The 72,089-nt window shown below is 37.4% G+C and overlaps 1 pseudogene; it reads right to left on the minus strand.

Moving 5' to 3' along the window:
* Positions 1–31,626: 31,626 nt before the first annotated feature.
* On the minus strand, positions 31,627–32,004 carry LOC149154398 (metacaspase-4 pseudogene; annotated as a pseudogene).
* Between the last annotated feature and the right edge of the window lie 40,085 nt (positions 32,005–72,089).

The following is a 72,089-nucleotide window of genomic DNA, read 5'->3' on the forward strand; positions in this document are numbered from 1 at the left end:
ATAAAGCCTGAGGGTGGAAATGGGAAAATTCCTCAAGGTTTTGGTGAATAAATTATGAGGCATCCAATCTTGTTTTGGTCCCATTGATACCTTGACTGGTTTTAGCATGATCACGATAATTCCTAAGGGTGGAGGTGTTTTAATCTTTAGGAATCCCCAGTTGCTTATGTGCTTGTTTTGGGCCTAGTGATCCTTTGATCGGTTTGGAAGGATTGCAGTAAAGCCTGAGGATCGAAGTGTTTTAATCCCTAAGATGCCTTGGTTGTTTTTTCTTGAGTCCCACATGCATTCTTGGAATATGGCACAGGGGTGATTAGCAGAAAGAAGGATTTGGTTCAGCCCAATCTATGGTCGAGTGTTACATGGAAGTCCCTGACTTGGTTGGATTTTGTATATTTTAATAAGAGTTATTTTCCTCTTATATTTCATGATTATTTGTACTTTGTATTATCTAGATTTGATGTTTTTTCTATCATAGTTATTATTCTTGTTATATGATGGTAAGCTTGGTTATATAAAAGGTTCTAGTTATGGATCTTGACATGTTTTGAATTGTTGATGAATGGTTATTGAATGCATGATATAATAGATGTTAATGAAACTATTTTAAGAGGGCATTAGACCTTGATAAATCCTAGATGAGTATCAGACCCCTATATTCAAATATGCATTCATGACATGTAGATTACATGTTCTCAATATGTTTAACGAAATGACTATCATGGTTACGCCTATTAGGTCAAGTATTTGATAAAATTTTGTATGAATGGTGTTATCTTGATGATAATTATTATTCTGGAAAGTCTCATTGAGTTTTGGGTAGAAATATGGAGGCTAACTTGGAATTTAGGCTCATAATCTAGAATTTCATGCTCCTAATTGGAAATTTTGGGTTGCAACCACATGGATGTAATCTTGTGCATGTGGTTGGAGGCTTCAAACTACATGGAGACCTTGCTCTCGGTGTGGTTGAGGGCCCATGGAAAAGGAGGAGGTGTATAGCTTAGGGTTTGGCCACCTGGGATAGTCTTTCATCCCCTTAGTGTTTTGTAGGCCCTATAGGATGTCTTGAAATGTCAACTTACTGTCAGAAGTTGGCCCCACTTCCTTAATGGGACCTAGGAGGTCAAGTCATTTCATGGTAGCCCTTCCTCTCATGTTTACCCTTGCAAGGCAATGAAAGTGGTTAAATGTGGGAGGGGGTGGTTACAATGGAGAACTCTCAAGGGTCAACAAAGCTCCCTGGCTACACATGCCTTCACGTTTGGGGGCATATCAGTTAAATGATATAGAGAAAGCCAAAGAATATTATGATGCATTAACACTTTTTATTCAGGAGGACCTAACATTGGGTATGATCCATGATCTATAGTGAAAGATCATTTCAATTTTGGAAAAATAGGTGAAATTGAAGAATTCCTTAAATTTCTCAAAGGTTATCTCAAGGACAAGTTGCAATTTTGCTCAAACTAAAAAACGAGGCTCCAGCTAAAAAGGAATCCCTAGCCTAGAAATGTGCTAATAGAGGTAGCTAGATAAAGTAAGACAAAAAATTAAAGAAAGACCAAGAAGAAACATGTATATCCCAGGAAATTGAGCTTAATGAGCATGTGGATGAAAGGATGAGGGGAGAGAGAGAGGAATAAAATAACATAGGAAGAAAAAAAATAACATGATGAAGTAAATGTTAGAGCTAGATAAGAAGTTATTATGGCCTAGCAAGAGGAATAGGAACCAACTACAAAACCAAATTGGAATTCCATGGATGCAAATCCAATCCACCCAGTAGCTCCCATGATCATGGGATGCCACTTTACAATTCCAAAAAAGGGTATCACAGCAGGCAAAAGCAAGAAAGTGGTTAATCTAGGTAGATTCATGTTTGATCACAACTTGAACATGATAATGGAACATACACAAAAAACGTTTATGAAAGAACTCTTGATTTTTAAAGGAAGGGGAGGTGAGATGAGTGACCCATAACCTCAACCTCCTTAGTAAGAATTTCCTGCGACCCCCATTATGAAAGAAGGAATTGAAATTCCTTATTCGAGTAGTGTTGTAAGACCTATACCAGGTTCGAGGTCTCATCATTATACGAGTCACTTTTAGTTAGTACCTCCTAATTTTGGCATTTATGAAGGATACTATCATATTTTTAACAAAATGGTAGGGCAGTTATCAAGCATGCAAACCTCAACCATAGAATACCTTATTGTCGATATGCAAGCTAATGCACCTATGAAGGCTATTCCACTTCAAGCTCTTCTAAATTTTTATGGGATGTCCTCTGAAGACCCATATGAATTTCTATTTGAATTCACGTTTTATGTCGGGGATATGATTATACTATTGACCCCCAAAAACTAAATCTATTCCCCTCCACTCTTAAGGGAGTAGCATTATGTTGGTTCATGGGATTATGAGGAGGGAGTATTAACTCATGGGACTATATGAAACAAACCTTCTTTACTAAATATCAGGATTATTACCGATCTCTAGACTTAAAGGAAGAAATATTCAAAATGAAATTTAAGGAAAATGAAACTTTAGAGGAATATATTGAGAGGTTCCAATATAACTTGCAAATATCACCATACACCACTATACCTAAAGAAGTACTAAAAATTTCTCTAATTAGAGGAATGAAGAATGAATGGATAGAAATTCTTAACCTAATGGGGAAGGGTGATATCTCTAAAGAAGAGTATAATGATATTTTGAAATTGTGTATTAGGTGTTCGCATGGGAGTACACGGAATAAGCTTGGGATTCATGATTCACTCAGTAGAACCAATAGAACTACAAGTGGAGGAGTCAGACATTTAGAAATTGGTAATCTATTAGAAAATTTTAGAATTGATATATTAAGCACATTAACTACACAATTTGATGTCTTCTAGGTAAAGAAGAAGTAGGCTAAATCAAAACGAGCATTAGAAATCTTCTATCCTTGTTGCCAACAGAAGCATTGTCGTAAGAAATGCCCACTCGATAAAATTGAAATTTGTGCTATGTGTACTAAAGATCATTCGATTGATTGTTGTCCTTCTCTCCCTTGGCTGAAGGCCATATTTAAAGAAGTTGAGGAAGAGCTAGATCTTGTATTTTTCATGGCACAATGATGACAATGCAAAAATCGCCCTATAGGTATGGTTCAGGACCCCTCCATGTTTTTTCTAGACAATGTAATCAACAATAGTTTCTTGGACTAACTTGGCAGGGTTAGCAACATTCCAATACTGCTTAGCAACCCCAACCATACCCCCCATCAACTTGGTCAAATCAATAATTTCCTAGACCTTCTTGGTCAAACAAACAATACTCTACACTGCCATGGCATAATTCACATAGTAATACATATCCTTCACAATGGCCAAATCATCCCACTTTGGGGCCAATGTGGTCCCAAAACTGGTAGTGCCCCTCTGGACCCATTAATCAATCAACAATAATGTTGCCTCAATCACAGCCATTGTTATATCCACTACAACCACCACTTCAGTTACCCCAAAATGTACCACCCTGTTTATGTCCTCAGCTACCTGCACAACCAAATCCAAACCCAAGCAATAGGCATGTGCAAATTTTATAAATTTCTGATACTTCTTACTATCCTCCTCCATCCTTAGAATGTAATGAACTCTACTGAAGATCTTGGCGAACCATTTTTCCAAAGGACCCCTTAAGGAACTTACAGTAAATAGAAGATGAAAATTCTACAAAAGAGTAACATCAGTTAGAAAAACCCCCTTCTAATATAATTATCACTAAGACATAATCACCCACTAGACCAACTAAGAATAAAAAATCCAGTGGAATTTCACATGCTCTTCCTCTCTTTCCATAAAGACTAGCCATAGTAAGGCCATCCACATACCATCAAATCAATATCGTAAGGTAACTATAGAATTTATGTATTAAAATCCCCCTTCCCCAAGTTATCAAAGATATATCGATCTATGCTAAGACCATCAAAGAACTATGTGTCAAGAAACCTGGAAGGAAATGAAAAGACCCTCCTACAGTACATGTCCTTGGAAAACGTTTTGATCTTATTTTAGGAAAATAGATACCCATCAAATATGATGATCCTAAACACCCGGTGGTCACCATTCATATTCAGGGACTTAGATTTCCAAATACTTTAGTGGACTTAGGAAATGTTAAAAATATCATAATACTTGAAACTTGTGCCCTCCTTAGAATAACTACCTTAAAACGAACCCCAACCATGATGGAGTTAGTTGGCAGATCTGTGGTAAAGTCAGAAGGGACCCTTGATGATATTATCATCTTTGTGGATTCTTGGGAATACCGAGTAGATTTTTTGGTTATTAACCCTACAAATAAGTTGGAAGGGAACACTCTAATATTGGGTAGATCGTGGCTCACAACTATAGATGTGTACATTAGATGTTAGACTAGAAGCATGACTATTTCTAAAGGGCTTGCCATCAAGAACCTTATTCTATATCTGACTGCTAAACCCAACATGTAATCTAAAAATCTTAAATGGCTTCCTCCTAAGTATGAATAATGTAGTCTACATTCTCCCCTTACCATTGATAAAGCTCTTATCCTTAAGAGATAGACTAAGGATGATACAATCAATGGTTTCATTAGCCATCCTTATACTATATGATATCCAACATGTTAGATGTTGAAAACTGTGCTCAATAAATAAGCCTAAGGTGATCCATCGGAGGAGTTAAATAATGACCATATACCTGCAACTTTAGTTGATAACAATATTCATGTTGATATTGAATATCAATACTAGCCTTAATGACCTCCATTGTGAGAAACTTATCCAAGTTTGTCAAAAATACAAATAAGCCTTTGCTTGGGACTATGTAGACATGAAAGGCATTGATCCACAATTGTGTATGCACAATATTTACATTGAAAAATATGCCTGAGAAATTCATCAACCACAAAGGAGCTTGAATCCACATCTTAGGGACATAGTGAAGAAGGAACTACAAAAACTACTCAATGTCAACTTTATACCTTATATCTGACAGCCAATGGGTTTCGCCATTGGTGGTAGTCCCTAAAAAGAATAGAAAATGGATAATTTGTGTAAATTATAGAGAACTAAAAAAACCACACAAAAAGATCATTTTCCTTTCTCATTTGTAGACCAAGTCCTTGATACACTCACTGGGAAGAAATAATTTTCTTTCCTAGATGGGTTTAGTGGATACAATAAAATTCAGATTCAGATTTCTCATGAGGATCAAGACAAAACTACATTCCCTTTCCAATGGGGGACATATACATATAGAGTTTTACCATTTGGACTGTGCAATGCGCCGACCACTTTTCATAGGGAAATTTGGAGTATATTTTCTAATTTAATCAATGATGGTCTTGAGCTTTATATGGATGATTTTACTCCTCATGGTAATGAATTTGATGAGGCTTTAGATAATTTGGAAAAGTTTCTTGTATGTTCTATAACTACCAGACTATGCCTTAGCAATGAAAAAATCCATAGGTTGATGACAGAAGGTGTAGCCTTGGGACACTTTATTTCTACTGCAAGTATTCAATTAGATCTGACTAAAATAGTGGTAACCCTTAAACTTCTTGTTCCTTGTACACAAAAAAGGTACGTAGATTCCATGGTTATGCTAGGCACTATCATCGTTTCATAGAAAATTTTTCAAAAATTACAACACCATTGTATACATTAATTGGACATGTGGAATTTGAATGGACTGATAAGCACAATATTTCTTTTGAAGAGTGGAAGAAGCTAGTCTCAACACTACCTGTTCTCAGGGGACTAGGATGGAGTATGTCATTCCACATATCTTCAGATGCATCTGATATGATGATAGGAGCAGTTCTGAGATATGAAGAGGATAATAAACCTTATGCAATTTATTATATCAAAATAAACCTAACACCTGTAGAATTAAATTACATTGTGACATAAAAAGAATATTTGGTTGTCATCTATATTATAAATAAATTTTGTCATATATAATAGCCTATCCAGTTTTTTTTATACATTGATCATTCTTCTATTTTAGATTTGGCCAATAAACCCATTACCGATGGAAGAGCAACTCACTAGTTACTGTTGTTATACGAATTTGACATCACTGTAAAGGACCAGTTAGGAAAGGAAACCATTTTGTGGATTCCTGTCAAGAATCCTACTTGTAGTTGATTCTTCACTAGTGGAAGATCAATTTGTAGATGAATAGTTTTTCATTGTGATTTTCAAAACATCATGGTATGTTAACGTTGCAAACTATTTGGTGGCTCGAAAACTCCCATCACATTTTTCGCCCCAGGAAAAGAAGCCCATTATTCATCAAAGTGCTGAATTCTTATGGATAACTGGTTACATATTCCATATAGGGGCAGATCTCCAAGTTCGCAGATGAATTAGAGAGGATGAGATTTATGAAATCCTCAAGGCTTGCCACGATAAACCCTATGGTGGGAATTTTTCTAATAGTAGAACTGGGTATAAAGTATTACAGATGGGTTATATTTGGCCTATGATATTCAAATATTCCAATAAATATATTCAAAGTTGCAATAGATGTCAAAGGATGGGTCATCCCATTCAGGCCGATGAAATTTCTCTCTAGCCACATCTTTTAATGGAACCATTCAGGAGATGGGAGATGGACTTTGTCGGTCCCATCAATCTGCCGTCAAACCAAAAATACTACATTCTAGTATGCACAGACTATGTAAAAAAATGTGTGGAGGTAGTAGTAGTTGCAAGAACCATAGAGGAGGTAGTCATCAGTTTCCTATTCAAATTGTTTGTTGGATATGACTTGCCTCGAGAACTTGTAACTAACAGAGGATCACAATTTACTACCCATAAAATCTCTACTACTTTGTAAAAGTATCATATCAAGCATCGAATCATTTCCCCTTACCATCCACAAACAAATGGTCAAGTGGAAAGCATAAATAAATTCTTGGAAGGGATCCTAATAAAGACAACATCCATAAATCACTGAGATTGGGCCTCTAAACTCTTTAAAGCCTTGTGTGTTTATCGGATGACTTGGCCCATTTTTCACCTTATCAACTTTTCTTTGGTAAGGAACCTATTTTTCCGATTGAATTTGAGGTTAAGATGCTCAGGGTCGCACAGGAAGTCGGTCTCTACCTCTCTGAAGCACAAAAAAAACACCTCCAAGAGCTCAACAAGATGGATGAAATTCGCCTTGATACTCTCCAACGCACATCTATAGTTCAACAATAAAGTGCTAAGTGGCATGATCATTTGATTAAAAAGAATACCTTTCAGAAAGGGGTTTGGGAAATGTTATATGATTTTAGATTCTAGGACTTTCCAGGTAAGCTTCAAATGAGATGGTTGGGCCCTTATGAAGTCAGTGAAGTTTATGACAATGGGATAGTATGCCTTAATATGATTGATGATCTTGGTATATCTTTCTCGTCAATGTCATAGAATTTTTTTGTATCAACAACCAATTACAAGAGAATTGTTCCTTCATGAAACTGATAATGATGCAAACTTGCAGGTTGTAGCCAATCGGGGGAATATCCACATGGCCATGATTAGGTGAAATTTTTTTAGGAACCCTTATTTCCGTGTACATAGTGTAAATTGATTTTATTCTCTTCTGGTGTGCATATTTTCTTTATTTTTTGAAAATATCATGAACATCTTCTTATAAAAACATTATTTCTATGATAATTATTGCAACTGTTGTGTCTAAGTCAAATGTCATTTCTTTAGTTGTTGTTTCCTTAATCACAACACCATTATCATAGTTGTTGTTTCTTAGTCATAACATCATTATCATAGTTGTCTTTTCCTTATTCTAAACAGCGTTATCACAATTGTTGTTTCCTTAGCCACAATCTTTGTTTCCTTAGATGTGATTATTGTTTCCCTAGATGCGACTTTGTTGAGATTTTTTTGCCAATATCTTTGTGTTTTTTGCGATAAGGAACACTTTAAGTCCTTTTCAATACAATGGTTGGATAACTAGTTTGTTTGATATTTATCACATGAGAACTTAATTTTAAAAGGAAAACCTTTTTTTTAAAAGGATGATTTTATTATATGGATTCTTGAACCCCCTAAAATGCTTAACTCCTTGATCTTGTAAGAAATTTATAAAACTAATTATACATTTTTTCTATCGATACCGAAGGATCCATCTCTCATTCCCTTTTTTCAAACAATTCTATGATTCCTTTGAATAAATTAATTTTTGGGGATAAGGGTAGCCAACCAACAAGTAGTTATTATAAAAAAAATTATGCCATCCCTAGCTCTTAAGGAGTTCATATGCCACCCAATATATTAAGTAATATTTTATGATTAAAAAAAATAATAATAATAATACAAAGTCAACAAGGGATAAGAGATCTCATCACGAGTCATCTTGTTCACATTATTAGTTCCCGTGAATGTCGTTGTTATTAACTAGCTACCACACCAGAACAATGGCTTTGTGTAGACACTTAATAAAATTGAAATAAAATTATAAGCTATGAACTTATTTCTAATAGATAGGATACTGGCATCTCAAAGGGTTAAAAGGAAACCCTGTCGAGGCTATGGACACCTGCTAGCAGCAGTGGATGTGCATGTGATATTAAAGTTAATTTAAATACTACAATCTAGTTAGCTAGCTTGACTCCCTAAAATCACTAATCAATAAAGGAAAATCATTAGACTTGTTTGAGAATCCTATGGAGAATTATTAAAATAGAACCTATAAAGTGATTATGTTAATGAGAACTAATAATAATTCTACAAATTAGGGATAAAGATTATAGGACATTCTAAAAGCAATCATTTTTATCATCCTTCTTTATTAACTCCTATTATTTTTCCCATGTGATACTCCTTAATCAAACATAGTTTCCAACCTTCCATTATTTCTAAATATCCTCATGCTCTTATTCCTTTCAACATTAGTGCTTTGCGTATCGCAATGGTTTTTTTCATTATTGCACTTTATTATTGACGATCCATATAATGATTTCTTGGCGTGTTACAAATATTCCTCTTCCTCCACCACCATCTTTTATGGTTGTCCTCCCACGATTAATTAATATAGTCTTGTCCTCTAATCATAATCCTATCAACTCATCAAAATTGATCAATGGCCATGAACGTCCCTCAAATTCCATTGGGGGTGAGAAGGTGTCATTACATGTTATGTTCGCCGAATTCCCGAGAAGGTGTTGTTGCATGTTATGTTCATTGAACTTCATCCTATGAATCATTGATATTTCCAAACTCTGTTGTTTCCATTTGAAAACCAATCCTTATTAAAAAACTAAGATGGGAGGTCATTCAGTATGTCATGAACCAACCCAATTGCTATCCATAGAGGAGGCACATGGTATTCTGAATCGAGTAGGATGGCGTGAATATTGTGAACAGTTACAAGGATTTGATAATGAAGTTGCACTCAAATTCATGCAGAATTTGAATAATTGACTTGCAATGGTTAGGAATGTGTATATACAATTAAGAAAAGAGATAATAACAGAGGTAACATGCCTCTCATTAGAAGGGGATAATTGGTGAAAAGCGCACAGTTCACTACAGAATGTGGCATTTCTATTTTCAAACCCTCGAGAAGAATTAGTCAAGAAAGGGATAGGGTATAACTCCAGTTTGCTTCCAGACCTTTGGAAATAGTTATCAAGCATTAATTTGCAGTGCATCACTTGCAATGGAAGATATGACGTAGTGCGAGGTAGTCATCTCAGGTTATTGGTATTTATGAGACAAAACGTAGTTATGAACCTTCCCTATTTTCCGCATTCGTTGCTGCATGAACTGTTGGTAGATTAAGGAAGTCTAAATACCTATCTTCAGTTCTTAGCCATCATGGGCTCATTAAGTTACTAGTTTTGAGGAGTTTGAATCAAATTCAACATAGTTGGGATGGATTTTTAAGAAACCCTAGGGGTGAACAAGAAATCCCCTTAGAAGCTGAAGCAATTGTTGTAACATCTAGAAATATTTCAACTGATAATGAGCAAGTAGGAAGATACAGTAAGACTAATCAAAATGAAACCTCAATGACAGGATATGCTTCACAAGAATCCATGCAACCTAAAAATATAAGTCCTCATAAACTTAGGTGAGAAGAGAAGTGAGTAGCAACCTTATCGTCCTCCTTTCTTAAAAAGAGGAGAAGGTCAGCCATCGTTGTTAAAATTCAGCAGGGACAGAGCTCCTCAAACCTCCATGAGTTGTTAGCAATAGGAAATCTAATGTTGGAAATAATACTGAGAGGGGGGGGTGAATCAGTATTATCAGATCAGATAAAACTTTTCAATTTCATACTCAGATTCATATACGCTACTTCAGTTAAGTGAACCCGCGTGTACACGCTACTGTGTCTAAAGCAACTAGCGTATATCCAGAGATCTTATGATTTAGTTAACTTATCTTTAGTAAATGCATCAGAACATTATTAACCATTTTAACAGTAAACAGGTGCAGTATAACAGAACAGATCATCACACAAAAGCCACACACATGAACACCATGATATAAGGTGGAAACCCAATGTGGGTGAAAACCACCTGCTGCAATTTTTTTCTATCTTCCTTTAATAAGACACTTCTTTTACAATGTACTGGTGCAGTCCTTTACCAGCACGCAGGCTACAACCTGCAGAGGGCTACAACCCTCTTAGCTCTTATACTAGTCGATCCATTTACTAGTACGTAGGTGCCAACCCTACAGAAGGCTACAACCTTCACTCATTTTCCAGCTGCTCCTGGAAGGGAGCTACAACCCCCTGGCTCTTGTACTGGCTGATATGTTTACCAGTACGTAGGTGCCGGCCTACGATCTTCCCGGGACCACGTTTCATTAATTTTCAGACTGGATCCATGAAACAATCACCATTGTAGTACAACCTGCATCATCAATCTCTGAATCACCCAATACTGAATCACTGAAACCCTGTCAAAAACACAGACAACATAACAACAACCAGATCCAACTCCATATTCATACTTCACATTGTATACGCTACTTTGACGAGCCCAACCTACGTGTATACGCTCTTTTACCAAAGACAACCCGCGTATAGATCTGTAAATTCAACCTTAAAACTCTGCAGCTATATCAGATGTCAAAACATACCCAGATCATAACAATAAACACGCGTCAATAGATCTAGTCTATTCACAGTCAAACCATATGAAGATAGTCTTTCCAAACCTTGAGATCTCGTTCCATCCTTCATCATCCTCCACATGAGTGAAACCTTGGTTCAGATCACCAACTCATAACCAACACTTGGATCTCACACTTCCTCAGATCTTTATCACTCACACACTCTTTTTCCCTTCTGGCCTAATGATCTTCTCCTTATATAGGCTTAGGCCCTTCACAATACCACGGTCCAAAACCATAGTAACACAATACCATTAGCTTCAAAACTAGGGATCAACACGTTCGTCGAGACATCAAGGTCCAAAACCATAGGCACAACTTCCAAGGAATAACCGTCGTGGACCAAAGATAAGTTTTCCACATACATTCGCTTTTACTGAAGCCAACCAGCGTGTACACGCGACTTGGTATATAGCGAACTTGCGTATACGCGACTTGGTATATAGTGAACCTGCTTGTATACGCGACATGGGCTTAACGAACCTGCGTGTATGAACTTTCTTGTCATGCTGTACTAAGATCTGTCCTCTGATTAAGTTGCCATCACCTGTACCAACCTCTGAGCACCTATACCAACCTCTCAGTGAGTTGCCATCAAGGACAACACTTGAATCATAATGCCAACAATCTCCCCCTTTGGACTTGATGGCAACAACACCAAATCACTCTCCCCCTTTGACATCAAGGGCAAAGGGCGGACCAAGATATTCTCTTCTTTGGTATACCTTCTTCTGTCCATACTCCCCCTGAGTACCTACTGAAATCTCCAAATGTGCTCCCCCTTTGTGTATGCCAAAGTGTACCAATCTATCCATCCTGCTCTTGCTGAATTGTGCTGTTCATGCTCCCCTTGACTGTAGGCAAGATCTGCAAAAGATGTTCTTCAAGAAGAACAAAGATTTATACATCATAGAAGACCTTCCTATCACCAAAAGACTCAATACATACATTCATCACCCAACCTAGTGGGGATATATCAATATTGACTCATCCACCTAACCATGTGGAGATACATTAAGAGTTTACTCATGATAAGACATGAACATTACATCATTCATCCCAGGCATAGTGGGGAAACCAACATAGGCCGTTACATGACCTTGACATCATAAAAGAGATATCACAAAAGAGATACATGACATAGTGATGAAATATCTAGACCAAGACTTATGAAAACCACCAGTAGCATCATGATCTGTACCATAAGCATCAGCCTGCAATACCATTCCTTTGATCAAACAGCAAGATGTATCATTTAGCTTCAACAACTTCTAACCATAATGCCAACAATGCATTATTTGAAGTATATGCTCCCCCTGAGCTTGTGCCATAAGTATCAAGACATTTCCAGACATCCTTAGCAGACTGTAACTGCTAACCAATACAGCATATACTGGACCGGATCATATCAGACCCCACTGCTTTTTCACAAACTGACATATACGCGACTTTGCAGTGTGAAACTCACGTATATACGCGGCTTTCCTTCATGAAACTTGCGTATGAGAATTAGAACACTGAAGTTTTACACCTTCAGCTCCCCCTGAGTCTGTTATGTCTGTGCTGTGCTGAGTACCCTGTGTTGTGCCACATTTTTCTGACTGAACTTCCTTCTTCTTCCATATCTTCAAGCATGTTGATGATTTCTTCTTATCATGAGTTTTGTTCCTGCAATCCTTTGCTCTATGTCCAAACTTGTTACATGCATAGCATCTTACATGTTTCATGTTCCTCCTATAGCAATCAACAGCTTTGTGGCCAAACATATTGCAAGAAAAGCAATATCCATTAAAGTACCTTGAATGTGATGATCTTTCTGCATGATGGTCTTGAAACCTTCTTCTTCTACATATGGCTGCAACATGTCCAAGATTATGACATACATAACATTCAACATTATTCATAGGAGGAGTAAAAGATTTTCTTTGAGGAGTCTCTTTCCTTGATTGTTGATGGGGTTGTCCTTTCATCTCCTTGTAGAGTCTTTCAGATTTTGCATTAGAGATTCTTGTCTTACTTTGTGAACCAGATTGACCTTCAATAGACTCATGAAAACCAAGACCAGTTTTGATAGCAGGGGACCTTTGACTACTAAGAATATCATCCAAGATCTTAGTACTATCTTGAAATCGTAATAGTTTATCCTTTTCTTCTAATTTACTTTTCAAGATATTTACCTCAACTTGATGTTGTTCTTCTTTTTCCAGACATTGCTTCTTCAAGGTCTCTTCAGCTTTCCTTCCTTCATCCAACTGATGCCTTAGTTTGAGGATCTCGTTTTCTTGCTCTTTATTCAGCGCTAGTAGCATTTGTCGAATTCTGGATGCACATTCCAACTGATCTTTTAATATGATGATTTCTTCTTTGAGGGTATTCTCCCTTTTGCTAGGTAGATCTTGCTGATCTATGATTTGATCTGGTGCTTCATTTTCTTGTCCATCTTCAATCTGAGGTGATTCAGGATCTGAATACTTGCTTCCACTCAACGGTAGGTTGTCATTGTTCCTTTGAGCTGTCTTCTTCTTCTGACGTGCTTTCTTCCCCATTGTTCTACGAATCTCCTTCAAGCGATCAAGCTTCTCTGAAGGACCTGCTCTGATACCAATTGTTGGAAATAATACTGAGAGGGGGGGGTGAATCAGTATTATCAGATCAGATAAAAATTTTCAATTTCATACTTAGATTCATATACGCTACTTCAGTTAAGTGAACCCGCGTGTACACGCTACTGTGTCTAAAGAAACTAGCGTATATCCAGAGATCTTATGATTTAGTTAACTTATCTTCAGTAAATGCATCAAAACATTATTAACCATTTTAACAGTAAACAGGTGCAGTATAACAAAACAGATCATCACACAAAAGCCACACACATGAACACCATGATATAAGGTGGAAACCCAATGTGGGTGAAAACCACCTGCTGCAATTTGTTTCTATCTTCCTTTAATAAGAAACTTCTTTTACAATGTACTGGTGCAGTCCTTTACCAGCACGCAGGGTACAACCTGCAGAGGGCTACAACCCTCTTAGCTCTTGTACTAGTCGATCCATTTACTAGTACGTAGGTGCCAACCCTACAGAAGGCTACAACCTTCACTCGTTTTCCAGCTGCTCCTGGAAGGGAGCTACAACCCCCTGGCTCTTGTACTGGCTGATATGTTTACCAGTACGTAGGTGCCGGCCTATGATCTTCCCGGGACCACGTTTCATTAATTTTCAGACTGGATCCATGAAACAATGACCATTGTAGTACAACCTGCATCATCAATCTCTGAATCACCCAATACTGAATCACTGAAACCTTGTCAAAAACACAGACAACATAACAACAACCAGATCCAACTCCATATTCATACTTCACATTGTATACGCTACTTTGACGAGCCCAACCTGCGTGTATACGCTCTTTTACCAAAGACAACCCGCGTATAGATCTGTAAATTCAACCTTAAAACTCTGCAGCTATATCAGACGTCAAAACATACCCAGATCATAACAATAAACATGCGTCAATAGATCTAGTCTATTCACAGTCAAACCATATGAAGATAGTCTTTCCAAGCCTTGAGATCTCGTTCCATCCTTCATCATCCTCCACATGAGTGAAACCTTGGTTCAGATCACCAACTCATAACCAGCACTTGGATCTCACACTTCCTCAGATCTTTATCACTCACACACTCTTTTTCCCTTCTGGCCTAATGATCTTCTCCTTATATAGGCTTAGGCCCTTCACAATACCACGGTCCAAAACCATAGTAACACAATACCATTAGCTTCAAAACTAGGGATCAACACGTTCGTCGAGACATCAAGGTCCAAAACCATAGGCACAACTTCCAAGGAATAACCGCCGTGGACCAAAGATAAGTTTTCCACATACACGCGCTTTTACTGAAGCCAACCAGTGTGTACACGCGACTTGGTATATAGCGAACCTGCGTATACGCGACTTGGTATATAGTGAACCTTCTTGTATACGGGACATGGGATTAACGAACCTGCGTGTATGAACTTTCTTGTCATGCTGTACTAAGATCTGTCCTCTAATTAAGTTGCCATCACCTGTACCAACCTCTGAGCACATGTACCAACCTCTCAGTGAGTTGCCATCAAGGACAACACTTGAATCATAATGCCAACAATCTCCCCCTTTAGACTTGATGGCAACAACACCAAATCACTCTCCCCCTTTGACATCAAGGGCAAAGGGCGGACCAAGATATTCTCTTCTTTGGTATACCTTCTTCTGTCCATACTCCCCCTGAGTACCTACTGAAATCTCCAAATGTGCTCCCCCTTTGTGTATGCCAAAGTGTACCAATCTATCCATCCTGCTCTTGCTGAATTGTGCTGTTCATGCTCCCCTTGACTGTAGGCAAGATCTACAAAAGATGTTCTTCAAGAAGAACAAATATTTATACATCATAGAAGACCTTCCTATCACCAAAAGACTCAATACATACATTCATCACCCAACCTAGTGGGGATATATCAATATTGACTCATCCACCTAACCATGTGGAGATACATTAAGAGTTTACTCATGATAAGACATGAACATTACATCATTCATTCCAGGCATAGTGGGGAAACCAACATAGGCCGTTACATGACCTTGACATCATAAAAGAGATATCACAAAAGAGATACATGACATAGTGATGAAATATCTAGACCAAGACTTATGAAAACCACCAGTAGCATCATGATCTATACCATAAGCATCAGCCTGCAATACCATTCCTTTGATCAAACAGCAAGATGTATCATTTAGCTTCAACAACTTCTAACCGTAATGCCAACAATGCATTATTTGAAGTATATGCTCCCCCTGAGCCTGTGCCATAAGTATCAAGACATTTCCAGACATCCTTAGCAGACTGTAACTGCTAACCAATAGAGCATATACTGGACCGGATCATATCAGACCCCACTGCTTTTTCACAAACTGACATATACGCGACTTTGCAGTGTGAAACTCGCGTATATACGCGGCTTTCCTTCATGAAACTTGCGTATGAGAATTAGAACACTGAAGTTTTACACCTTCAGCTCCCCCTGAGTCTGTTATGTTTGTGTTGTGCTGAGTACCCTGTGCTGTGCCACATTTTTCTGACTGAACTTCCTTCTTCTTCCATATCTTCAAGCATGTTGATGATTTCTTCTTATCATGAGTTTTGTTCCTGCAATCTTTTGCTCTATGTCCAAACTTGTTACATGCATAGCATCTTACATGTTTCATGTTCCTCCTAAAGCAATCAGCAGCTTTGTGGCCAAACATATTGCAAGAAAAGCAATATCCATTAAAGTACCTTGAATGTGATGATCTTTCTGCATGATGGTCTTGAAACCTTCTTCTTCTACATATGGCTGCAACATGTCCAAGATTATGACATACATAACATTCAACATTATTCATAGGAGGAGTAAAAGATTTTCTTTGAGGAGTCTCTTTCCTTGATTGTTGATGGGGTTGTCCTTTCATCTCCTTGTAGAGTCTTTCAGATTTTGCATTAGAGATTCTTGTCTTACTTTGTGAACCAGATTCACCTTCAATAGACTCATGAAAACCAAGACCAGTTTTGATAGCAGGGGACCTTTGACTACTAAGAATATCATCCAAGATCTTAGTACTATCTTGAAATCGTAATAGTTTATCCTTTTCTTCTAATTTACTTTTCAAGATATTTACCTCAACTTGATGTTGTTCTTATTTTTCCAGACATTGCTTCTTCAAGGTCTCTTCAGCTTTCCTTCCTTCATCCAACTGATGCCTTAGTTTGAGGATCTCGTTTTCTTGCTCTTTATTCAGCGCTAGCAGCATTTGTCGAATTTTGGATGCACATTCCAACTGATCTTTTAATATGATGATTTCTTCTTTGAGGGTATTCTCCCTTTTGCTAGGTAGATCTTGTTGATCTATGATTTGATCTGGTGCTTCATTTGCTTGTCCATCTTCGATCTGAGGTGATTCAGGATCTAAATACTTGCTTCCACTCAACGGTAGGTTGTCATTGTTCCTTTGAGCTGTCTTCTTCTTCTGACGTGCTTTCTTCCCCATTGTTCTACGAATCTCCTTCAAGCGATCAAGCTTCTCTGAAGGACCTGCTCTGATACCAATTGTTGGAAATAATACTGAGAGGGGGGGGTGAATCAGTATTATCAGATCAGATAAAACTTTTCAATTTCATACTCAGATTCATATACGCTACTTCAGTTAAGTGAACCCGCGTGTACACGCTACTGTGTCTAAAGCAACTAGCGTATATCCAGAGATCTTATGATTTAGTTAACTTATCTTCAGTAAATGCATCAGAACATTATTAACCATTTTAACAGTAAACAGGTGCAGTATAACAGAACAGATCATCACACAAAATCCACACACATGAACACCATGATATAAGGTGGAAACCCAATGTGGGTGAAAACCACCAGCTGCAATTTGTTTCTATCTTCCTTTAATAAGAAACTTATTTTACAATGTACTGGTGCAGTCCTTTACCAGCACGCAGGCTACAACCTGCAGAGGGCTACAACCCTCTTAGCTCTTGTACTAGTCGATCCATTTACTAGTACGTAGGTGCCAACCCTACAGAAGGCTACAACCTTCACTCGTTTTCCAGCTGCTCCTGGAAGGGAGCTACAACCCCCTGGCTCTTGTACTGGCTGATATGTTTACCAGTACGTAGGTGCCGGCCTACAATCTTCCCAGGACCACGTTTCATTAATTTTCAGACTAGATCCATGAAACAATCACCATTGTAGTACAACCTGCATCATCAATCTCTGAATCACCCAATACTGAATCACTGAAACCCTGTCAAAAACACAGACAACATAACAACAACCAGATCCAACTCCATATTCATACTTCACATTGTATACGCTACTTTGACGAGCCCAACCTGCGTGTATACGCTCTTTTACCAAAGACAACCTGCGTATAGATCTGTAAATTCAACCTTAAAACTCTGCAGCTATATCAGACGTCAAAACATACCCAGATCATAACAATAAACATGCGTCAATAGATCTAGTCTATTCACAGTCAAACCATATGAAGATAGTCTTTCCAAGCCTTGAGATCTCGTTCCATCCTTCATCATCCTCCACATGAGTGAAACCTTGGTTCAGATCACCAACTCATAACCAGCACTTGGATCTCACACTTCCTCAGATCTTTATCACTCACACACTCTTTTTCCCTTCTGGCCTAATGATCTTCTCCTTATATAGGCTTAGGCCCTTCACAATACCACGGTCCAAAACCATAGTAACACAATACCATTAGCTTCAAAACTAGGGATCAACACGTTCGTCGAGACATCAAGGTCCAAAACCATAGGCACAACTTCCAAGGAATAACCGTCGTGGACCAAAGATACGTTTTCCACATACACGCGCTTTTACTGAAGCCAACCAGCGTGTACACGCGACTTGGTATATAGCGAACCTGCGTATACGCGACTTGGTATATAGTGAACCTGCTTGTATACGCGACATGGGCTTAACGAACCTGCGTGTATGAACTTTCTTGTCATGCTGTACTAAGATCTGTCCTCTGATTAAGTTGCCATCACCTGTACCAACCTCTGAGCACCTGTACCAACCTCTCAGTGAGTTGCCATCAAGGACAACACTTGAATCATAATGCCAACATCTAATTCAATAATTGTCTTATGAGAAGGGGGCACAATAGAGAGCCACTGAATAGAATTTGGCTTAGAAATCATCAGTTCCTGAGCAAATATGATCAATAAAGGAAGAAAAGGAAATAAAAGTGGCCCAATCATTAGAGGGATTGGAAAACCTATTGGAAATAGTAAACTTATGGGAAGGCATCCCCCCTAACTCCAATCAAAATTCCTCACTTAATTCTCTAGCTGCAATTCAGTTTGTTGAGTCCATGGCCACTATCATTCTCGAATATTTTGATGAATCTGAACCTATTTCTACTCAGGAACATTTTGGGGATTTTATTTCCATTGCATTAGAACACTATTCTCTGAAAGACATAACCCCACAATTTCCTTTTGGAATCCTGATTAATGAGAGTCAAGAAATTAATGTTGCTCCTTCGAGCAGATTGCAGATTGACCCTCTTGTTAACAAATTCTCAGAACCTGTGATTTGTAGAGCACCAATGGAAGTTGATAACTCATTCATTGACCCTCTAATGAGTGACTATGTCCAAAATACTACTGTTGAAGGATATGAATTAACAATATTTGTTTCCCTTCCTCTTTCTTTAACAATCCTTGCCAGAGACTTTTCTCAAAGGACTAAAAGTACCAAATCTGTGAAGGATAAGGTAAAAATAAAAATTCTCAAGGAATTTATTGTATATAGGAGAGATAATGACATATTATAGAGGAAGGTGAAAAATATCAGAAGTTGGTTGCAGACTAGCAGGTAGTTTCATGAGGGTCATGGAAAGAGATTTGCATAGAAACTGCGGATTGATGATAAGAAGAAAGAAGCCTAACATTTTTAAACTTGAACTAATTTTTTACTTGTCTCTATTGAAACAAGTGTTTAGACCAAATTTTCCCTTGCTTCTAGTGAAGGAGGAACCCAAACTGATTTTTCATCTGTTTTATTGAAGAAGAGGTTTTGATTGATCATCCACCTTTTTTTACTGAAGTTGAGACTCAAACATAACCTATACTTCTTTCTATTGAGAGAGGAACATAAACATATCTTATGCCTTCTTATACCTTTTTGATTGTAGATGCTAAAATAAGGGTAAAAAATAAAACATTTGCAGAAGATAAATAGACCATAGCTAGTATCGAAGGGAAGTAGCACCTTAGAGAGAATAATAAAAGTTGCTCCAACAATACCAGGAACTAACCATGAAAGAGGATGAAACATATGCAAAACTAAGCTTTCTAAAAAGAAATTCAGGCCTTGAAGGAGCGTATTTGTGAGACCATAGAGCAGAGAGATTAAAAACTTTCTATCTACTCTGATGCCTTAGCATGTAGATCTCCAACACGAAATTGTGCTTTATTTTTTGCTTGAACAATATTTTTTGCTCAAAGCCAAGGCTATACAATGTGGCCAATTTAAAATATGTTGGATTTCATCACTGCTTTCCACAAGCAAGATGAGAAAATAAAGTATCTCTTGTGTGAAATCTACATGCACAACTTTGTTTTGGAAGAATATGTAAAGGAAAAAATTGTCCCATTCATTGGATATGCCCAATTCTAGGCCTTCATATCATTTGCATTAAACTAGATAAAGTCAGAAAAATCCTATCACACTTTTTAGAGAAGAGAACATTGCTGAAAATGTAGCAAGAAAATCTAGTTTTGACTTTGCCTTGGTGAAACTACATTAAAATTCAAATTTCAATTTCAGCAAAATACTTGGAGGTAGTTAACTAAAGTGGCATGGATCTTGTCACTCATTTAATTTAGTAAATTCGACTTGCAGACACTTGAGTTTATTTATACATGATTTATTACTAATTTGTAGCAATTTATTTCAGTTAATTTGAGTTATTCTCAGTTTAACTAGTTCTAACTGTCAGAAGAACTAGTGGAGGTCAAGTTGTTGGTGTGGAACTTTTACCACACTTAGTGATCAGTTAGTTAACTCATCAATCAACCCAAAATAATTTTTTCATGCAGATAATATGAGTTACCTAGTTGAGATTAGAGTTCAAGGGAAGTGTACTATCAGTTGTAAACTAATCCAAGTTGTATAGGTGGTGAATGCAGTGAGAAGATTGGCCTATGATAATTGCATAATTCCTTGGTGTGAAATTCTTAATAATAGGGGTGATTTCCCAAGGGAACAACACAAGTAAATAAGAGCTTGGGAAGGATTGAAATTGTTTAAGTGTTGGGCTGGGTTCAGTCAGTCAAACAAAGGGATAGAATATACTAGTGCAGGGTGTAATAACCTTGGCCAAAATTCCATTTAAAAGTTAATAAAGGAAAAAATAAGACCAAGGTCATGGGACAAATATTCCAAGCTGAATGGTGGGAAAAACACCCTAATGTGTATCACTTCAGTTTATTATGGCTAAGGAAATTGGAAAAGGCAATGGAAAAGACAATTGGAAAGGAAAAGGCATTTTTGGCACATTTATTTATGAAAATAATGGAAATTAGGAGAAAAGGAAGGTGAAAAGTTATATAGGTTACATGGAGGAGGAAAATCAAGGAAAATAATGGAAATTGAAGAAAATGGAGGCCTCATTGATAAAGAGGCTTCTGAGGACCAATTGACAAGCTTTTGCTAAGGCTTGGTCAATGTAACCTTTTGTCAGCTCAGTTTTGGAGCTCTCTCAATATTCTCTCTCTCTCTCTCAATCTTGGACACTTAGAGTTTTCTTAGAGAATTCTAGCTCTGGAGCAAGGAAGGGAAAAGAAATCAAAGGAAGGACAAGGAAAATAAAGGAAAGCAAAGAGAAAGCAAGGAAGAGCAGAATCAAGCAGCTTCAACATGAATACTTGTAGGTAACATATTTCATGTGTGATTTCCTAGTGGGTTTTCACATGCATGGCTTTGCATGTTGGTATTTGGTTCTCTGGTTTTTGGTGGCATGGCCTTGTTGGGTTATGACACTAGTTTTCAACCTTTCCTTACCTTGTTTTGGATAGCCATGGTGTGATGGGATTGTTTCTTGGTTTTGAGCTTTGGAATTTCCAGATGGTTTCAAAATGTCGGGAGGAGGTGGTCTCAAGAAAATTCCCAAAGGCCTAGGAATCCCTTGACTAGTTTTGGCAGGATACACGGTAAACCCTGAGAGTGGAGTCTCAGTTTAGGGCCTAGTGATCCAGTGTGTATTGTGGTAAATCTTAAGAGACAAGGAGATGGAAAATTCCTCAAGGATAGTGACGGAATCTGGAGGCATTCCAAGGCCGGTTTGGTTTTGTGATCTTGGCGCTGGTTTTGGTGAGATCACGATTTGTTGAGGGTGGACGTGGTTTAACCATTGTATTCCCTTGGTCGTTTTGGGATTGGTTTATCCATGAGATCCCACATTAATTCTTGGAATATGGCACGGGGGTGACTGCCTGGAAGAAATATTTGGTTCAACCCTGTCTATGGTCTGGTGGTAGGTGGAAGTCCCGAACCTAGTTAGCTATTTCATATGTTTAATCAAAGCTAAGTTTTCTTTCTTTTGTACTTGTTATTATGTGGCCTTAATAGTTGTTATCTCATTTTTATTTACATGGTTTAATGTTGGTTATAATAATGTTTATATGACTAGTTATAGTCATGCTTATTTCATGTATTTACTTGTAACTGAAAGGATAATGGATACAAGACCTAATTGATGTAAAAATAGTGAAGGGAAGAGGGTGGTGATCCTTCTTGTCAAGTATCATATGAGTTATCGGTATTTTATGCTCTATCTTGCATTCATGTCCTATAGATTGAATTGATGCCAAGTGTTTGAGAGAATGTCAATCTCAGTTGGGGATGGTCATGCCTAGTCCTGGAGCTAGTTTTTGGCTTGAAAGTCTTGTTTTCATGTAAGTTATGGATTCTGAAAGCTACAGAGGTTTCTCGGCAGTGACCCGAATTATAAGCTTGGAAAGTGGCACAAATCCCAGATTCACAGGAAAAACAATGGGGAAAAACTCCCCGGAAGCTCCCTTGCCCTTGTTGTGGGAGCTTTTGGAGCCTCCCATACGCACCCTTTTCCATATCAAGGGAGCGTCCAACAATTTAATGTACTTAAACATTAGTTGGTCTGAGGAGCTAGTTACTTGAGTGGTGGGGATGGGTCTTGGGAGTTTTTTTCTGATGTGGAAGGTATGTACAATGTGTTTCCATCAATTTCACTTCCTTAAGCTGACTTAGGGGGCTGAATCCGATTATAGTGGCCTCTCATCACATATTTACCCTGGTTGGATGGTTACTTGGGTAGATGTGGGAGGAGGGTGTTACACAAGGTGTGCTCAGGCTTGAGAAAGCATTATATTTCTTCTCTATTCTATTATTAATGTAATACATATAGTAAGGGGTTTTGAGTAGTTTCTTTCCCCAAGATAAATCTTTGTGTATGTGTGATGTTTCCTTTCGCATGTCAATGATTCTTGTTTTAGATGTTGATTACCTTCCGCAGATCAGTAGAGTAGCTTCAAGTCTTGTGATTTAGTAAAGTTCATGAGTAGTTTTGAATCTACACATTAATTTCTACATGGTATCAGAGCTAGAATCATTGTAGAACAAATATTTCAAAGTCATCATTGCAAGAAGTTTGAGGTTGCAAGTTTTCTTCAAGACTGAGAAGATGGATTTCAAAGGAATAAGACTCAAGTATTCCCTTAAGGGAAGCTCAAATTATGTTTCATGGAAGGACTAGATGGAGACAATACTGGAGGATAATGGTTTGAAGGAATTCATTGATAATTATATTTTGAAACCAACAACAATTGATGGTCAGAATCTATCAGATTGGAAGAAGTGTTTTTCCAAGGTGAGGGGGATCATATTAGAGGGAGTATGATACCATATTATCTCTAATCCCCATGAGAAAGAGGCTTTAATGTAATTTGGCAAGTGCTAGCATATTATTTCCAAAGTAATAGTGACCACGAGAAATTGGCACTCAAGGGCAAGCTTATAAATATCAAGATGCAGAGGAAGAAGACCATTCCATAGTACCTAAGCAGGTTCACATAGTGTCGTGATGAACTTGATCAAGTTGGTGTTATTGTATCATAGGATGATTTGGTGAACCTATCCCTTCTAGGCCTTCCCAAGAGCTGGCATAAGTACCAAGATTCATTGAATGAGAGGGAGAAGCTACCAATTGGGAATGCTGTTGGTCTGATTTGGTACAGGAGGAGCTAAGGCAGAGCACAAAGGACAAGACCTCATCCAAGGATGAGGATGAGGAGAACTATGTCTTTGCTGGAAAGGAAAAGAAAGGGAAAGGGAAGAAATCCCAATCCAAAGATGATTCGAGTCAAGGAGGAAAGAAGAAAGACTTGTCCAGAATCAAGTGTTTTCTTTGTCATGAATTCAGGCACTATGCAATGAAGTGTCCACACAAGAATGTAAGAAAGAAGACAGTAGGAGGAGTAGCAGGTGAAGCCTTGGCTTCATAGTTCAAACTTTATTTTACCCTCCTTGCATGCATAACAAGCATAATGATGGGTAGTGTGCGGTATCTTGATAGTGGTGCCTCATTCCACATCACGAGAAACAAAGAATTTTTCAGTGACTTGGAGGAGAAGGATCTCCAAATGCACATCAATATGGGATATGATGGAAGGTATAGTGTGACTGATATTGGTAGAGTTACTTTTAAGAGGGAGTCTGGCTCCCCTCTCAGGCTCAAGAATGTGATGTTTGTACCGAGTTTGAAAAAGAATCTAGTTTTCGTAGCTATGTTGGAAGACCCTAGGTATGATGTGATATTTAGAAAGGGGAAGGCTTTCCTGAGACATATTGCCACAGGAAAGGTGAAGCAGATCAAGGTTTGAGTGAAGAACCTCTAAAAATTATATGTAGAAGACTATGTAGCATTGAGCACAAAAGCAAAGAAGGTGCAGAGCCAAGACATAGGTGAATTATGGCATAGAAGACTGGGCTATTTGCATCATGGTACTTTGAAGATCATGTACCATATTTCTACAGGCCTCCCCAAAGGAGCATTATAGTAGCAAGATACATGCAATGGGTGTATGTTGGGAAAGTACACAAAATCCAACTTCAATGATAGGGACATCACGGCACATGCAATCCTTGAAAGGATCCACTCTAATGTATGTGGACCTTTCTCAACAACCTCCACTTCCAAGCACAGGTATTATGTTATATTTGTAGATGGTTTCTCACTTAAGTGCTAGACCTACTTCATGCAGAAGAAAGACTAGACATTCTCCAAATTTGTTGAGTTTAAAGAACATATTGAGAAAGATACTGGCATGAAAGTGAAGGCTCTCAGGAGGATAATGGTGGTGAGTACGTGTTGCATGATTTTAAAAATTGATGTGCAAAGGAAGGCATTCAATGGGAGTTGACAGAACCCCATAATCCAAAACATAATGGGGTGGCTAAGAGGAAGAAAAAAAGTATTGTGGGAGTATCACGGGTGATGTTGCATGACCAAAGTCTACCTCTCCACTTGTGGGCTGAAGCATGCAACAAAGAATTCTATTTGCAGAACAAGAGTACTCACAGGATTTTTGGCATGAGTACAGTGGAGGAAGCTTTTTTAGGGAAGAAACCAGATGTGTCACACTTCAAGATCTTTCGATCATTAGTTCACTATCATGCTTCCAAGGGATTAAGGAAAAATATAGAGCCAACAACAAATTTGGGCATATTTATGGGGTACACAGATACAACTCACAACTATCATGTGTACTTGGTATCCCTCAAGATGGATCATCAGTTTAATGTCATGTTTCCAAGGAAGTAAGGAAAAATCTGGAGCCGACGTCCGAGTTGGGAATATTTTTGGGGTACACAGATACACCTAACAACTATCGGGTGTACTTGCCATCCTTGAGGATGGCATTGGTCATATCGGATGTAAAGCTTGATGAGGAGAATGAAATGAGGTGTTGTCTTGAGAGTGAGCTTTAGTTACAGCATAATCAAGAGTTTTTTGCTCCAAAGGAAGAACCTCAAGAATTGTGGATCAGCCACAAGTGAAGGAGAAGAGAATGTAGACATCCACTCAAGTAGAGACATCCAGGGAAGGAAGGAGGTGAACTAGAGAAGTTGATAGATTATTCCATGATGCTAGAGAGAATGTGTGAGCACCCACATCATAGGGAAAATAAAGGAGTTCAGTGGATCCGTACACTGGCTACATGGCTCTGATGAGAGAGATTGTAGAGACAGAGCTATCCTCATTCGAGGAAGTTTTAAAGCAACCAATAAGGATTGATGCTATGGTAGAGGAATATGATTCCATTGTCAAAAACAATGTTTCGGAAGTGGTTCCAAGACCAACAGACAAATGAATGGTTGGTTTGAGATGGATTTACAAGGTGAAGAATTAAGTAGATGGGAGCATAGAGAAACACAAGGATAGATTTGTGGCCAAGGGGTTCTCTCAAGTGGAGGGAATTGACTATGAGGAGACCTTTGCTCCAGTAGAAAGGTACTCATCCATTAGGTCAATTCTAGAACTGTCAGCACAAATGGGGTGGAAGATGCACCAAATGGATGTGAAGACAACATTCCTCAATGGAGTTATTTAGGAAGAGATGTATATTGAGCATACATATGGGTTTAAGGCCTTTGATAGAGAGTCACATGTATGTAGACTCAAGTGAGCATTGTATGGACTCAAGCAAGCACCTCATGCTTGGTATATCAGGATCGATAACTATCTCATGATTTTTCCTTCACCAAAAGTGAAGCAGATGAAAACCTTTACCACGATGTGGTAGAAGGTAAATTATTGATTATTATATTATATGTCAATGACTTGATCCTTTCTAGCGATGAGTAATTGATCAGATCTTGCAAGAAGGACCTTGCAAGAGAGTTTGAGATGGACATGGGCCTCATGCACTACTTCATTGGATTGGAAGTATGGAAAGGAGATGGGGAACTATTTGTCTCTCGGGGAAAGAATGCAAATGAGATACTTCAGAGGTTCCACGTAGACAGTTGCAAACACATGAAGAATCCTCTAACAAGAAACTAGAGGAAGGAGGATGATACTTCAGGTGAAGTAGTGGAGGCTACCATTTACAGACAGCTTATGGGTTCACTGATGTATTTGGTGAACACACAATCGAACATGTGTTACGCAATTAACCAGCCTAATCAAGCAATGCTTAAGCTAACCAAATTATATTCAAAGGCAGCAAATCATGTGTTGAGATACCTAAGATGCACTACTCAGTTTGGTCTTTGGTACAAATGGATAGAGGGAGTGAAGCTGCAAGGATTCACATATGCGAATTGGGAGGGGAGTCCATAAAAAAGGAAGAGCACTTCAGTAGGAATTTGTAATGTTGGTTCTGCAACAATTTCTTGGTACATCAACAAGCAGAGATCTATGGCACTCAACTCAGCATAATCAGAGTACACGGTTGCAAGTCAAGCAACATGTGAGGCTATCTAGATGAGAAAGATTCATGTTGGTTTATTTGGTCAAAAGATGGATCCTATAGTGATTTACTATGACAATTAGAGTTGTATAAAGCTCTCTGAGAATCCAGTATTTCATGATTGATCCAAGAATATTGACATATGGTATCACCATCTATGAGATTCTGTGTAGAGGAGGATTATGTTGTTGCAGTACATTCCAATAGGGGAACAAGATGTAGATATTTTGAAAAAAAGATTTTTCAAGAGGCAAATTCAATTTCCATAGAAGCAGGATTGGGGTATCTAATAATCCCTTTCTTGCTGAGAGGGAGTGTTGAAAATGCAACAAGAAAAAATTGGTTTTACTCTGCCTTTCTCAAACTAGATTAAAATTCAAATTTTAATTTCGCCAAAATACTTGGAGGTAGTTAACTGAGGTGGCATGGCTCTTGTCACTCAGTTAACTCAGTAAATTTGAGTTGGAGAAACTAGAGTTCAATTCTACATTATTGATTGCTAATTTGTAGCAATCTATTTCAGTTAATTTGAGTTCCATTTTAACTAGTTCTAATTGTCAGAAGAACTAGTGGAGGTCGAGTTGTGGGTATGGAACATTTTTCACACTAAATGATCAATCATCCCGAAATAATTGTTGCATGCAGACAATTCGAGTTACCCAGTTGAGATTGGAGTTCAAGGGTAGTGTAATATCATTTCTAAACTAATCCAAATTGTACAGGTGGTGCATGCAGATAGAAGAATGGCATATTGTACTTGCACAATTCCTTGGTGTGAAATTACTAAATAATAGAGGCAATTTCCCAAGGGAATAGAGCAAGGAAATAGGAGCTTGCGAAGGCTTGAAATTTGCTAATTTTGGGGCTAGGTTCGGTCAGTCAGGAAGAGGGATAGACTATACTAGTGCAGGGTGTGCTCAAACATGAGCAAGCTTTGTATTTCTTATATATTCTTTGATTAATGCAATATATATAATAAGGGGTTTTGAGAAGTTTCTTTCCCCTAGTTAAATATTTGTGTATGTGTGATGTCTCCTTTTTCATTTCAATGATTCTCTTTTTATATGGTGAATTAACTTTCACAGATTGGTAGAGTAGATTCAAGTCTTGTGATTTAGTAAATTTCATGAGCAGTTTTGAATCTAAACATTAATTTCTACAAACATAATATTGACCTCTAGGTTAGGGGTGATCCAGAAAATCCCTTCACTACATTCTCCACCATAACACTTTATAGTGAAGCCTAATGTTTCTCCCTCACTTGGGAAAATTTATAATGAGGTATTACACTCAGGGTGGGAACAACTAGAAGACATAAGAGATGAAGTTATCCATGGCTCCAAGATGAGATGGCAAGTGTCACCTAGAGAAATAAAAAATAGGGAACCTTTTTTCTTATATATTTTCCAGCAAGCTATCTCCAGAGTGCGAGATTATGTTAACACTATGAGGTAAGTTAGGATCAGATGGATGGGATGTAGGTATAGGTGTCCAATTATTTGGTGCCCTCGGCCTTACTACAAGTATTATTATGAACTATTAGAGGCGGGTAGGTATTTGGCTTTCCAAGAAATCAAAAGTAGGAGTGGATTCAGGCTCAGAGGAGAAGAACCATATGAAACCTACTCCTTAACTTCCTTACATGTTAATCATTTATTTTCATGAGGGCATGCAAAATTTTCATTCGGAGGATGATGCTAGGTCTCATAATTTTCATGATTCCCTTAACCCATTTCTTAGTTTTAATATTTTTTTCTTATCCTTTTCTTATATTTACGATATATTAACTTGCATAATATAGGTTTTAGAAGAGATTAATTTACTTTTTCTATTTCACCTTGCTGATGAACTATTTCAGTTGTAAAAGTGCTATTTTGTTATGATTGAATCTTTATTGTAAATAAGGGTTTTGTGACAACTTGAACTCGATGTTGTTTCCTAGTTTGTCCGTGGTAAAAATTGGATAATGTGATGTTGTCTTAAATAACTATAGCAAGAGGAGAGGTCGATTATTGTCCTAGCAAAAATGTTTGAGTAAAATCCCTTGGTTCTCATAATCTGGGAAATATTAAGATCCTTTTGTAATTGAAAACGAGCATCCTGAGAATCTTTAGATTCTCAGGATTGCTCTTTCTTAAAATATTTACTGTTTTTATCATTTGTGATTGTGGTATAAAGATGGGGACTTATGTCCCAAATGGGAGTTTTTTTGGATGTAATATTTTTGTACACATTTTATGAACTCGTTGAAGTGTTGTAATAATTATTTTAGAATATAATGCAAGTTTTTGTTGTTAAGAGTTAATTTACTATTCTAATTTCTTCTACGAGGTAGTTTGATTCCAGTGGTTCGGGCCTGCTCCTGGATGAGGTATTGTCTTCATTTGTATCATTAGCTTTTAATTTTATCTTTCATGAATATAATCTACTTGTTAGATTAATTGCAAATCGAGTACTTTATTTTGAGTAGAGATAATATTGGTAGTTGTAACATTGGTTTACAGGGATTTCTCTTTAGATAAGTCAATTTACAATTGTTGTTGCTTTACTATTATTCCTTGAAGGTTATCAATATATCATTGATGTTTTTGCATTAGTTTATTTTATTTCATGTTATCTATTCATTTCGATTACATAGAGAATAGTTTCTTAGTGTTGTTCCTTCAAATTTGTGATTGTTGTTTCTTAAGTATCAACTTAGCATCTAGTATATTTCCTTGTTGTTTCCTGTAAAATAGTAACTAGAATTCAATATTTTTGATTGATTTCTTAGGAGATACGGTTTTCTTGAGAGTCATACCTTTTAAAAGTGTATTTCAAGTTAGGAATTGATTCTTTGTTGTAGTCACTTTAGTTGTGATTAGAGCATTAGGTATTGTTAATTTTAACACTTCATGTTGCATATACTTTGTAGACAACCTTGAAATTACCAGACAAAACCTCAGGTTGACAAATTAATGTGTGGTAGTTATTTTCTTTTTTTAGAATAATTAATTGTCCCAACAATAAGCCATGATAGATGAAGAAGTAAATAAACAGTTAGATGAGTTGTTAAATGCTAAATAATTTTCGTTTACTTTCTTCACTAGTAAACCCACTAGAGATAATATTAAGAAACACCTTGTGGAACCCACCATGAAGTAGACAATATTGAATTCCTTCTTAGTATCGTTGAAGAAATAAGTACCAACTCTCTTTTGAAACACTTCAAAGTACCACATCATCATGGAGATTTTATTACTAAATAGAATTAAAATGATTGCATCATATTATGAAAAATAGTTAGTCTATCTTCAAGAAGTCCCAAATATCTTTGTTGGACATCCAATCACATTGTAGCAATTATTCATTCAATTTCTAAGACTTTTGCAAATGATTTCCTTTGATTATATTCAGAAATCATGAGAATTTGTTATAGCCTCACACTCTCATAAAACAATCAATAAGCCCAAAATAATAAATTATTAAACTTGGAATAATTCCTACTTGTCTACTCTAGAATGAGAATGTTCCTCAAACTTGTGTGTTTGTTTAGGTCTAGTTGGTTGAGAGATTCTATTCAACTAGTTAGGCCCTTAAATTAGTGTGTGGTTGAGATATTTACTCAACCAAAGTGATTTTGTGTCCAAGAGAGACGCAATATCTTAAGACATAATCTTGATGTATTTAAATGTATCATTATCATTATTTGTTAATACAATACATCAAGGCTTGAGAAGCCTTTTCTGCCATGTCTCAATCTCTCTTAAATTTTATCTTTTATTTTTATTAATTCCTTTATTTGGTATCAGAGCCAAGGATGAGCGAGCAGTGTGAAGTTTTGTGACCAAGAGTAAATTGGATGTTGAACATGCTTGTCAAATAAATGAGCATGAAAAGTGTAGGTGTGGAGCATAAGTGAATTTTGTGTGGTTTTGCAGTGTTGGAGTGACTGTGAAACCTGTGTGTGAGTGGGACCTGCAAAATTTCATAGCAATTTAATTGGAGATCTGCATTAAAATTCGTATTGAGCCATGCTTTGGCCTCTCCTTTGAGCCTATAATGAGTGAAGCAACATTGAGGTTGTGTAAGCAAAATATGTGTTGAAGTAGAACATGTTTTGGAGGACACTATAAATGCCATCAAATTAAAGGATGTTGTGAATGCAATTGTGTGCTAAAAGAAACGATTTGTAGAGTTGGAAAGCACCTATGTCAACATAAGTGGGCTGCCTTGAAATTAAAAGAGGCACCCTGCACGTGGACCAACAAAGTCAAGCACCAAATTTGTATTTAGTCACTCCTTCTGAGACAATGTGATCTATTTGCAACCAGATGGATTTTGGAAATGAAATTTAATAATTTAAAGTTTTTATAAGTGAGCTTGAAGGTCTATATTGTATAAAAAATATTTATACAGTCAACTCTCGCATTCAACGTTACATTTGGTATCTGTGATAATATTCATGTCACAGGGCACAATGCATTCATCATAGTCGGTATCATCTTGGTCTCCTGTTTCAGCAAGCAGGAGAGTGCCATGGCCATTGTAGTTAAAGAAGAGTATGTCTCTTAGCCGAGCCCCCTCGACCAGTGTTTTCCAGGCCCTCCTGATGTTGGCTCCCATGGGTTGAGGGTAGCTGTCATCGGTGTCTATGAGTACTCTTATGTTCTCCTCCTCGAAGCCATAGCGCTCCACGAGACATTTGTACATTTTGTTCACATCATTCATGCACCCCTTCAACTCCGCCTTGGTTCCTAGGTAATTGCACCGTACCAGCACTTCTTTCTTAATCATTGTTACTATACGGATCCACTTTGATTCAATCCAATTCAGTAGTTAGGGGAGATGGAGAAGTTGATAGGATCATATCGGATAGAGTAATAGAATATGGTATTTGATTGAACCTCGGGCCTTCACAACATTAAAGAGTTGAGCCCTTGTAGCATTAAAGAATTGGGGAAACTACCACGTACGAATGCCACCTTCACATGAAAGAGAAGAGATATTGGATGCAAAGGGATTATAAATTCTAGCGCTACCAATGCAAACATATTGATGTGTTGCGATCAACACTCAGGAGCTCGAATCAAATTGTCCAGCATGGAGAAGCAACAATAGTTGCAATCTATTTTCCACGTGATACTTCCAGTCAAGAGAAAAAATGAGAAAATTGCTAATTTTCCACATATTGGTAAGGGTAAAATCAATTCTTATTATTCTCTATTTTGTTCGAAGATGGTAATTGAAAATTTTCATAAGTTTAATGCCACGGTTGACAAATAGTCTATTACTTATAAGTTAATTGAAGTCTATAAATGTTTTATGATGGTAATAGCCTGAGCTATGAAGAAATTGCTTCAATCATTATGAACGTTGTTAGGTCCCTATAATACTAGTGATTCCCCCATTACTATTGTCATTGTAGCCCTTATTGTTATTGTTGTGCCCTTATATTATTATTGTTATGTCGGCTTTGATTATATCGTGACCCCTTAAACTCATATATATAGAAAGGAGGTTTGGTCATTTGTATCATCCAACAATTGTTCATTTGTATAATGTAAAGGAGGTTTCCCCCTCGAAGAGGTTGAATTCTAAGGCATTGACCTTTCTTTACTATTTTTTTGTGAGTTGGTTTCCTAACATTTCATATCAGAGCCACGTTTCAGTCCTAAGACCTATGGGTTATGGGCCACGCTGGAGGTGATTAATGGGCATGGTAGTGGTTAATTTGGCACATGGTTTCAGTATATAATATGTCGTTTTATAAACCATGAGTCATTAAAATGTTGGGTAATGAGTCATTGATTATTTATAGGTGTTTGTTTTTACATTGGCATGTGGATTTAGTACACCATGTGTTTTTTTGTAAACCATGGGTTGTATGAACTTTGACCATGCTAAAAAAAAAGGGTGTATTGTATTCATATTTGTTTCATTAGAAAGGGCTTTGATGTGAAAAGTTCAAATACCTGTTGTAAACTCATTGAAGTCAAGGGATGGTGAGTCACAAAGTCTAAGTGTGACTTTGAAGATCATGGGTATGAAATAAAAGTTAGAGTCGCAATGTGTTGGGTAGTGGAGTTCCCACGTAACAGTTTTGGGTCTGATAGCCTAGAAGTTAGGATAAAAATTTTGTAAATCTCCGAAATATGCAAAGCGCGAAATGTAAAAGGTCGAGTCAAAGGGTTGTCTGCCTTAAGATACAATATAGAATAATAGGAAGTAAGTCAGTCCATGGACCATAGAAAGGTATAAATAGAGCGAGGCTCTATGGGTAGAAGGCAGTTTTTGGGTATGATCTTGAATCTGAAATGTAATGGGTTTTTGAGGGGAAAAGTTTGAAAGTGTCTGTAAGTCTGAGTTGAGGGATTGGGTAGTAGATAGAGGCTCTATAGCTATGTGTGCAGAGGCCTGGAAGAGTTCGCAGTTGTGTGCGCGAACCCTTGCAGTTGAGTGCTTAGGGCGGACCTGGATGTATTGGTGAAGAAATTAAATAAAGATAAGTTGCTTCTGAAATTCTGTGTTAAATATGAATTATCACGGATGTGGCCTTTGTATGGCTAATATAACTATTTGATCTATACGCATATCCTTATGTTATGAATGCATGTGAATATGTGTTTATGGTAAGTGCGCGAACTGGTTAAATTTGATAAATTTTGCTTAAAAACCCTTCTAAGTAGATCTGATTTACAATACATCATTAAATAAGTAATATTAAGAAGTAGATCGGGACCGGATCTACGCAAAAGCAGAGGAGCGCGAGGCTGCCAGGCAGCGCGTGAAACCTCCAGAACACATCTAGACATCCCAAGGGTGTGGAAACCTTGTTCCAGCACCCTCCCCTTCTACCTCGAGTGAGACCTAATTCCACGCTCTGTGGGCTATTGCTGAAATGGCCGGTAGCTGCGGGATTTGTTTAGCTAAATAATTCTTCCGAACCTGGGTCAGGCCCGTATAAGCCAATAAATGGTTCTGTTGCCGAGACTGGGATCTGCCTAAGGGGTGTCTGATGTGAAACACGGGGACTCTATAGAGAAAGAATTGAAGGATCGAAGGGACCATAAGCAGTAGTAATTCAGAGTACATTGGCAAGGGTAACAATGATGAGTGCAATCCAGCTACTGGTATTCAAAGGAGAAGGAAGCGAAGACCAAGAACAATTTTGGTTTGTGTTAACATCAGTATGGAATGCATAGAGAATTGCGGATGATAACATCAGAAAGGTTACATTAGTTAGCGCGTTGCAGGACTGAGCATTGAAATGGTAAATAAAGTACTCATGCGATCACCCAACTGTGGGGACAACAGAAATCCAGACCAAACTAAAAAAAGAGTTTAGTCAGTCGAAGTCAGAAACACAGTCAATCATAGGGTTTAAGGAGATCACAATGATGCTTGGTGAAACCCCATGGGATTTGGACCAAAGACTGAAAATTACTATCCACGAAGCAAACATGACACTAACAGATGCGCAACACTACGCTTGGTTTATGGCATCATTAACACCACATCTGAGGATGGCTTTATCACAACAGAAGATCTCAAACCAGGTTGAAGCATTGGAGACAGTGATGAGGTTGCACGAAACTCCACTACAAGACCCAGGGTTGGGAGTTTAGAAAATCCAAGCACAGATCCAAAACTTGTGTTTGGAAATGAAGAAGTTAAAACAGGAACAGGCACCACGCCCAGAAGCCCGGGAGGAAGTATGGTGTATAAAGTGCAGGGGCCAAGGACACGATAAAGATCACTACCCAGTCTTGGCGAATTATGTGGCAACGGGGGGACCAACACCATTACAACTAGAGGCACAGGCAGGGCCAAGCATGACAACCCCACTCTGGTGTGCAATCTGTCAGGTGGGAGGAAAGCATAACACAGATAACTGTCATCTACTACCAAAATTCAACCAGACCCCCCAGCAGTTGTTTTGCAACTTCTGCAGATCGGTGGGCCACGAGGAAAGAGATTGTCGTAGCTATCAATTATTAATGGACCAGTCACCTACTTACAGAATGCAGACTAAGGTGTGAGGTCAGGATCCAGCTATGGTGATCGCGTGTGGTGGGTTCCACGGACGTGGATGACAATGGGGCAAAATGGGGCCAGGAAGGGGTCGTAGGCAGTTAATTTATTACAATTGCGGAGGTCAAAGACATTACGCGCGGGATTGTACCAACCCAACTAGAATTTCATGCACTTACTATGAGCAATTCGACCATGAGCTGATAGATTTCCCTACGCTGATAGCACAGATTCAGGAAAAAAGGGTAGCGCAACCAGCAATGACCTAGAACGTGCAGATGATGAGGTCCGAACCCCGCGATGAAAACCCCAAAATCAACATGGTACTAAGAAGTGGAAAGGCCACAGGAGCAGATAGACAGAACTTCAGTAAGGAAGACGCAGGGTTAGAAAGGAGACATATCTGGAAGCTAGGGAGAGCTTCACGGAGGTCTCTACCCCAGGTATTAAGGATCAACCTGAGCCGGATAGGGATCCCTCGATGATAGCTACCTTTTTAGAGACATGTATAAATTTCTTCGTGACAACAGGGCAGCTAAAGGCTTACAGGAACTGATAAATAGATGCACAGGATGGAGTGAACCTTGCGTAGTTCAAAAATTAGGGAGACATGCATCACGGACTGGGCAGGAAAGTAATTAACAACACAAATCAGTGATTATGAGACGGATTAGGTCATTCTGGACCTGGACTCATATGCCAATGTACTACCTAAAAAGACTTGGGAGCACATGGGTAAGCCTACACTATGGTCCCCTATCCAATTGCGGATGGCAAACCAGCAGAATATACTACCCATGGGAAGGCTACAAAGAATTATGGTAGATATTAATGGTGCAAGTACTTGGACGGACTTTGAAGTTATTGGAATCATGGATGAAAGTATTCCCTATCCTACGTTGTTAGGAATAGACTAGGCCACCGACATGAATGGGGTTATTAACTTAAAGAAGCAGACAATGATATTTGAAACAAAGTCACTCCGCATAGTCATTCTGCTAGATCCGGCTGAAGGACCATGCTGCATTGAACCCGTGTGCAACAAAGAAAGTGATGACAAATTATATTGTATCTACAAAATTTCTGCACAAAGGCAAGAATCGGTTAAGACAATGGAGGATAGAAGAATATCACGAGGCTATGTAGAGTCCTGCATCACTGATTCAGATGAAGAAGATGATCGATGGCATAACAGGTTGAACGGAGTGACCACGCTCCACTGCAATATGGTGACTAAATCTTTGTACTATGTGAGGGCCCAGGATCGCGAATCGCCAACATATGATGGGCTGATAATCATAGATGAATTCATGGCCAAATTTTCAATCGCGGTACCAGAGCACCAACGGTTTGATGCGTTGATATGGGCATTGCACGTGACACCTGTGTGATGGTGGGGCACACATGAAGGGACTTTCGAAGATTGGCGCAGCTGCAGGCACACGATGCAAATAAGATTTGGGAATCCAACACTACAAATAACGGACAAATTCGATGGACGTGATGGCCCGTGCATGCACCTTACTAGATGGATCAAAGCCTACGGCGAGGAACCTCAACCAAAGTGGGTGCACTTATTTTATCATACCCTAGACATCATCTCTAGAAACTGGTATACTAATGCAGAAATCCGACATGGCACAAGCAAGTGGGATATCTTGTGCGAAAGGCTTTTGTCAACCTTCCTCTTTGAAGATCAATAGATGGATCCCATGGACAACGCGTTACAGCTGTTGAAGGCCGCATTTTCAAAACACCACTAGAACTAGAAGAAACTGTGTAGCCCGAGTGGTCACAACAGCTGAGCCAGGCTCTCGAATGTTATAATGTCCAGGTAGAAGATGATGAGGACGATCCGCGAAACGTCAATATTCCAAAATCAGAGGGGCGACTAATTATGAAAAGTACTCCTTGATCGTAATGGTCAAGCGGTTCTCTCAAGTATTATTTCATACTTTTTTGGGCTTGGAGGACACAAATGTACGTAAAATCACACCCATGGAGTTTTCTTAAGTTTTTCTTCTGACTCCCTAAAATTGAAAAACACCGATTTTTTCCTATACTGGACTCGTTAAAATTTAACAGTAAAGGACCTATTCAATTTTAAACAAGAATGAACCACTCCTTCTTAGGGTTCGAATTTTAAACTAAGTTGGACTCATCTGAAGGATGAGCTTATAACCAAGCAAATGTTATCCTCCTCAAGCTTGTCAAAAATAAAGAGGTACTTGCCAGAAATGGTGGGGGAAAAGAGAGAAAAATTAACCTGTTTGTTATACTTTGTGTTTTAGAAAAGAAGTTAACCATTCTTGAACATGACACTTTTTTTTCACCTGGGTTGGGAAATCCTTTGCCTAACAGTTAATCAAACCATATTGGAAGTCTTCAACCAGTTTCTGGGTATTAGCTTTGGGTCAATTGTCACCAAACCATCTTCAGTGTCGTTATGTGTTCAAGAGGTTAGTTCAAATAAACCATTCATATGCAAAATATCTGTCATCCAGTTTGACCATCCCTGAGTTAGTCCTTGCCAAATATACTTCTTCAAAACTTGATCTATGATTTTTTGTTGTGGACTTGCCTACGACAGATCACTTTCTATCGAATTCAGCTCAGTATCTAGAAAGATGATCTAGAAATCGTTAGTACCTTGGAATCTACATGCCTTAATGGTAGCTTTCTCGCCTTCGACGACAGGTTGCATCCTTGACCTTTGATCAAAGGATTCTATGAAATGTTTTGACATCAACTCATTTATTTGCATTTCAAGGATTGTAATGAGTACTTTGAGAGCCATTGAAATTACTGGTGTTTTCTCTCACACTTGTTAACAGTTCACATCATTGACTGGTAATCAAGTGGTTTCTACCATGTTCAACTTCGACACATTCATTCGCATGGACAGAATCGTACTAGTTCGGGAAGCAAAAATCAAGACCCTAGATCTAGTTTCCACCATCCAGGCTATGAGGAATTTTGTTATTCATTATATAGTGGACTATTCATAAACAGATGGCTACACCCATACTGTGTCTACATATGCCTATACTCATGATGTATTACAAAATCATTCCTGTATCATAGCAGTTTACTTAGTTTTCTAGTCAGTTTTGATCTGAGTATGGGAATGCCTACCTCAGCGATGATATGTTCACATATATATATTTTGCATTGAATGTTTTTAGGGTGTCCACAAGATGATCCTTGAAATGATAAAGTACTTCACTCTTCTTAGATGAAAAATTCTATCTTCATTTATTACAGATTTCGCACTTTAGGGGGCAATCTATTGCACAAAAATTGTCACCTTGACATTCTGCAATCTGTGTGAGTCCGTTACCACTCATACTTTCCTCCTTTGCAAGTCTTAAGCCTCAGTTCTTCATATCAAGCCTTGAAAATAAGAGAAAGCCCTCAAAAGTCTCTAAAACTCTGGTTCTGCACTTTCTCTTAGCATTACTTGCAGTCCCACACCTAAATGTCATGTCCCCTACGTAACTGACCACTCTGTCTCTGTGTTATGGGTACAGACCCCTGTAAAAGTCAAAAAGGTGCAAGTATATTCTTAAAAACTCACTTTGAGTCATTTCTATAAGCTTCTCGAAGGAATCTTGAGGTGGCAGGTTTGCTCCTTTAAAGTTCATGCATCCCATACCTTAAGGAGCTAACCCCTTGATGTGAGGACCTTATCCCTTTGAAGGAGGACTCTATCCCTTCATAGGTGGACCTGTAACCTCCTTCCTTTGCACTATAAAATGAAGCATTGGGCTAGTTACTTGGGAGGTTGAAAGCTGAATATTTTAGAGGTGAAATGTTGTTGGAACTTAGTCTTCCTAATTGAGCTTTTGTGAGGAGAGATTACATACCTCTTTGATCTCATTTGGAAGAGTGTGAGGCTCGTCAAGGTAAAGGAGATTCCTGTTTCGGACCTTGGGAAGAGCTTGTACAACATCAAGGCACCAAAGGTTGTAAAGTTCTTCTATTTCAAAGTTAATACAAATAAGTTTATTTTTCTCAATAAGCTGTGTTTTATGGTTTATTTTATGGTTTAGAGAAAGGTAGATTTGCTTGTCCTGCTTGTTGCTAGATATCTTTTGATACTAGGGAGATCAGCCTTGTCCGCAAGATCGATTTATCCGACCAACAAATTAGCGACTCCACTAGGGACTTGAATTGGGTTTTTGATTTTCATTTTTCTTTAACTTGAGAAACTTGTTCTTGTTTCTGGTTTTTGTTTGATGTGTGTGGGATTGGGTAGTTTTTAGGATCTGGATTTTTTTTTGTTTTTTCAAAGTTTTTAGAGGACCGCACTTTCTTTTTACATACAGTGCGGGCATCTCCGCAATTCTCCTTTAGTACACAGAGCGGTACCGCTCCTGTGTCTTCTGGAAGCCTGTAGACCCTGTTAAATTTTTGAAGAACCTAAAATGTTTTCTTCCAGTTAAGTTTAGGTTTTATTTACGACTTTTAGTGTCTACCTAGATCTACATGTGTTCTGTCAAAAATCTCTTGCAAGTAAGTTCCATTAGTATTTTTGTTTTAGATGATTTTCTAGAAGTTTTGCATGCCTGGATTGGTTTTCACTTGGTCTATGTAGTGACTCAAAGATTAGAAGCCTAATAAACCTTAGATTACCCTGGTGTCTTTTTTTTTCTTAATGAGTCTGACTGGTTTGTGAAATCTATCCTTGGTGAGAAACATATTTTGTTTTCTCTTTGCAAATATTTGAACAAACTTGGTTATAAGTTTTGAATTTCGTTTTTGTAAAAGAAAACATATTTGGATGTCTTTTGATTGATTTGTTATTCTAAACGAATTAATCCTTCATTTACTAAATAACTAAGTAAAAAGTCCTCAAAAGAATTGAAGCTTTTAAACAATTAGGTTTTTAGAAGTTTTTAAATCTCAAGATTAGTTTTTGTAGTTTTGAGTGTTTTCTAGAACTTGTAGATCTCTTTTGAAGAAAATTGTTTTTTGTAGTTTCAAGTTTTTAAAAAAGAAAAGGGATTTTTTGTGAGCTTTAATTAGTTGTCTCATTTTGAGTTCTTATTGAAAAAGACAAAATGATTTTTTTTTCATTTACATGTTGAAAGAAAGATTTGTTTTTCAAAGAATTGCATTCTCAAACTCTTTCTTTTAGCTAGAATTTCATTGAAAGAAAAAACAAATTTTTTATCATTTTAGGTGCATCTTTTTAGTGTTTTTGGAGTCGAGTCTTCACACCATCAAAGTTTCATTTCCATACCTATTGACTTAAAGAACAACCCATAAAAGAAACGCTTAATTAAAGTTGATCTAGCAATCTTTTTTATTTCTAGGGTTCTTATCACCAATATAGCTTAGGCTAGTATCTTGGAGTAGGGAGTAATTAACTCTCCAAGATAGCTAAAACAAACAAGTAGCTATATCTTGTGGTAGGAAATAAATCCAATTGTAATTGATATAATCTGGGAAGCTTCTATTAAAGGAGTCAATCACAAGATCATGTCCGAACCTTTGACATAATCAAGTTTGTCTTATTGGGAAAGATAGAAGATTTGTGCGTATTATAAACGGTAAACCTCAGATTAACCATTGTCAAGGAGCTTGGGATCACTTGTTGGTAAACCTCGGATTGATCATGTTGAGGAGCTTTCAAGGGGATTGATCTTTGTTACTCTGCCCTTGCGCGTAGATCAGATCGTAGATTGTTCCCCCACTTGTATTTGTTATTGTTGGTAACCTTAGTGTCCATAAACTTAAGATTATTTCCTAAGGTGACAGTGAAGGACGAGTCTCACTATACCTGCAGACGTCGACTAGAATCACTTGGACTCTCTAGGGGGTTCTATTCATTTGAGATGGTTATGTGAAGAAACTTGTGCCAGTCTGTTTCATTAAGCGCATTGTTGGGGTAACTGTTCCAACCGCCCTTTCTGTATTAAATTCTACGACGTTGGATTTCATCACCAACTAGTGTTTTAGTACGAGAAGTTATTGCTTGTGTGTGGTTTGAACTCTTAGAGTTTTTAGGCATGTGATTTAGTTGTTTGTTTCTTTAGAGACTTTAGGTGCTTTTATTGAAATTTTCTTTGTTTGTGTGTGATTATTTTCATCCTACACCCAAAGATTATTATTCTTGATCAATCATGTCGAGACAGTCATCTATGTTTTCCCAATCACCGGAAACATTTTTATATGGCAGTCCTAATGTTCCTTTGGGGTACCAGTCACATTCTGGTACATTTTCAGGAGAAACTCCTCAATTGACTGAATATCAGTCATCACCTGGTAATAAGGGAACCAAAACATATCACTGGGCAACTTATTAGGCATTGGCGGCCAGTACAGAAGATAATAAATTTGATCGTTCGTTAAAAAATGAAACTGGATGTTGCGAGGATAGTTTCTTCCTATCTCAACCTCATTAAAAAATGAAACTAGATGTTTCAAGGATAGTTTGTTCCCGTGTTAGCCTCGTTAAAAAATGAAACTGAATGTTTCGGGGACAGTTTTTTCCTGTGTCAACCTCGTTAAAAAATGAAACCGGGTGTCTGGAGCGTAGTTCCTTATCTTGTGTGAAGCTCATTAAAAAATGAAACAAGGAGTCAGCGAGGATAGTTTGTTCCTGTCTCAACCTCGTTAAAAAATGAAACTGGATGTCTCGAGCATAGTTCCTTGTCTTGTGTCAAGCTCATTAAAAAATGGAACAAGGGGTCATGAGCATAGTTCCTTGTCTTATGTCAAGCTCGTTAAAAAATGAAACAAGGGTTTTGAGGATAGTTATTTTCCTAGGTCAACCTCATTAAAAACTGAAACAACTCCCTTTCCAAGTCGAGTCTTTCCAAGATATTGAAAATGAACCTTCATTCCATCCACCTGGTTGAATGCAATGAAGCTTGGGGGGCATGTACCTCGATTTGCGTCATTATGCTGGGGGCATGCAAACTTATAACAAGCATAGTTTTTCATTTCAAGCTTGCGTAAACATGAAATCGAATCCAAGCAGAGTTCTCTATGGTTCAAGCTTGTGTAAAAATGAACCCATACCTGATTTACATCTCGTGATTGCCATTTTTATCTGCTAAATTATGTTAGATGAGCCTTGGTTGTTTTCATTCCATCGCCACCATCTCTTTGGATGATCATATGCTTTCACTTGGTTGTTTTTCCTTTCCTGAGGACTGCGGCTATGAGTGGTTTTGTTAGCGAGCCTCTTAACCATTACATGTTTTGAGCAGTTCCTCCATTGTCGGAACCAGTCACTACCCTTTATACCACTCGTTCCTCTAGGGCAAGTCCTCTTTAAGCTCTTTTCTGACTCGTAAAATATGAAAATATTGTCGAGTTTTTTCCTTTTTAAATCGTTAAACATAATTAAAAAGGTGATCCACTTACAGCTCTTTTCTGACTGTATAAACATGAAAAGATCGCCAGACTTTTGTCATTTCAAGTTCGATATTGGTTATCAAATGATGTGTCTTTGATCGCTCTTTTATTTTTCAGATCGGAGCCACTAATTATGAAAAGTACTCCTTGATTGTAATGGTCACGTGGTTCTCTCAAGTATTATTTTATACTTTTTCGGGCTTGGGGGACACAAATGTACGAAAAAGGACACCCATGGAGTTTTCTTAAGTTTTTTTTTTGAGTCCATAAAATTGATAAACACCAAGTTTTTCCTATGTTGGACCCGTTAAAATTTAACAATAAAGGACCTGTTCAATTTTAAACAGGAACGAACCACTACTTCTTAGGGTTCAAATTTTAAACTAAGTTGGACTCATCCGAAGGATGAGCTTATAACCAAGCAAATGTTATCCTCCCCAAGCTTGTCAAAAGAGAGAAAAATGAACCTATTTTTTATACTTTGTGTTTTAGAAAAGAAATTAACCACTCTTGAACATGACACTTTTTGTTCACCTGGGTTGGGAAATCCTTTGCCTAACAGTTAATCAAACCATATTGAAAGTCTTCAATCGGTTTCTGGGTATTAGCTTTAGGTCAATTGTCACCAAAAGATCTGCAGTGTTGTTATGTGTTCAAGAGGTCAGTTCAAATAAACCATTCATTTGCAAAATATCTGTCATCCATTTTGACCATCCCTGAGTTAGTCCTTGCCAAATATATTTCTTCAAAAATTGATCTATGATTTCATGTTGTGGCTTTGCCTACAACAGATCACTTTCTATCGACTTTAGCTCATTATCTAGAAAGATGATCTTGAAATCGTCAATACCTTGGAATCTTCATGCCCTAATGGCAGGTTTCTCGCCTTCGACGATAGGTTGCATCATTGACCTTCGATCAAAGGATTCTATGACATGTTCGACATCAACTCATTTATTCACATTTCATGGATTGTACTGAGCACTTTGAGAGCCATTGACATTACTGGTAGTTTCTCTCACACTTGTTAACAATTCACATCGTTGAAGGGTAATCAAGTGGTTTCTACCATGTTTCACTTCGACACATTCATTCGCATGGATAGAATCGTACTAGTTCGGGAAGCAGAAATCAAGACCCTGGATCTAGTTTCCACCATCCAGGCTGCGAGGAATTTTGTTATTCATTATACAGTGGAATATTCATAAACAAATGGTTGCGCCCATACTGTGTCTACATATGTCTATACTCATGATGTATTACAAAATCATTCTTGTATCAGAGCAGTTTAGTTAGTTTTCTAGTCAGTTTAGATCTGAGTATGGGAATGCCTACCTCAGCGATGATATGTTCACATATATATATTTTGCAATGATTGTTTTTATAGGTTCCAACCGGGGTGTCCACAGGATGATCCTTGAAATGACAAAGTACTTCACTCTTCTTAGATGACAACTTCTATCTTCATCTATTACAGACTTCGCACTTTAGGGGGCAATCTGTTGCACAAAAATTGTCACCTTGACATTTTGCAATCTGTGTAAGTCCATTACTACTCATACTTTCCTCCTTTGCAAGTCTTAAGCCTCAGTTCTTCATATCAAGCCTTGAAAATAAGAGAAAGCCCTCAAAAGTGTCTAAAACTCTGGTTTCGCACTTTCTCTTAGCATTACCTGCGGTCCGGCACCTAAAGGTCATGTCCCCTGCACACCTGATCGCTCTGTCTCTGTGTTATGGGTGTGGACCCTTGTAAAAGTCAAAAAGGCGCAAGTATATTCTTAAAAACTCACTTTGAGTCATTTCGAGAAGCTTCTCGAAGGAATCTTGAGGTGGCAAGTTCACTCCTTTAAGGTTCATGCATTCCATACCTTAAGGAGCTAACCCCTTGATGTGAGGAGCTTATCCCTTTGAAGTAGGACTCTATCCCTTCATAGGTGGACCTATAACCTCCTTCCTTTGCACTATAAAATGAAGCATTGGGCTGGTTACTTGGGAGGTTGAAAGCTGATTATTTTAGAGGTGAAATGCTACTGGAACTTAGTCTTCCTAATTGAGCTTTTGTGAGGAGAGATTACATACCTCTTTGATCTCATTTGGAAGAGTGTGAAGCTTGTCAAAGTAAAGGAGATTCCTGTTTTAGACCTTGGGAAGAGCTTGTACAACATCAAGAAACCAAAGGTTGTAAAGTTCTTCTATTTCAAAGTTAATACAAATAAGTTTATTTTTCTCAATAAGTTGTGTTTTATGGTTTATTTTATGGATTCCTTGATCACCATAATGAACATGATTTATGATATTAGCTATGCAGGTGTTATTTGATGTGTGCTTGTTTGTGATTTCAAGTTCTCAAAAGGAAACTCTTTTAGATAGTTGAAGCATGGCTGCTACAAACTAGCATTGGACTTAAGGTAGGGTATAAACACCTCTATAGTTTTTGTTAATGAATTGCAATATGTTTATAAAAAGGTAGATTTGCTTTTCCTACTTGTTGCTAGATATCTTTTGATACTAAGAAGATCGGCCTTGTCCGCAAGATTGATTTATCTGGCCAACAAATTGGCGACTCCAGTGGGGACTTGAATTTGGTTTTTGGTTTTCCTTTTTCTTTGACTTGAGAAACTTGTTCTTGTTTCTGGTTTTTTCTTGATGTGTGTGGGATTGGGTAGTTTTTAGGATCTGGATTTTTTTTTTGTTTTGTCAAAGTTTTCATAGGAGCGCACTTTCTTTTTACAGAAAGTGCGGGCATCTCCGCAATTTTTCTTTAGTACACAGAGCGGTACCGCTCTTGCTTCTTCTGGAAGCCTGCGGACCCTGTTAAATTTTTTAAGAACCTAAAATGTTTTCTTCCAATTAATTTTAAATTTTATTTATAGCTTTTAGTGTCTACCCAGATCTACATGTGTTCTGTCAAAAATCTCTTGCAAGTAAGTTCCAATGGTATTTTTGTTTTAGATGATTTTCTAGAAGTTTTGCATGCCTGGATTGGTTTTCACTTGGTCTATGTAGTGACTCAAAGATTTGAAGCCTAAGAAACCTTAGATTACCATAGTGTCTTTTTGTCTTCTTGATGAGTTTGAATGGTTTGTGAAATCTGTCCTTGGTGAGAAATAGATTTCATTTTCTCTTTGCAAATCTTTGAACGAACTTGGTTATAAGTTTTGAATTTAATTTTTATAAAAGAAAACATATTTGGATGTTTTTTGATTGATTTGTTATTCTGAACGAATTAATCCTTAGTTTATTGAATAACTAAGTAAAACACCCTCAAAAAGAATTGAAGCTTTTAAACAATCAGGTTTTTAGAAGTTTTTAGATCTCAAGATTAGTTTTTGTAGTTTTCATTGTTTTCTAGAACTTGTAGATCTCTTTTGAAGAAAATTGTTTTTTGTAGTTTCAAGTTTTGAAAAAAGAAAAGGGATTTTTTGTGAGCTTTAATTAGTTGTCTCATTTTGAGTTCTTATTGAAAAAGAAAAAATGATTTTTTTCCATTTACATGTTGAAAGAAATATTTGTTTTTCAAAGAATTGCATTCTCAAAATCTTTCTTTTAGCTAGAATTTCATTGAAAGAAAAAACAAATTGTTTATCATTTTTGGTGCATCTTTTTAGTGTTTTTGGAATCGAGTCTTCACACCATCAAAGTTTCATTTCCATATCTATTGACTTAAAGAACAACCCATAAAAGTAACGCTTAATTAAAATTGATCTAGCAATATTTTTTATTTCTAGGGCTCTTATCACCAATATAGCTTAGGCTAGTATCTTGGAGTAGGGAGTAATTAACTCTCCAAGATAGTTAAAAAAAACAAGTAGCTATATCTTGCGGTAGGAAATAAATCCAATTGTAATTGATATAAACTAATAAGCTTCTCTTAAAGGAGTCAATCTCGAGATCATGTCCGAACCTTTGAGACAGTCAAGTCTGTCTCATTGGGAAAGATAGAAGATTTGCACATATTATAAACGGTAAACCTCGGATTAACCATTGTCGAGGAGCCTGGGGTCACTTGTTGGTAAACCTGAGATTGATCATGTCGAGGAGCCTTCAAGGGTATTTTGCTTTGTTACTCTGCCCTTGCACGTAGATCGGATCGTAGACTGTTCCCCCAATTGTATTTGTTGTTGTTGGTAACCTTAGTGTCCATAAACTTAAGATTATTTCCTAAGGTGACAGTGAAGGATGGGTCTCACTGTACTTGGAGCAGAAGTTGACTAGATTCACTTGGACTCTCTAGGGGGTTCTCTTCACTCGAGATGGTTATGTGAAGAAACTTGTGCCAGTTTGTTTCGTTAAGCAGGTTGTCGAGGTAACTGTTCCAACTGCCCTTTCTGTATCAAATTCTACGACGTTGGATTTCATCACCAACTAGTGTTTTAGTACGGGAAGTTACTGTTTGTGTGTGGTTTGAACTCTTAGATTTTTTAGGGGTGTGATTCAGTTGCTTGGTTCTTTAGAGACTTTAGGTGCTTTTATTGAAATTTTCTTTGTTTGCGTGTGATTATTTTCATCCTACACCTAGAGATTATTATTCTTGATCAATCATGTCGAGACAGTCATCTATGTTTTCCCAATCATCGGAAACATTTTTATATGGCGGTCCTACTATTCCTTTGGGGCACCAGTCACTTTTTGGTACTTTTTCAGGAGCAATTTCTCGGCCGACTGAATATCAATTATCGCCTGGTAATAATGGAACTGAAACATATCACTGGGCAACTTATTAGGCATTGGCGGCCAGTACGGAAGATAATAAATCGGATTGTTCATTAAAAAATGAAATTGGATGTTGTGAGGATAGTTTCTTCCTGTCTCAACCTTGTTAAAAAATGAAACTGGATGTTTCGAGCATAGTTTATTCTCGTGTCAACCTCATTACAAAATGAAACCGGATGTCTCGAGGATAGTTTTTTCTTGTGTCAACCTCGTTAAAAAATGAAATTGGGTGTCTGGAGCATAGTTCCTTGTCTTGTGTCAAGCTAGTTAAAAAATGAAACAAGGAGTCAGCGAGGATAGTTTGCTCCTGTCTCAAACATAGTTCCTTGTCTTGTGTCAAGCTCGTTAAAAAATGAAACAAGGGATCATGAGCATAGTTCCTTGTCTTGTGTCAAGCTCGTTAAGAAATGAAACAAGGGTTTTGAGGATAGTTCTTTTCTTGTGTCAACCTCATTAAAAAATGAAACAACTCCCTTTCCAAGTCGAGTCTTTCCAAGATCTCGAAAATGAACCTTCGTTCCATCCACCTGATTGAATGAAATGAAGCTTGGGGGGCATGTACCTCGATTTGCGTCATTATGCTGGGGGCATGCGAACTTATAACAAGCATAGTTTTTCGTTTCAAGCTTGCGTAAACATGAAACCAAATCCAAGCAGAGTTCTCTATGGTTCAAGCTTGTGTAAAAATGAATCCATACCCGATTTACATCTTGTAATTGTCGTTTTTATCCGCTAAATTCTGTTAGATGAGCCTTAGTTGTTTTCATTCCATCGCCACCATCCCTTTGGCTGATCATATGCTTTCACTTGGTTGTTTTTTCTTTCCTAAGGACCACAACTATGAGTGGTTTTGTTAGCGAGACTCTTAACCATTACATGTTTTGAGCAGTTCCTCCATTGTCGGAACCAGTCGCTACCCTTTATACCACTCGTTCCTCTAGGACGAGTCCTCTTTAAGCTCTTTTCTAACTCGTAAAATATGAAAAGATTGCCGAGCTTTTTCCTTTTTAACTCGTTAAACAGAATTAAAAAGGCGGTCCACTTACAGTTCTTTTCCGACTGTATAAACATGAAAACATCGCCGGACTTTTGTCGTTTCAAGTTCAATATTCGTTATAAAACGACGTGTCTTCGATCGCTTTTGTACATTTTCAGATCGGAGCCACTAATTATGAAAAGTACTCCTTGATCATAATGGTCAAGCGGTTCTCTCAAGTATTATTTTATACTTTTTCAAGCTTGGGTGACACAAATGTACGAAAAATGACACCCATGGAGTTTTCTTAAGTTTTTCTTCTGACTCCCTAAAATTGAAAAACACCGAGTTTTTCCTATACTGGACTCATTAAAATTTAACAGTAAAGAACCTGTTCAATTTTGAACAGGAACGAACCACTCCTTCTTAGGGTTCTAATTTTAAACTAAGTTGGACTCATCCGAAGGATGAGCTTATAACTAAGAAAATGTTATCCTCCTTAAGCTTGTCAAAAATAAAGAGGTACTTGCTAGAAATGGTGGGGAAAAGGGGAGAAAAATGAACTTGTTTGTTATACTTTGTGTTTTAGAAAAGCAATTAACCACTCTTGAACACGACACTTTTTGTTCACCTGGGTTGGGAAATCCTTTGCCTAACAGTTAATCAAACCATATTGAAAGTCTTCAACTGGTTTTCAGGTATTAGCCTTGGGTCAATTGTCACCAAACCATCTGCAGTGTTGTTATGTGTTCAAGAGGTCAGTTCAAATAAACCATTCATCTGCAAAATATCTGTCATCCATTTTGACCATCCCTGAGTTAGTCCTTGCCAAATATATTTCTTCAAAACTTGATCTATGATTTCGTGTTGTGGGCTTGCCTATGACAGATCGCTTTCTATCGACTTCAGCTCATTATCTAGAAAGATGATCTAGAAATTGTCAGTACCTCGGAATCTGCATGCCCTAATGGCAGGTTTCTCGCCTTCGATGACAGGTTGCATCATTGACCTTCGATCAAAGGATTCTATGAAATGTTCGACATCAACTCATTTATTCGCATTTCATGGATTGTAATGAGCACTTTGAGAGCCATTGATATTACTGGTGGTTTCTCTCACACTTGTTAACAGTTCACATCATTGTTTGGTAATCAAGTGGTTTCTACCATGTTTGACTTCGACACATTCATTCGCATGGATAGAATCGTACTAGTTCGGGAAGCAAAAATCAAGACCCTGGATCTAGTTTCAACCATCCAGGCTGTGAGGAATTTTGTTATTCATTATACAGTGGACTATTCATAAACAGATGGCTGCACCCATATTGTGTGTACATATGTCTATACTCATGATGTATTACAAAATCATTCCTATATCAGAGCAGTTTAGTTAGTTTTCTAGTCAATTTTGATCTGAGTATGGGAATGCCTACCTCAACGATGATATGTTCACATATATATATTTTGCATTGAATGCTTTTACAGGTTCCAACTGGGGTGTCCACAGGATGATCCTTGAAATGATAAAGTACTTTACTCTTCTTAGATGACAAATTCTATCTTCATCTATTATAGACTTCGCACTTTAGGGGGCAATCTATTGCACAAAAATTGTCACCTTGACATTTTGCAATCTGTGTGAGTCCATTACCACTCATACTTTTCTCCTTTGCAAGTCTTAAGCCTCAGTTCTTCGTACCAAGCCTTGAAAATAAGAGAAAGCCCTCAAAAGTCTCTAAAACTCTGGTTCTGCACTTTCTCTTAGCATTACCTGTGGTCCCGTACCTAAAGGTCATGTCCCCTATGCACCTGACCACTCCGTCTCTGTGTTATGGGTGCGGATCCCTGTAAAAGTCAAAAAGGTGCAAGTATATTCTTAAAAACTCACTTTGAGTCATTTCTAGAAGCTTCTCGAACGAATCTTGAGGTGGCAAGTTCACTCCTTTAAGGTTCATGCATCCCATACCTTAAGGAGCTAACCCCTTGATGTGAGGACCTTATCCCTTTGAAGGAGGACTCTATCCCTTCATAGGTGGACCTGTAACCTCCTTCCTTTGCACTATAAAATGAAGCATTGGGCTGGTTACTTGGGAGGTTGAAAGTTGAATATTTTTGAGGTGAAATGCTGCTAGAACTTAGTCTTCCTAATTGAGCTTTTGTGAGGAGAGATTACATACCTCTTTGATCTTATTTGGAAGAGTGTGAGGCTTGTCAAAGTAAAGGAGATTCCTTTTTCAGACCTTGGGAAGAGCTTGTACACCATCAAGGCACCAAAGGTTGTAAAGTTCTTCTATTTCAAAGTTAATACAAATAAGTTTATTTTTCTCAATAAGCTATGTTTTATGGTTTATTTTGTGGATTCCTTGATCAGCATAGTGAACTTGATTTATGATATTAGCTATGCAGGTGTTATTTGATGTGTGCTTGTTTGTGATTGCAGGTTGTCAAAATGAAACTCTTTCAGACAGTTGAAGGATGGCTGCTAAAAACTAGTGTTAGACTTAAGGTAGGGTTTAAACACCTCTATAGTTTATGTTAATGAATCGCAATATGTTTAGAGAAGGGTAGATTTGCTTGTCCTGCTTGTTGCTAGATATCTTTTGATACTAGGGAGATCAGCCTTGTTCACAAGATCGATTTCTCCAGCCAACATGAGGTATTGCAAAATGTGGGTGGGCAGGAAGCCTACTCCTTTACAGATGGTTTCTAAGGATACCACTAGATCAAGATCGTGCCAGAGGATAGGAGTAAAACAACGTTCACCACCGAATGGGGTTGTTTTTAGTACACGATGATGCCATTTGGACTAAAGAATATGCCAACGATACTTTCATGAATAGTGGTAGCGGCATTCAAGGAATTTATACACAAGTTTTTAGAGGTCTATCTTGATGACTGGACCATGTTCGGATTGGTTAAGAAACACGTAGCAAGCTTACGGTTAAGGCTGGGTACTTGCCGCCGACAACATATTGCCCTAAAACTAAAGAAATATACTTTCCTCGTCCCATTCGGTAACCTGCTGGGCCATGTGGTCTGTAAGTAAGGCTTGATGGTGGATCCGGCAAAGATCGTTGTCATACTCAATCTGCAAGCACCGCGAAGTGTCAAACAACTACGCGCCACACTGGGACACACGGGGTACTATCGGAAGTTCATCAAAAGCTACGCCCAGATCATGGCTCCAATGGAACAGTTGCTGAAGAAGGATCATACTTATTGCTGGAATGAGGAATGCAACAAAATTCTGGAGACGCTTAAGGAAAAGATGGCATCCGCCCCTATATTGGTCTTTCTAAAATGGGACATTGAATTTCATGTGCATGTCGACGCGTCATGTATCGCGTTGGGGGCGGTACTTACTCAACCAGGAGTGGAGGGAATTGATCATCCGATTGCATTTGCAAGTCACCAGTTGTCAAAAGCTGAGAAGAATTACTCCACTACCAAGTGAGAGGGATTAGCGATGGTATACACACTTCAAAAATACTGCCACTATCTACTCGGCGGCCACTTTAAGATGTATACCGATCACTCTATGCTAAAATACCTAGTGAATAAGCCTGTGTTGGGGGGGTGCATTTGTAGGTGGTTGCTGTTATTCCAGGAATATGACTTCAAGGTTGTCGTAAAGCCAGGATGTCTAAACGCAGGCCCAGATCACCTGTCCCGAATTGAGACCGGCGAAGAACCCACAAATTTAGAGGACGGACTCTCGGATGCACAACTATATGCAGTGCATGTAGTGGATGGCCACTTTGAGGATATAATCCGTTTCTTAACTACAGGAATTGAACTGCAGGGATATTCTACTCAGCAAAAGAAGGAATTGGTGATACGTGCAACAGACTTTACCATGATTGCAGGGCACCTCTAGAAAATGGGCAATCACGAAATATTATGTAGGTATGTTCTGGAGTTCGAGTGAGGATAGATCTTGGCCAAAGCACATGGGGGGGGTTTGCTAGTGGACATTATGTGGGTCACGCCATAGCCTAGAAGATTCTTTGCACAGGACTATGGTGGCCAACCCTACATCAGGACTCGAAAGTATATTGTCGAGCCTGCGACGTCTGTCAACGGACTGGGAAACCATCACAGAGAGATGAAATGCCGCTCTAGCCATAGATGACGCTACAACCATTCGATAAGTGGGCAATTGAATTCGTAGGACCTATCACACTATGAGGGAAGATGGGCATGCGTTATATCATCACCGTGATAGAATATTTGACTCGATGGGTAGAGGCACAGCCGGTTAAGGATTGCACTGTTGTGACAGTTGCGAATTTTTTTTTTCGAGAATGTACTGACAAGGTTTAGATGTCCCAAAATTCTCATGAGTGATCAAGGAATGCATTTTTTGAATGAAATGATCAGCGCACTCACTGAGGAATTCCAGATATATCACCAATAGAGTATGCCATACCACCCGTAAGTGAATGGGACCATTGAAGCATTCAACAAAATCTTGGAGACTGCATTGACCAAGGTATGTAATGCTTAGCGAAATGACTCGGACTTGTGCATCCCTGTTGTGCTATGGGCATACCGAACCACGTGCAAGAAGTTGATGGGCCAGATGTTGTTTCGGTTAGTCTATGGCGAGGAGGCCATTATGCCTATGGAATATATTGTGCCTAGTCTACGGATAGCATCAATAATAGGTATGGTAGATCGTAGGGCTTTGGAGGAACAACTCGCGCAGCTAGAGGAACTAGGGGAGGAACAGTTTTTGGCTAGATTGCATCAGCAAGTGAAGAAACAGCGAGAGAAAGCCTGGCATGATCACCATATCAAGATGCGCACCTTCAAGGAGAATGATCTGGTATTGCTATACGACAGGAAGTTTGAGAAATTCCCTGGTAAACTCCGAATGCATTGGTTGGGACCCTATGTTGTCAAATAAGTTACCAATGGGGGCGCGGTTCAGCTTGCCAAACTCAATGGAGACCCCTTCTCAGGACGAGCGAAAGGCAGTCACCTGAAGCTCTACATGGGCAGGTTGACTGCCTGACTAACCGTTTGAGGGACAGTCTCACTACTCCAGCCAATTGAAATAGAGCGTGGGATGGTAAAGCAATCTGGGGGAGAGAGACGCGATTGCTAGGATACACGTAGATTTGGCCCATCACCAAGATCGTGGTTGTGTGGAAAGGAGTGCGATGATGCATTACTAAGAGGAGAGGTGACCATTGTTGTCACTATTCATGACAAGATGTCTGCATTATGGTAAAAGGGAGTAGGCAGCAGGCAATTAAGAGGAGTACAAGCCAGATATGGAACGAGCTGCCATAGGTTTTACACGAGGATGCCAGAACAGGTGGGAGCCAATGAATTTGAAATTCGAAACACTTGTAAATCACCAAGGGGTATCCACTGGGTGACCTACACTTCTCAAAAACACAAGCTGGTTATCAATATGGAACTTTTCATTATCTTTGCACAAGGAGTAAGCCCGAGGGGGGTGATATGGTCGATGGAAAGGTAGGACTCTCTTAGGAACATGGTGTTGATAGCTGCAAGTGTCCCGCAGAGTTCAACATCAACAGTAGGCGATGTACTGGAAAATGGGAGACACGAAGCAGAATTGGTCTAGATGCCATCGCCTCACCCGGTGGCAGGCCAGTGAAATACAACAGAAAAGAGAAAGGATGGAAAGACAGAGACCACTGGGAGAAATGTAGTTAATAAGCCATCTCTGATGTACCTTGAGGATTGGGATCTCGCGGATAGCAGCAAAGGTCTTGCAAAATTGCAACACAAGCTACAACAAATAGTGCGAAGAGCAGATATGAAGGTAGGAAGTGGTTGTGGTGGTACAAGGAGGTCCCGTATGTGGCTCCCCCACTCGAGCTAAAATCCTATGAGGGGGTGTTCTATGTTAACTGAGAAGAGAAGAATGAGCATTATCAGTCACATGAATTGGTAGAAACAATGAAGCAGGAGCCGGACGAAGCGTTGTAGGAGACAACGAAGGAGCAGCAAGACGACGAGTGTCGCTAAGAGAGAGGTGAACCGCGAAGCTAAGGCAATGCATCTCATCACATCGATGAGTGACTTGGGATGAGTCACGATGATTGTGTTGGGGGACTGTTGGGTAGCAGAGGTCCTGCATAACAGTTTTGGGTCTAATAGCCTAGAAGTTAGGATAAAAATATTGTAAACCTCCGAAATATGAGGAGCGTGAAATGTAAAAGGTCGAGTCAAAGGGTTGTTCGCCCAAGAAATAATATAGAATAATAGGAAGTAAGTCGGTCCACGGACCATAGAAAGGTATAAATAGAGCAAGGCTCTATGGGTAAAAGGTCGTTTCTGGGTATGATCTTGAATATGAAATGTAATGGGTTTTTGAGGAGAAAAGTCTGAAAGCGTCTGTAAGTCCAAGTTGAGGGATTGGGTAGTAGATAGAGGCTCTGTAGCTGTGTGCACAGAAGCTTGGAAGAGTCCGCAGCTATGTGCACGGACCCCTGTAGCTGAGTGCATAGTGCGGATCTAGATGTATTGGTGAAGAAATTGAATAAAGATAAGTTGCTTCTGAAATTCTATGTTAAATCTGAATTACCGCAGATCTGGCCTTTGTATGGTTAATATAACTGTTTGATTTATGCGCATATGCTTATGTTATGAATACATGTGAATCTATGTTTATGTTAAGTGCACGAACTGGTTAACTCTGATAAATGTTTGCTTAAAGACCCTTCTAAGTAGATCTGATTTACAATACATCGTTAAATAAGTAATATTAAGAAGTAGCCCAGGCCCGAATCTACGCGGAAGCAGAGTAGTGCGAGGTTGCCGGGTGGCGCGTGAAACCTCCAAAACACATCTACACATCCCAAGGGTGCGGAAACCTGGTTCCAGCACCCTCCCCTGCTACCTTGGGTGAGACCTCAGTCCGTGCTTTGCGGGTTGTTGCCGAAAGGGCCAGTAGCCGCAGGATTTGTTTGGCTAAATAATTCTTCCGAACATGGGTCAAGCCCATATAAGCCAACACAATGTCAAGTGAATGTATAAAGTTCAGGTGACGGTTGATGTGAAAGTTAAGTGGAGAAGAAATTGAAGTTAATATCTAGCTAATTTTGAAGATAGAGCTTTGTATTATCGTTGTTTAAACAATATCAACAACAATGTTGTGAAGGTGGAGGTTGATAGCTTATGTACTCGAATATTTAATAATAAAAAAACATATCTTTTTTGTGGTGTCCTAGATCCACCCAAAATATGAATAAGGGGATCTTAGCTACACTTTATTGGCATGTGATGGTGATTTTTCTATTTGGAGGCTTATGGTATTTTTTGTCTAATTTTGACACTATAATTGCAATTTTTCATCATACAACATTACACTCAAGAAATTTAAGTATCTGTAATCAAGTATCTAGAAGTAAGGAAAAACAAGAAAAGCACATATGTTAAAGCACCCACAATTAAGAAGTTGCAAATAACAATCTCAAGCAATCATCAACATTCCAAGCCAAGTCTACGTCAACAACATTTGCATCAATTCAACATCAATTTTTTAATAATGCACTTGCAACCAATTTTTGTAAGAGTCAAATCAAATTGAAATTAAATTGTATTGTAACTTGCAAATCATAAATTTCTTTGTAAGTTAATTTGAGTTTTATCGGGTGCATTCTTGGTTGAACCCAACTCCCAAGCCTTGAATTATGGGAGGTTGAGCTCATTCAAGAGAAATAATTTGAACATGTCATTGTAAAATCATTTAACTTTGGTGCATTTTAGATGGTAGACAACATCCTAAATTTGTCAAATCAATTGAGAAAAGAAAAGAAAAGCACAACTCTAAGATCAAGAAAGTGAGTTCAAAAGTTCAAGAGAGTGTGAAAGTCAAACAAGTCTTAAAAGAAAGTGAGCGTCAGATCAAGTGAGCAAGTTAAAATGGACCAAAGAACTCAATTGCTAGAGTTTATTAACAATCTAATCATATCCACTGCTGAGGACATGGTGAAAATAAACAAAGTGGCTCATGCTAATATAAAAAAGCATCTACATTATGCATATGAAACTGTTGATATTCTCCAACTTGAATCACAGCTACAATGTGATGAGCTGCAGCAGAAGGGTTATGTTTAAAAGCCTTTCAACAATGAAAATTCAAATGTAGAAGATGATGACTCCAAGCCAGTCAACCATAGAAATTCAAGTGTAGAAGTTGTCCATAATAAAGTTCAACTTTCTTGTTCCAGTCCAATCATCAAACCATGAGATGAAATCCAATCTAACAAAAGTTGACGTAGTTGAGGATATGAAAAAGATGACAAACATTTGCATATCCCATATTCAAGACCAATCAATTTCATCAGTCGAGGATTTCTTGATCAGGGAACATCATAAATCCATGAGAAAGTTGAAGAAAAGACAAATTCAAACATTGTCAAAGAACCGGTCATATGGAAGATCATTTTTTTGATCTCCATCCTTGTCACCATAAGGACCAGTTCTATACTATATATATATATATATATATATATATATATATATATATAGACACACACAAACAATAAAATACAACTAGAAGAGAAAAACATTGGGAATTCCAATTTATTCAGCACTGTCTAATACATCCCTGAATTTCATTTCACTGAACATATCATAAAATTTACATATATTTAACTAAGGCCATAAAGAACTCATAGAAAATAATATTGCAACACATATGTACCATTCACCAAAAGATGAGACTCCACCGTTACTTGTCTTCCCTTATTGTCAGTCACCTCTGAGAGTGAATGACGATGTACTTGATCTAAATGCGTTGACCCACTGGTTAACCTCCCAGCCTACTCCTTGGGTACTCTTCTTCCCCACAAACCCTTGAGCTGCAATGGGGTTGTAAAATGGAGGAATGCAATAGTTGGTAGAGGAGAGAACTTCTTGGCTCAAGAGTCCCCTCTCTAAAATCCTCTACCTCACCAAACTCACTATAGTTTCGTAATCACTACACTGACATAGTCTCATCCATCCAACAATAGGGTTTCCCCCCAAAGGTCCCTTCCCCCATGGCTTGCCCCTCCTTTTATAGGAGTCCTCATAGGTGACACTTGGCATGTCATGCATAATTAATTATTTTTTTATAATTCAATTGTTTGATTATTCACCCACCCATGTGTCACTCTCTCATCAAGGGTCTCCAAAATTATTTACTTAAATTTTAATTTAAAACTAATATTTTCCTCACCTCAACAAGATTCCTATTTCTTCTCCTAGTTGCCTCTTGATCCCCCTTGTTACTCCTTAATTTGTGTTCATTACTAAAGTCAATTAATGAGTTCAAGATTTGATCCCCTATCTATTCCCTAATTTAACTCAAGTTATCTCTTAGATGGATATTCTTTCCACATGGAGGTTCTATACATTTCTCTGAAATTTAATTTATTAATCGTATTTAATTCACCATCCTCTTCTCTTAATTAGGTTTAACTATTTTAGGATTAATATTTATCCTTACAATTATGTTCCTCTTTCCCCTTTTTACCTAATTAAACTACATAATCTGCCTAATATTTTCCAACATGGGAAGGGTAGAGTTTTAAGGTAACCTATTTTATTTCTTCCTATGATCCTCTTAACCCAAGTTTTATTTTTGGTTTAATTACTTTAGTTTTTAAGATCATTTACCCTTCATGTAAATTTACCTAGTTTTCATTTCTTGATTATATTTATCAGTTTATTTATTTTTAATGATTCCAAGGGTGCCAAGTTTGGTCATGCCCTTCAAGAACTTCCCTTGAAGTTCCAGGGGTGCCATGCCTAATAGTTTATTTGTGATGACAAGGGTGCCAAGTTGGTCGTGCCCTTCAAGAAATTCCCTTGAAATTCCAAGGGTGCCACACCACTTGCCTTTCAAGCATTCAGTGACTACGAGGGGAAAGTATAGGTGCAACGTCATAGACCGCTATCATCTCTTATGTTTCCTGCTATAGTGAGACTAATGGTGTCGAGGATCAAGGAATCCACCTTGATGCGCGCCCCCTGGTAAAAGCCTCATGAGCAACCCAACTTTGGGACCTTCCCTCATGACATCGTGATCTTCAAGGTTAAGGTGTTTCAACCTTTCCAGCCCAAGTCATAGCGGGAGTGCTAGTAGGTGAGATCAGGGACACTGTCCCACCCTTCCCATGTAGTTCCATCCACTTGTACAACCCCATCACCCATATGTGAGTCATTAGTTCAAGCAACTAATCTGTGCTTGCAACCATTAACATATCATCAGAATATAGATAAACATATATAGCAGGTTTCAAAATTGACTTAGAATTTCAAAGATAAAATAATATAAATTCTCATCAAATCAAGTGTCATCAACTCGTCATTTGCAAGTGCCTCTGATGGTTTCCTGCCATACTCAATAATCATCCGTACAAGGTTTCTCAGTGTTAGTCATTGTCATAATAGCATCATTAACATCACCTAGTCATTCGCATCATTGCTCATTGTGAACCAGAACTAATGCAAGTAGGTAACATGGGGGCACATCCATCAATGCTATCTTCATCATAATATCAATGGAGAACATACATAAACATGACAACCAATAATAATAGAGTCGTATGTCCAAATCCTCAACCTGAGGCCTTCAAAGAATAAAGTGTGGACCTTAGAGCTAAATAAATGTTAATGACATATCATTGCTAGTTAACTAGAGTGGGGAACTACATACACCACCTCTTAATAATGGACTTCGTCTCGAAGTCCTTGAAATAGGTAAGGAAAATGGTGACGCATCTCTTCTATGTCCTCTAAAGTAGCTCAATTGGGACTATAGTTGTCCCACTAGACCTTAACTTGGTCCGCTAACAATTGTCTAAGCTGAAAAGTTCATTGATCCAGTATGTGAACTAGTTCGACGATCACTGTTCCCTCGTTTGAAACCTAAAATGACCTCAGTCCATAAATTGCGAAGGATCTTGAAATATAATCACGCAAAAGAGAAACATGAAACACATCATGCATACGTGCTAAAGATGGAGCTAAGGCAAGCCTATATGCCACCGGCCCTTTCCTTTCCAAGATTTCAAAAGGTCTCACAATGAAGTCCATTGATGTAACTTCCCATTTAGATTTTGGTATCTCATGGGGTTTTAATAACCCTGTTGGATTTCTATGTTCAGCTTTTACTCGTTGACACTCTAAGCACCTTTCTACCCAGTTCACGATGTCCTTCTTCATCCCTTTCCATAAGACGAGTGGTTTCAAGTCCGCACTCATCTTCTTAACACCAGGGTGTGCCATGTATACTACACGATGTGCTTCATTCAAGATTAACTGGCATATATCTTCATTCGGTGGTACATATATCCTTCCCCAAAATCGTAGTAGCCCATCGTTATCAAGGGATCATTCTTCATATTTTGGGACCCTCATTTCATCCTCCCTCAAACTTTTGTTAACCTCCTAATACCAGGTGTCTTTAAATTGTAAATCAAGCAGTTTCTCCCTCAAATTTGTCTTTAAGGGAATCACTGAAAATATATGAGGCCTCCTACTTAAAGCATAAACCACCCTATTTATCATTCATTTTATGTAAGTGATATCAAAATCATATTTACTAATTGGCTCAGACCATCGTCTTTGTCTTGCATTTAAGTGGTCTTGAGGGAATTTGCATTGTAGCCCACCATGGTCAGTCCTAAGATCAAACTTCCTTCCTAGAAGGTAGTGTCTCCAAATATTTAGTGCATAAACAATTTGCTACCATTTCTAGATCATGGGTTGCATAGTTTTCTTCATGGTTTCTAAGTTTCCTTGATGCATAAGCTATTACTCTTCCTTTTTGCATCAACACACAACCCAGCCCTTCCTCGGAGGCATCAGTACAAACCAAAAATTTCTTATTCCATATCCGGCACCTTCAAAATTGGTGTTGTCGTTAATAACACCTTTAACCTTTGAAAAATCTCTTCACATTTTTCAGTCCAAATGAATTTTTTTGTTCTTTCTTTGGAGCTCGGTAATATACTTCCAAAGGAACAATTTATGTATTTATAGGTTCTTGATTATATAATTCACCTATCAATTTCAAATATTCCTATAAGATTTAATCAAAAGAATGCATTCAATCTACCCAGCATAGTAGGCTTAGACTACATTAAGTCATGTAGATGGTAGGGTGGTTGGTAGCATTATCATAACATAAAAACCCTAATATTAGTACTAAGATTAGGTAAATATTGTGTTATATAACATACCACTAGAATAGGGTAATTATTATATTACATGCATGTATGATAGGGATACCAATTCGAAGCAATAATTAATCTGGGCTTACATTAATGATATAATATATAAGTGCTTATATAGCTAAAAGTGTATGATATGACACATTGTTATACTTTGGTATATAAGATATCTAAGAATAAGTATTAATAATGAATTCATATATAATAATAAATTCCATTATTTATATGGAAAAATAATTTAATAATGTAATGGCTCTCACAATGTTAAACTATCACAACCAAGAAGCGTAAATGACTAGAATAGTGCAAGAGCTATTTGAGTTATTATTTACGTTCAGGTAAAGAAGCATATTTACCCATAGTTATTGCCCACCATTATTCATGCAAATTTTTTTTATTTATTTTTTTGCATAATTTAACTTTGAGTAAAAATGTCAATATGTGGATTTACTAGCACAAAAATACAAATAACAAAGCACGAATGAAGGGAATAACACACCTTAGTTTTCACTAGATCAAAACATATTAGACTGTCATATATTCAAGAAACATGATATCAAGGTCCACACAAACTAATTGCTTTGAATTTACAAACTAACTGAATTATCTTAGCATTACACCTCTTACTTACTATACAAGTCCATGCTGACACTGATCATTTCAAAAGAAGCACATGTTACTAAAACATCTCAAGGAAAATAACTTAGAGCAATGTTTTTCATACTATAAAAGCTTAAGGCACGTTGATCTTGCCATTGGTAGCAACAACATATTCTTGATCAAAGGGACTGGTTGAGGATTTTGAAATTAGTGAACCAAAATTCCCATTCCAAGTTCCAATTCAGCATCTTAAAAGGAGATATCGCTTACAAAAACTTTGATATAAATTTTCATTCTGCAATACAAAATTTATTTCCTCAGGCACTCAAAAATAACCAGAATGTTTGTATCATATTTTAATAACCACTCCCAATGACTACCTTGTTGTCTGAACACTAATATGTTTAATTTCTTTTTCATTTATCATCTAACAACCCAAAAACTTGTACAAGGAATAAACCAAAAATAGATTGCTTCAGTTGATAACTCTAAAGCACTGGTGTAGAGAATTGAAGCAAGAAAATATAGATTCAGACTGTAATAGTTAAAAGCATAGAAAGGATTTTTAATGATTAAGGGTGTTATTTAATACTAACATTGTTTTATTCCCAAAAACAAGATTCATTTCAAAGCTTTATCTAGAGAGGAAACGAATAGACCCATAAATACCACAACTCCCTAATGAAAGTAAGACTCATCAGTATTAAAAATTTGTGTTCTAAATCGAAGGATCACCATAGCAGATTGAAATAGGGAATATAATAGACAGTTTGGGATTTATTTTCAGTGATAATAAGAGGCATTAACAATCAGGGTTCATAAGCTATGTTCAAAGCCACTGTGTTATTCTAGGTACCTGTAGTCAATGGAAAATGGCAGCTGTAAGCATCACAAGTAATGAGAGATGGGGACAGAATGTAAATGCAATGGGCCACATAACATCAGAATGGAAAGAAAATTCTAGCTTAGAGAATCAACCATGGTGCCATTCAAATCACAGGCCTTCAATTATTTCCATTTAAATTCAAGTAGCCCCTTTGAACAATATTTAGTTCAATAACCGTGTGTTAAGAACTTTGAAGGCAACTAATCAAGGAAAATCCCTAGTGACTTACGGTAGAAACTTTAAGCCATATTCAAAATTGCTTCTTTTAAAAACAAATCATTTTGCATATAAAACCATACCAGTTGTTCACAAATACTCCAAGAAAACAAAGTTCAAATCAATGAAAGGGCCCATGTTTCTGGATATTTAATTATTGATCCATCTGAACTGTCAGACTTCAGAATGAAGAGAAGGAATCATAGAGAAAAGCAGCCTGGATATGAAAAAGAGAGAAGGAAATTGCATTAAAAATCTACAAAATAATTTAAGTGATGAACATATTTTTAGCAGAAAGATGCAGAAGAATTATTCAGAACTGGGGAGACATAAATTGTTCATGGAAACAGATTAGGAAATGTACAAAATTGTTTGCCGAATAATTCACGCTACATGAGAAAGTTAAAAATGATGCTCGCAGGCTTCATATTTTGATGTGATATACAAGTTTAATGGAAGCTTGTCATCACGTTGTTTATCTGAATACAATTCCTATCCAGTCAAATTGATATCTGACACTGAAGTATTTAGGCCGGAATTCCAACAGAACACCAAATGAAGATTTGTCACCCTAACTTCTGTTCAGTTGTGATTGAGAAGGCAACAAAGTTTGAACTGTGCAGAGTCCTCGAAGAATTTGAATTCGAAGTCGTTCCAAGAAAATCAAATCTAGGCACTGTTTCTTATTAAAGAACAAATAGAAACATGGCACAAAATGGCTATACATGTCAATTCGACGTGGGTTATACTAGAGGAAACCTGGATCCACATGTTGTAAAGTTGGCTAAAGGAGCGTGGCACTAAGAGGAGATATTCAAAATAAATTTGCATAGCGAGAAAGATATTCGAAATTAAATATGCATAGAGAACACCCAGTACAGTTTGGTAAGGGAAAAATATGCATAGCACAATTTAAATTAAGCGCTCAATGCAATTTTCAAAAAAATTTAAAACCAGAAGGGTTATATAAACTTTGCGAAAAGATCACACTAACTATGGTCCAATCCAATAGACAACATGAGCAAAAACTTGTCTTAGCTAAGGCTTCTGTTTGCTATCCCATCATTATCTTTGCGTGCCATTTGGGTAATGAAGGGAGGAAGGATAATGTTGTGCCTAAGTAGCCCAATATGCAAGGGATTTTGCACGCTTACATCTTGTACTGTAGATTCTATGGTTCTAGTTAAAACTAACGGTATTGGTATTGCACGTCTTAGAAGTGGGCTATCCCATCCATTTTGGACCTACTCGTTTTCTTCAATTTAGTGCAGCAACAACACTAATCATGTCAACTGCAATTTTCCATACCAGTCCAGTGTAGTTTCATTGCCTAAGCCTCAATTTCGAGACAACAAACACACAAACAAAGAGAAAACAAGAAGAAAACGCGTAACACTCACCGTTAGTCTCTATTTCGACATGAAAAGGAAGAAAACAAGCATCGAGCAAGAAAAAGCTCTCACAATCAGTTTCCTATTGACATAATTTCCATGTTTGTACATACCTGAATGGAACATATGATTATGAGGTAGATTGCAACTTTGCTTCGTAGCGATGAGTCTGCTACAATTGGGCTATGATCCAATGGTAGACTAGTGGTGAGAGTTTATAACAACTAGCCTAGATTCGATTCTCAGTACATTATTATATAGAGTCTACGTGAGATTCCATAGGTGTTTTGATCCCACTCAGATCAAAATACTTGTTGTAAAAGGAAAAAAAAAAATTGAATGCAACAGCAATCATCCAATAGCTTCGATTCTCAATGCATTCTTGTCTGGCCTTTACTTGAGAATCTCCAAGAGATTTTATCCCGCTCGGGTCAAAATGCTTCCTCTGCAAAGATTGCAGTAGTAATTACCTAATGATCGTTGGCCTAACAGGCTCAAGTGGGTAATTCTATATAGGTGTTGGGTAGATGCAAAATTCAAATGCTTCACGTATTGTTTGGTTATGGTGTAAGGATGGTGTTTCTCAAAGAAATGAATTGATCATAATGTGGTGGTCAGTTGCTTAATCTGTGGATTGTGCTCTGATACCAAGTGTAAGGACTAGTTCTATACTAGATATATATATATATATATATATATATATACATATACATATACATATACATATACATATATATATATATATACATATACATATATATATACATATACATATATATATACATATACATATATATATATACATACATATATATATATATATATATATATATATAGCTATATATATATATATGTATATATATATATATATATATATATGTATATATATATATATATATATATGTATATATATATATATATATATATATATATATATATATATATATATATATATATATATATTCACAATAAAATACAACCAGAAGAGAAAAACATTGGGAATTCCAATTTATTCAGCATTGTCTAATACATCCCTGAATTTCATTTCACTGAACATATCATAAAATTTGCATATATTTAACTAAATCCATAAAGAAATCATACAAAATAATATTGCAACACATATGTATCATTCACCAGAAGACGAGACTCCACTTGATTGCCGTTACTTGTCTTCCCTTGTTGTCAGTCACCTCCGAGAGTGAATACGATGTACTTGATCCGAATGCGTTGACTCACCAGTTAACCTCCCAACCTACTCCTTGGGTACTCTTCTTCCCCGCGGACCCCCAAGCTGCAATGGGGTTGTACAATGGAGGAATGCAATAGCTAGTGGAGGAGAGCACTTCTTAGCTCAAGAGTCCCATCTTTAAAATCTTCTACCTCACCAAACTCACTATAGTTTCATAATCACTACACTAACATAGTCTCATCCATCCAACAATAGGGTTTCCCCCAAAGGTCCCTTCTCCCATGGCTTGCCCCTTCTTTTATAGGAGTCCTCATAGGTGACACTTGGCATGTCATGCATAATTAATTATTTTTTTATAATTCAATTGTTTGATTATTCACCCACCCATGTGTCACTCTCTCATCAAGGGTCTCCAAAATTATTTACTTAAATTTTAATTTAAAACTAATATTTTCCTCGCCTCAACAAGATTCCTATTTCTTCTCCTAGTTGTCTCTTGACCCCTCTTGTTACTCCTTAATTTGTGTTCATTACTAAAGTCAATTAATGAGTTCAAGATTTGATCCCCTATCTATTCCCTAATTTAACTCAAGTTATCTCTTAGATGGATATTCTTGCCACATGGAGGTTCTCTACATTTCTCTAAAATTTAATTTATTAATCTTATTTAATTCATCATCCTCTTCTCTTAATTAGATTTAACTATTTTAGGATTAATATTTATCCATACAATTATGTCCCTCTTTCCCCTTTTTACCTAATTAAACTACATAATCTACCTAATATTTTCCAACATGGGAAGGGTAGAGTTTTTAAGGTAACTTATTTTATTTCTTCCTATGATCCTCTTAACCCAAGTTTTATTTTTGGTTTAATTACCTCGGTTTCTAACATCATTTACCCTTGATGTAAATTTACCTAGTTTTCATTTCTTGATTATATGTATCAATTAATTTATTTTTAATGATTCCAAGGGTGTCAAATTTGTTCATGCCCTTCAAGAACTTCCGTTGAAGTTCTAGGGGTGCCATGCCTAATATTTTATTTGTGATGCCAAGGGTGCCAAGTTGGTCGTGCCCGTCAAGAAATTCCCTTGAAGTGCCAAGGGTGCCACACCACTTTCCCTTCAAGAATTTAGTGACTACAAGGGGAAAGTATAGGTGCAACATCATATACCACTATCATCTCTTATGTTTCCTGCTATAGTGAGACTAATGGTGTCGGGGATCAAGGAATCCGCCTTGATGTGCACCCCCCAGTAAAGTCCTCATGAATGACCCAAATTTGGGACCTACCCTCATGACATCGTGATCTTCAAGGCGAAGTTGTTTCAACCTTTCCAGCCCAAGTCACGGCAGGAGTGCTAGTAGTTGAGATCAGGGAAACTGTGCCACCCCTCCCATGTAGTTCTATCCACTTGTACAACCCCATCACCCATATGTGACTCATTCGGTCAAGCAGCTAATCTATGCCTGCAACCATTAACATATCATCAAAATATAGATAAACATATATAGCAGGTTTCAAAATCGACTTAGATTTCAAAGAAAAAATAATATAAATTTTCATCAAACTAGGTGTCATCAACTTGTCATATGCGAGTGCCTCTAACGGCTTCCTGCCATACTCAATAATCATTAGTACAAGGTTTCTTAGTGTTAGTCATTGTCAGAATAGCATCATTAACATCACCTAGTCATTCGCATCATTGCTCATTGTGAACCAGAACTAATGCAAGTAGGTAACATGGGGGCACATCCATCAATGCTATCTTCATCATAATCTCAATGGATAACATACATAAACATCACAACCACTAATATCACAACCAATAATAATAGAGTCATATTTCCGGATCCGCAGCCTGAGGTCCTCAAAGAAGAAAGTGTGGACCTTAGGGCTAAATAAATGTTAATGACATATCATTGCCAGTCAACTAGAGCGGGGCACTACAGTCACCATTGTGGAACAAAAAATCACTCATTAGAGAAATGTTGCAAACAAACCCAACTAGCCAGATTGAAGATCAATTATGCATGGATTGATCCTTGGCATTGTTCATCTACAGTCAAATGATTGTACAAGTTTTACCGCAAAATTCAATCTCATATATTGCAGCCAACATTCAAATGAATATGGTACTCTCATGTGGGGAGTATAGTGGTGTAACTCTACTACATCTGAAAGGTGGTTGAGGGGGGGGGGGGGAGGTTCAAAAATAAAATGAAGATGATTATCACTCATTTCAACTAAAAAAGGGGGGAAATTATAATGGAATTGATGGTTGGCATACTAAAAGTTTCAACAATTTTCCAGCGGGAAAGTGATTGGGATGCTAATTGAGAGCATTTGTGGACATTAGTTTGTTCACTTGAATGGTCATTGGACCAAGAAAAGGATAGATGGATCCTTTCTCATTGCAACTTGGCATTTGATGGAGTTGTCAAGCATTTTTAGAGTTGTATCAGACTTGCAGCTGATTCACTTCTCTTGCTGTGCTCTCTTCATATTGGAGTTTTTCAGTATCCAATTTTAGCATTTTTAGGAAGTTCTTCATTGAGTATCAGCTCAGCAGTTTCAACATGAAGACTTAGAGATGGTACCATGTTATTACTCCAAACTTGTGATTAAGGGGGCGAATGTTAGCCTCACACTCTCATAAATGAATAAATAAGTCCAAAATAATAAATTATTAAGCTTGGAATAATTCCTACTTGTATATTCTAGAATGAGACTATTCCTCAAACTTGGGAGTTTGTTTAGGTATAGTTGGTTGAGATATTCTCTCCAACTAGTTAGGCTCCTATATTAGTGTGTGGTTGAGATATTTACTCAACCAAAGTGATTGTGTGTCCAAGATAGATGCACTATCTTGAGACATAATATTGATGTATTTAAATGTATCATTATCATTATTTGTTAATATAATACATTAAGGCTTGAGAAGCCTTTTCTGCCATATGTTAGTCTCTCTTAAATTTTAGTTTTTATTTTTATTAATTCCTTTAATATGAAGAGTCGTAACTTCCCTAGAGAAACCTAGTAGTCTCAAGAACCAATTACTAATCCAACATAAATATTGTAAAACTCCAAGAGAGAAGGACTTTGGAATTTTTTGAAATCCTTGCAAGCTATAGCTAGGAAGATGATGTGTATTTTATTCAATCATATGTAATATTTAGAATCCTAGAATGCCACTACTGAAATTGCAACTGCATGCATTTTTTTCTATTTCAGACTACTCTTTAGCAAATTCACTTATGTGTCCACTATGTGAGATTTATTACTACTAGCTAACAAACTATTATGTGAACTAGGTGGTTTTTTCTTGCATGGTTATTTTTTCTACATTTGAAATTTCATTAATGAGGCACTTGTTAGACTATAAACTAACTATTCTATGTATTCTATAGTAAGTTAAACATTCATTATTTTCTAGGATATCAACTAATTATTTCCTCAACCTTGTATTTTTGGCTTTTATTCGCTCATTAATTATTGATCCCATCTATCAATTAGGCCTTAGTTAGTTAAGCTTCATTTTAGTTATCATACATAATTTTCTCTAATGATCATTCAATATATTACAACATTTAGAAAAACCAAGCATGTTCATCGAGATAGAATTTGGATGGATCTCTTACCCTAAACTATGTGAGGTATAATTGGGACCTCATACCAGAGAGAAGAATTGTGGCTATTAGTTGGTCATTAATCCTTATCAATAGCTAATTTGGCACTAGAATTATGTCTTGAATTGCATGGCTAGTAAGGATCCTCATTCATACAATGAAAGCATTCTTGGAAAATATAACCTTACCCAACATCCACACACGCCTCTTACCTATAATAAGAAAATTGAAAGGTAAAATAGTTATATGTACATTCCCTATAAAATAAGAAACAAAAAACCTTATAATGGATATTTTTACTTTATCTCTCCTACTAAAGTGAAATCCTTTAGGCGTATTACTTGAGCTTACACTAGGAAAATTGGACAACTTCTCATAGCTCCTCATCTCCCTGGGAAAATGGCTACTAGAAGAATAGTCAGCAAAGGTGACGTCCTAGTTGATTCGGTTGAAAATTTGATTGAAAATTCTTTTGAATATATTTATGGTCTATTTGATCAAATAAATCCAACCCCCTCCATCTCTCCCCACTCTACTCTTGTAATATCTAACACTAATGATGAAATTGGTCATATTGACCATAACTATTATTCCTCCAAGTCTTAATATGAACCATATCAATATGATATACATTATATAATGGAAAAACATATCAAAGATAGATGGATATTGCAAGGATCATCAACCTCACAAGAAATCTAAATGATCTCCCCAAATGACCAAAAAGGCTCCTACCGAAATTTGATCTTAATAAGGTTTTTACTTATGCATAAAACACAAATAATTTTTATCTAGCCTTACATTTGATGAATATGAAACATGAGGACGTGGTATGCATTATTTTTTTCCTTATACTTTCGAGAATAAAGCATCCACATGGTATTCCAATATGCCTAACTTTCTATCCTTTCTAGAAGAAAACCAATAACTAGCCCAAAACCAAAGATAGTTTGAATGTGAACCTGAACTTAGATGATTTTAGTATCAATAATTTGTTCTCCTATCATCAAACTAATAATTTTTAGGAAACCTATATACAATGGCTAAATTCCATGATGTTGGTTATTAATCAACTCTTGAAATAATAATCACTATCTCACAATTCTTCCCAAGAAGCTGAGGATGAGCCCAACAGAGTTGAAGAAGAAGCCATTTAATGGTCATCCATTTTATTATTGTATTGGGTAGTATATATTGATATGATCACCATTTGGAAAGTCCACATAGGGGAAAACCAAGCTACCTAGATAGCCCTAGGAAACTACAAACTCCATAGTAAGGGACCTAGGCCCAATACTTCTCAACTTGCCAAAGGTAAATATTTGTTAAGATAGTTGCTCACATCCTATATTTCTACAAAAATTACCATGTTTGGACCTAACAAAATCCCTAGTGCTATAGAAAATTCCAAAACAAATCCCATCCCCGTGTACAACACAAAGAAGACCTCAACTTCTATACAAAGTAGTAATCCCTATACCTCTACACAGAAATATAAGTCATCATCTTGTGCGAAGGATATTTTACCCCAAAGTTATATAGAAAATGAACCCCTAGAGTATAATGTGATAAAAAATATGAAGAACACCAAGGAAAATGTATCATTCTATGACCCTTTCAATCTACCTCAACAGAGAGAGCCACTTTTGAACACATTTAAAAATCTAATTAAGCATTCTTTTCAATATATTTTTTATTCATTTGATTGGATAAATCCAACCCCCTCTAGTTCTCCCCCCTCTACTCATGCACTATCTAACACTGATAGTGAAACTAGTCACATTGACCATTTTTGTTACTCCTCTAAATGTAAAGACATTGAACTGATCAAGAAGATATACCACATATAATGCCCGATCATCCCCAACCTAGATGGATGTTGCAAGGAGCCATCAACCTTTTAGGTAACCTTTGTGATCTCCCCAAATGATCACAAAGACTCCTACACAAAATTTGATCTTGATAAGGGCATTACTCTTAAATATTTGATGGATATACATGCATACCATGTTCATCCATGTTGTATCCCAAATATTGAACTCATTGCATGTTGAATGTGAATTTATCTATATTTACATATAACATCTGTTTCATAGGGTTTCGATGACCTAATGAATGTGTTGCAAATGTTCTGCTCAACTTTTGTTGAATATGAGGATGTCATCCAAATATACAACCACATAATGAATGGCCAAACAATTTCAGCCATCATCCTCATGAATGTTACTAGAAAATTAGTCAAACCAAAGGGCATGACCAACCACTCAAAAATGACTTCTTTATATTTGAAGGTTGTCTTCCATACATCAGTTTGTTAAAAAGGAACTTGGTGGTATCCTAACTTCATATCAATATTACTAAATAACTTATAACCCTCAAGTTAATCAAGAAAATCTCAAAATTCAAGAAAACCAGGTTTAATCTCTCTCTAAAATACCTCAATATGTTGAAGAGATAGAAGGTCCCACATGTTCTTAAATTATGGCTAGTGGCCCTCATGCTATTGAATTGGTCATCATATTCCAATTAGGTTCATTAGCATATCTTCACTATCTCAGGTCATCAACAAGTTCGTAAATTCTAATCAAATTCTAGCTAGAGTTTGAAACACAAGTCTCTAACTTTACATGACTAGGTAGACCCCTCAATTCCTCCAAGCTCAAGGCACTACGAGAAATTGAGGAGGGTTGTTCCAACAAATAAAACAATTGGTGAAGAACTCGTAGGACCATTGAATCTCTAATTATTTTCCAAGAATATGTTCCAAATCACATGTGATTGGTGTGCATGTAATACTTATTTTTCTTACCATGAGGGTACCACTCCTTATAACTATTAAATGTCACATTACATGACTTCCTTTTCCTAATTTCAATCACATTCTAGGGAAATACCAAAAGGGTGAAATTTGTAACATGGACATGTTTCTTTATTTTGGACTCAGATGTTATAGAGAAAACAATTCTTCAAGAGATTAAAAGTTCAAGAATTTAAAAGTTAACTTCTGGTCTTTCGTCACTATGAGTGAGTATCGATAGCCCTGATGGAGTCAATAAAAATCATAGGAATTTCTTCGCTACTAGTGAGTTTCCATAGCTCTGAAAAATTTTCTTTTATGTCCTAACTACTCAAGAAACCATTTTAAAGCCTTTACCTTCTATTGGGCCCTAACCCAGGTTTGGAAGAGTTATTTAGCCAAACAAATCCCACAGCTACCGGCCCTTTCAGCAACAACCCATGGAGCACGGACTGATGTCTCACCCGAGGTAGCAGGGGAGGGTGCTGGAACTAGGTTTCCGCACCCTTGGGATGTCATGATGTGGTCTGGAGGAGTCGCGTGCCATTCTATAGCCTCACGCTACTCTGCTTCCATGTAGATCCGGAATAAGGCAATTCCTTAATACTTATTATTAATGAGCTGTTATAGATCAGATCTACTTACAGTCTTTAAGCAAACATTTAATAGAGATAACCAGTTTGCGCACCCAGAAAAGTTATAGATTTGAATAAACTCATAAGCATAAGTGCACAGATCAAACAAATATGTCAACCATACATTAACCAAATCCACAATATTTCACATTCAACACAGTATTTCAGAACCAACTTATTTTTATTCAACTCTTTCGCCAATACATCCAGATCCGCCCTGCGCACCCAGATGCAGGG

Source organism: Pinus tabuliformis, chromosome 9 (assembly GCF_031772625.1).
Source record: "Pinus tabuliformis cultivar Carrire ecotype Pingquan chromosome 9, CPIR1, whole genome shotgun sequence".
Classification (NCBI taxonomy): domain Eukaryota; kingdom Viridiplantae; phylum Streptophyta; class Pinopsida; order Pinales; family Pinaceae; genus Pinus; species Pinus tabuliformis.